The sequence below is a fragment of the Anomaloglossus baeobatrachus genome, chromosome 3 (genome assembly GCF_048569485.1).
Source record: "Anomaloglossus baeobatrachus isolate aAnoBae1 chromosome 3, aAnoBae1.hap1, whole genome shotgun sequence".
In the NCBI taxonomy this organism is placed as follows: domain Eukaryota; kingdom Metazoa; phylum Chordata; class Amphibia; order Anura; family Aromobatidae; genus Anomaloglossus; species Anomaloglossus baeobatrachus.
Window position 1 is genome coordinate 150,277,546 of NC_134355.1, and position 72,089 is coordinate 150,349,634.

The 72,089-nt window shown below is 44.8% G+C and overlaps 1 protein-coding gene across 1 annotated transcript; it reads right to left on the reverse strand.

The window, feature by feature from the left end:
- Positions 1-1,674: 1,674 nt before the first annotated feature.
- C3H1orf198 (chromosome 3 C1orf198 homolog) lies at positions 1,675-57,262 on the reverse strand. Its single transcript, XM_075339521.1, has 4 exons — positions 56,777-57,262; positions 31,074-31,124; positions 10,424-11,035; positions 1,675-6,129 (listed from the first exon to the last, which is right to left on the reverse strand). The coding sequence occupies exons 1-4, from the start codon at positions 57,116-57,118 to the stop codon at positions 6,073-6,075; spliced, it is 1,062 nt and encodes a 353-aa protein (XP_075195636.1). The 5' UTR covers positions 57,119-57,262; the 3' UTR covers positions 1,675-6,072.
- Between the last annotated feature and the right edge of the window lie 14,827 nt (positions 57,263-72,089).

Consider the following 72,089-nt stretch of genomic DNA (forward strand, 5'->3'; position numbering starts at 1 on the left):
TAGTAACAAACTCGCCTTAATAAATACACAACCATAAAATGTATATCTTCCTCTTAGAGCCACTAAATAACACTCCAAAACACTACAGGTAGCTAACGATTAATATACCACATATGCAGTGGATGGATATGTTTTCGTATAAGGTGGGTTACAAGCAAGAATTGTAACAGATACAAAACTGAATGCTGACAGACATCTTCTTCCAAAGATTTAAGGCAACTATGTACAAATAATAAAATGTTTATTTTGAAGAAATGCCTATAAATCCTCTAAAAATAATGATTCTGCTGAGAAACGGTTTTGTGTATGTTATATGCTATTAAATATAAGTCTTTGAATAACAAAGAATATAAAACAGCTTATAGATAGAAAAGTGTGCATCTCACACATCTAAATGAGACCATTGATCCCTATAAAGAACGAAATGCATCGAGTGTGCAAATTGTATCAGGTAAACAGAGACCAATCGTATTAAGATGAATTTATAAAAAGACAAGCATGGATACTACGCACTATATGTAATGTGAACCATCACCTGTGTACTGTATTAAGACATAGACAAATGTAACATGCAATACAAGGCTTAGTCAAATACAAATTTATATAAATGGTCCACTAAATAAAAATATAACAAGCTTTAGCTTTTATTAAATCATATCCTTATTGGAATTTTCAAAAGTTTAAAGTAGATATACGCTATGGAAACAGCTTTTATTAATGTGTTTGAGATGGAATTAATAAAACAAACAGAATATATATTATTAACTGATTTAGCAAAGTAATAAAGTTTGGCTTATTTTAATTACAAAAGAAAATACTAAGGAGTTATAAATCACCTTTAGAAACTAAATACCAATTACGCACTAATAGGTATATGATGCTAATAGGCAATGTAATGCAAAATCTAAAAAAAGAGTAATAGAAATAACTGGATAAATTATAAAAACAAACATAGCAAAAAAAATACTACTTCCTCCCAACAATTCTGTGCAGACACGCTTTCTGTCCTTTCCATCTTTTAAGGCTGCTTTCACACATCCGGCTTGAGCTCTGCGGCTCAATCCGGCTGTGCAAGCTATGCAACGGATGCGGTGAACACACCGCATCCTTTGCATAAGTTCTTCCTTTGCGGCCAGTCCGGTTTTTGCCGCTTGCGGCATGCTACTGAGCATGCGCAGTGGCAAAAAACGCATGTGGCGGCCGGATGCGGTTATTGCCGCATCGCGCCGCATCCGGCCGCCATAGGCATGCATTGAAAAATGCGCCGCATTGGCCGAATGCGGCGCGATGCGTTTTTTTTTGCTGCACGAAAAAACGTGCCAGGCAACGTTCCATCCGGCCACCGCATCGGCTAAATCTGCCGCATGCGGCAAAAACCGGACGGAACGCAAGGCCATGCGGCACAATGCGGCACTAATTAAAGTCTATGCAGGAATATCGCAACCGGCAGCAAAAAAAAACGGTTGCGATTTTCCTGCAAAGTGCCGGATTGTAACGCATTGCAGAAACCGGAGGTGTGAAAGCAGCCTAAGGAAACCTGTCACCACTTTTTGGCGTATAAGCTGCGGCCACCACCACCGGGCTCTTATATACAGTATTCTAACATGCTGTATATAAGAGCCCAGGCTGGGGGTAGAACATAAAAAACACTTTATAATACTTACCTAACGGTCGCGCAGTGAGCCTTATGGGCGTCTCTGTTGTCCGGTGCCGGCGCAGCCTCTTTTGTCCATCTTTGTGCGCCTTCTTTCTAGCCGCGGTGCATGACGGGTCCGACGTCATACACACTCGCCGGCATTCAGGTCCTGAGCAGGGCAGATCAAAGTATTGTAGTGTGTCTGCGCAGGACCGGTGACTGTTTAGGACGTAGCCGCGTCATGCACCTAGGCTTCAGAAAGAGGACGAAGATGGCCGAAAGAGGCGGCACTGGAGAACGGAGACGCCCATATGGCCCACCGCACAACCATTAGGTAAGTATTATAAAGTGTTTTTTATGTTATACCCCTGGCCTGGGCTCTTATATACAGCATGTTAGAATACTGTATATAAGAGCCCGATGGTGGTGGCCGCAGCTTATAGGCCAAAAAAGTGGTGACAGGTTCCCTTTAAGAACAGTCAGCACTTGTCCGTCAAATATAATTTGTTTTATAACATGTGCTGTTTTATTTATTTTAGAAACGGGATAATTTTTTAACAAGTATGGAGCATGTTACCTATGCTTGTCTACTATGAAGATAATTTGTGCAAAAAAATGGTTTAAAAAGTAAATTGTCATTCTGACAATGGAATTGGTTGAGTGGACTCATAGAATACTCCTCTATATGTAAAGAACCTCTCTATATAGAGACTGGCACTAGACACTTTGAACCTCATTTTTGAGAAGGTATATCTATACACAAGAAACACTTTCACAATGTTTGTGTAATTAGATAGAAGGCTCTATGATAGGTTTTCTAGACTAATTACTACAGTACCTTTATTTTCACTGGACATGAAGAATGGTTGAGGCACAGTCATAGTTTCTTTTCACAGTGGTGGAGTATGAGATCAGAAGTGAATCTATGTGCACTTTTACTAAAACCTATTTTACAATTACATTGTAAATAATCCATGGGAACAAGTCGAAGACTTCTGATTAGTGATGAGCAAGCACTACCATGCTCGGAACTTATAACAAGCAATCAGACGCTCAGATGGGCTTGACTGATGTACAGAATATAAAGGAAATCAATAGGGAACTCAAGCATTTTCAAGAAGATCTTCAGAAGAGTTCCCCATTGACTTCCATTATATTCTGTACATGAGTCAAGCCTGTAGGAGCTCCGACTGCTTCTTACAGTACCAAGCACAGTAGTGATCGCTCATCACTACTTCTGATCAAGGGCATGTGGTGCTCCTATTCTTCCAATAAAAAGTTCAATAGAGTGCAAAAGTACATGTCATAAAATTGTATATGTATGTGAGTATATTTACATAGAAGTAACTGATCAAATTTTTATCTTTAACCTATGAGATACTAAATGACTGTGTAACAAAATACGTATCGTTGTGCAACAGATAAATCGGGTTGTTAAAGAATATGAAAAAAATAATATTATATAAAAAAATTCCCAAATAAGTGTTAACATATATGTCCGTTACCTCCACAACTTACTGACCAATTTGACCTACTAGAAGTGCTGTAGACCCAAGAGAACACGTTTCTATAGGGGAATAATATTAAAAAGTAACTAACTACAGATATATATATAGAACTCGGCGCAGTTTCTTTGCTCCTAATACCAGATTGCCCAATTATTCTTTTTGGCATGAGCAGGGAGCGGGAGTGGGAGCGTGCTGTACTTCTGTCTTGACTCTGAACGTATTGATCGCTTCTTCTAAATGGCTTCTGTCTCAGCTAGGAGTAGAGTAGAATTTACTTTTGATTAATCTGGCAGGTGGACGCGACAGGTGGACGTAGCCACGTGTCCTGAATGTGTCGTATTCTGCTGAGATTTTTGTGGTATCAGAGATTAGAAGGTCACAGTGATTAACAGATCAAAGGTTATTTTTAATATGAGTAGAGTGGATTTAATTTAATTTAATTTGGTCTTGAAGGGGTAAAAAGTTCCTTTTTGATTCTGCTGAGATTCCATATAGCTCTAATCTCAGCTGCTGCACCTTGCTGCCACTCCCCTTAATTATTGAAACTCACTCCTGGCTCTCCCATATGCCAGTGATAGTTCTCCTATGATGACTTCCCAGAAGATGTTCTCTTTGTGGAAATCTGTTTGTTTTATTCGCATGTGGTTGTCTATCTTCATTTTTGTTTTGTAGTAGTAAGACTAGTGTCTTGCTGCCCAGTTTACTAGCCAGGGCTAGCTCAGAGTCAACCAGGGCCTAGGCACGTGATAAAGCACTGGGGTGGGGGCTAGGGGGAGAGGGGGGGTTTCAGTCTAGGTTCAATGGGGAGTGCAGAGTTCAGCCTCAGGTGAGTGTTAAGGGGGGCCCTCTCCCTATAGGGAAGGCGCCCTTTTACCCATTTCTCTACCCCTAGTGCCATATGCTAGGCGTCATCCGGCCCTGGTGTGACACCACCCCTGTCTCCTCCCCAGTTCTGACCCTTTTCAGCAGAGCTGGTTCAAATTGGGGTAAAAACACCATTAGTCCCAAAAAATTATCACAACTTTTCACTGTTCAAAAATGTTGTGACTTTGTGAAGCTGTTACAACAACTTTGTGGTGTAAAATCTTTGATAAATTGGCCTTTATTGCCTCAGTGATCATCAGCTTATGGATGCATATGATTAATATCACATGTAAGGACTTTTTTAATGCTTGTGACTTAATCCCAAATTGTGCCTATAGCATATGTAGTGTATAATCTGTTTAGACTACTGTTGTCCTATCTATTTATAACTGAGCTATGTCTGCCTATAACTGGCAAATCCTGATAGACCACCTTGATTCTGGAAGTTTTGAAGGAAAAAAGCACTGCAAAATGCACCTTAGGCCTCTGCCACACTTACGTGACAAAACGTACCATTTTTGTCACGTACGTGTTAAAGGGGTGGTTTGATCCGTGTGTGCCGTGTTTGTGGCACGCACGTGTTCTCTGTGTGTTATACGTAATAACACACGGAGAACGGAAAGCCCCGACTTACCTACTTCTTCCGGTGCTGTCTGCGGTGCTGAATGTCAGTCTCCGCCCCAGGCCATGCCCCGCTGACGCTACTTCCGGCCCCCAGTGAAGGAGAAGCGCTGTTCAAATTCACTGGGGGACGGATGCAGGGGACAGCCGCGGCAGAGACAGCAGGACTCGTGGAGGTGAGTATGTGTTTATTTAATTTTTAACATGTCACGTGACTTTCTCCGGCGCGTGTCACACTGACCCGCATCCACACTACATCCGAGTGGTACGGGTGCGGGCCGTGTGACACCCGTGGTCCCGGAAAAAAACTGACATGCTGCCGTTTTGAAAAAATGGACACACGTAAGTACGGAACGGACACACGTTCCGTTCCTAAATACTTACGTGTGTCCTAATCATTATGATTACCTAGGTCCCCGTGTGCACGTGTCTCCGGTACGTGGGAAAAAAGGCACACACGTTCCAGAGACACGTGAGTGTGGCAGAGGCCTAAATAGGAGTTTTGGATCAAGCTCCAATTAGGTTTGTGGTCAATTTGCCTGAACATGGATAATGTCATCCAACAGATTTTTCAATATTTTAATTGACCATTAAATACACCATTTTTTTTTTATCTATTTAGATATGTGAGATGAATTAAACTTCAAAGACAAGTGCAACAATACTAGTTTCAGGTAGAATACTGTGGTAGAAAGGGAATCAGTCACCAGGTTTTTGCCAACTAATCTGAGAGAAGCATAATGTAGGGGCATAGACCCTAATTCCAGTGATGTGTCGCTTATGGGGCTGCTTGTTGTAGTTTTGCTAAAATGGCTTTTATCAGAAGGAGGTTATGACTAGAGGACTAGTAAGCTTGCTGCTATATAATTCTCCATATTCATGAGCTCTGTATAACCCCGACCCCACCAATAATAGGCAGCTTTCAGCCCAAATACAGGGTAGATAGAAAGCTGCCAATCAGTGGTGGGGGCGGAGTTATACAAAGCTCAGCATTCAGAGAACTGATAGGCCTGTCAAAGTTTAAACAGATTCTTGTAAAACTCAAGCAAGCAGCCCAATAAGTAACACATCGCTGGAATCGGGGTCCCTGTCTCTACATTATGCTGCTCACAGATGGGGTGGTACAAACCTGGTGTCAGATTCCCTTTAGTATATAGGCATTTTTGGTTTTAGTGTTATTTTAAGAGCAATAGTATAATAAAATGACTATAAACCTTGTAGGAAACAGGATACAGGCACAATATAGGCACCATTAAAAAACACCTTGACGTCACCAGAAACGGTACATAAAGGTTTAACTAACAAACGCATCACAAAAGTATAGAAAATAAGGAATACAGTTTTACAAAAAGCCATCTAGGAAGAGATTGCAGGTTACAACTAAATCATATGATAACGAAAATAATTAGCACGTGTCTCCCAGCAGATTCCAACAGCGCCTTGTTACCAGTTGTCAAGAAAATCAAATCCGGACTTCAAAAGTACACTACTTGTGTTAATCTGTGGAGGAAAGAAGAATGGTGTTAAAATTGTGACTATTAAATCATTTATTAACATCTGAATGACTCTGAAGCGCTGTACATGGCTGTGTGTGCCTTCACAGCTATGCCATATCGGATCCTCTTAAAATTGTTTCATATAAATTCTGTTCTTAATTATAAAAAAAAATTAAATGCTACCCTGTACCCCATAACGATGACTAAAAAAAAATCTTTAAGCTACCCTCCAGCGGTTTTTTTTTTTTTTCCAGTGCTGGAGTGGTGCTTTATATCCAAGTCCCCTGCCCCAGGAATATACTCATCTTCCGGAATCTTCAGCTTTTTTCGGCGTCACTATGTTCCCAAAGCACCATCTTCTGACCGTAACTTCGGAATGTCGGCAAGTCAGAAGTTATGTCACAAGCTGCCACTGCAAGTCTATGAGAGCCAAAACAAGGCTCTCATAGAGTGTTCTCCATGAAACACTGGAGCAGCCGGAAGGTCACATACTAGAGAACATCGATAGGAGTAGAACGGATAATAGCTGAAGACGTCGGAGGGTGAGTATAAGACAGGGGGCAGGAGACTTGGATTTAAAACACCACTCCAGGGGTGCAATTAACCCCTTCAGCCCCGGGGCACTTTCCGTTTTTGCGTTTTTTGCTCCCCTTCTTCCGAGAGCCGTAACTTTTTTATTTTTCTGTCAATCTTGCCATATGAGGGCTTGTTTTTTGCGGGACAAGTTGTACTTTTAAATGAAACCATAAGTTTTACCATATAATGTACTGGAAAGCAGCCAAAAAATTCCAAGTGTGGAAAAATTGCAAAAAAAGTGTGATGGCACAATAGTTTTTGGGATGTTTTATTCATGGTGTTCACTATATGGTAAAACTGATGTGTGGGTATGATGCCTGAGGTCGGTGCGAGTTTGTAGACACCAAACATGTATAGGTTTACTTGTATCTAAGGGGTTAAAAAAAATCACAAGCTTGTCCAATAAAAGTGGCGTACGTTTTGCGCCATTTTCCGAAACCCGTAGCGTTCTCATTTTTTGGGATCTATGGCTCAGTGACGGCTTATTTTTTGCGTATCGAGCTGATGTTTCTAATGGCAGCATTTTTGCGCAGATGCTACGTTTTGATCGCCTGTTATTGCCTTTTGCGTAAAACTTGCAGCGACCAAAAAACGTTATTTTGGCGTTTGGAATTTTTTTGCCACTACGCCGTTTACCAATCAGGTTAATTGATTTTATATTTTGATAGATCGGACATTTCTGAACGCGGCAATACCAAATATGTGTATATTTATTTATTTTTTTAACCCTTTAATTTTCAATGGGGGGAAAGGGGGGTGATTTGAACTTTTAGTTTTTTTGTTTTTTTTTTTAAAACTTTTTTTTTTTACTTTTTTTATTTTATTTTACTAATCCCCCTAGGGGGCTATAGCGATCAGCAATCCGATCGCTGATCGCTATCTGCTGATCACAGCTATACAGATGTAAACAGCAGAAATAGTCACTTTCTTTTTCCCTCTGCTCCCGGCCGAGGAAAAACGAAAGTGAAGCTTCGTAGCTGCAGGCGTCATCACATGACCCTGTGCTATGATGGCAACCACCGAACGTCACGTGATCACTCACGTGACTTCCGGTGGGGGCAGCGGTAAGTAAAAAACATTGCCGCGCGCATATAGATCTCGCTGCCAGACTTTGGCAGCGAGATCTAAGGGGTTAATGTTACGGGTGGAATGCGATTCCACTCGTAACATGCAGGCACACATGTCAGCTGTTGAAAACAGCTGATATGTGTGCCTATCCACGCCGCCTGCCCGGGCAGGGCTTAAGGGGACACGCTCCATGACGGGGGGCGGGGCTTAACGGGACACGCTCCATGACGGAAATATCCGTCCATGGTCGTGAAGGGGTTAAAAAAAACCCGCTGGAGTGGTGCTTTAAATAAGTCCTGCAAAAAGCAAGAACTCATGCAGCTACAATATAAAAACAAGAAATAAATAAAAAATTATGGCCGTCTAAAGGTGGAAAAAGAAACTTGAATTGCACCCTACTGGCCGACACTTGGTCTGAAGGATGAGTCAGTGTTTTTGTGTAAAAAAAAAATTATATATATATATATATATAGTATAGAATATATATTTGTGACTTTTTATATATATATATATATATATATACATATATATATAAAGTCACAAATATATATTCTATACTTAGCTAGATATATTCAGTAAAATGACAAAAGAAGCTACGAATATAAATAAATTGGTGGGAGATGAGGAATCGGAAGAGAGACATAACATTTCAGTTACTGCACAGTTAACATGACTGCATGGCTAATTGGCATTGGCAGGAGATTACAGTCATTACGTGCCCAGTGTTTAAAATCATATCTGCCAATTATAAACCGTCATTTCCTTCCAAGAAGCATGCTGGCCAATTATTCCAGACAATTCTATTTAGCTGTGTATTTATTTATTTTGTGGATAACAAACCTTAGGAAAATTAGATTTCAGGGACCATGAATGTTGTCGCATCACAATAAAGACTCACTAGTACACAGCAATAATGAGCAGATGGCAGCTTCACATTAATGCTGTACCGTCATCATCTGACCCTTTTGGAGTACAGTATGTTACAACATTCTGTTTGTACAGCATAGTTGTGTTTCTACTTATATCAGTCACTTTATTTTTCTTATTCATTTTCCTAATTTCTTAAATTCTAAGTAACTTATTGCAGTTTAAATAGAAAGAGAGATGGAAAATAACAGTACTGTAATAAGTCCAGAAATTGTATCTTCAGAGAGTAAAAGTTTTAACTCTAGTGCCACCTATTGGAAGAAGCAATCCTAAAAGTCAATAAAAGAAATGATGTCTTCATTAAAATGATGCCAGAGTCGGCGCATGCGCGTATTGCAATCTTTGGAAGACACTGTAAAAAAGACTATGAGCGGCATCGGCGCATGCGTAGATTAAAAAAAAATTAAAAATTAAACCTGCGCATGTGCCTATGCCGTTCATAGGCTTCTCCACAGTGTCTTCCATAAAATGGAGTTGGAGATCGCGGTATGCGCATGTGCTGACTCCAGCGCCATATTAATGAAGACATCATTACTCCAGCAATGTGCACGTGCCGCCAACAATGGTGGCGCTGCGCGAAATTTGAATACAGAAAAGGGTCAAGCCTGGCTCACGCTAGATGATGAATTTACATAGAGGATGTAACTCACAAAGACCCACAACGCTGTACACGTCAATCTAGGAATGCACCAATTTCTGGACCTTTATCAACTTTTTTCTGCAATCAAAGATCCAATCTGAAAAGTGAAGGAATGATTAATCCCCATGCTAGTGCCAGTATGGCACTGCCTTTACTGTATATGGGAAAATCCTTGTGGTTGGTTCCCTTTAAAGAGGTTGGCTACTACTTTAACATTGATGGCCTAATCTTAGGATAGGTCATCAATGTCTGATCGGCCAGGGTTCACACCCTGCACCTCTGCCGATCAGTTGTTCTCGGTTGCAGCAGCAGGCAGTTGGAAATGCTCAGTTCTGGAGCAACCCCCTCATCTGATAGCAACCACGGCCAAGTACTGCACATTCGCTTCCTATTGCTTTCAATGGGAGACGGAAGTGCAGTACCCGGCAGCAGCCGCTATTAGTTGCCTGAGCATTTCTGGATGCCTGCTGCAGTCGGCACAGAGAACAGTTGATCGATGGGGGAGCTGGCTGTCAATTCCTGGACGATCATACATTGATGACCTATCCTAAGGATAGGCCATCAATGTAAACGTAGTGGCAAACCTGTTTAACCTACATTTACCTATGTTGCTATGCTTATATTGGTACTTTCCTTCACCCTTTCAGTGGTCTCGAAACATTTTTGTATTGCATAGATCAGACGTCTGAGCAGCCACCATATCATAATACATGCCTGGTAGGCAGTGGACTCCTCTGGTAAAATTAGCTGTTTCTGTGGGTGCAACCAACAGCTGATCATAGGGGGCTGTATTTGGCAATGTGATGCCCATACCGAGACAACTATGCAACGTCATCCCAAAAAACCTAGATACATAAACCACTTCCAACAAAGAGAACCAATTTCAGAACCCTTTATATTTCAACTGTACCCATACTCACCATAGTGCAGAATTAATGTCCCCAGTATTTTCAGTAGGTAGAGGGAGAAGTGATTTATTTTAGCATAAGATCTGTCATTCTTTTGTCTAGCATAAATCATATTCTAAGCAGATGAACATAAATTCCAAGGGAATATCTGTTAACAAGTCTATCTATTTTACACCGACCTGTGAAAACAGCTGAGGTCCTGATGAGCAAGCCTCATTTTCAGGTTCCTTACTGATTTCTGTAACTGGCGGCATTACTGGTGGTGGTTCTGGAAGAAAGACATCATCTAAAGTGCTGACAGAAGACTGACTTTGTCTGGGAATCTCCAAAGGTAAAGAAACACTACTTGGATTGGTTGTCTTTGGCTGCTTAGTGACCACTGATGGCTTCTCAGACACAAGAGACTTCTCAGGTTTCTCTGGCTTTGTAACTTCCTTCTCCTTTGGGAAAGAATCTTGTCTACAGAAGACGGGAAGTGGTTTCTCTCCCTTTTCTAAGGACTTTATTTGACTGGGTGTCAAAGACTGAAATTCTGAAGGGGAACCTTCAACTCTACAACGTTCCATGCTTATTTTCCAAAAAGCTGATTCTTCTTCTTTTCTGACTGGTGTAGACCCATCACAATTAGGTGTCCTGATTCCCTGAGATGGCTTGGCAGCTGAACTTGCAAGGGGAGTCTTAATTTGATTGCTTTGACTGGCAGATTTGGGGGTTTGTTTCTGCTCACTTTGAACAGTTGTGCTTGCTGGTTCTTGAGTAGACAATGAGGCAATGCTGAATTCTATCTGACTCTAATGAGAAAAATAAGAAAATGAAAAATGACAGGTTGTTACTATTCAATAATATAATTACACTTAAGACTTCTGATTGCTATTCTACCACCACTATGGCTAGCCAACCAGCTATAAATAACATCCATTTAGCCAAAAGGCAAAAAAAGTCTTAAAGAGGTTGTCCACTACTTTAACACTGATGGCCTAACCTTAGGATAGGACATCAATGTCTCATCGGATGGGGTCCGACAACCAGCACTCCGCCAATCAGCTGTTCTCAGTGCCGGCGGCTGTAAAATGCTCAGTTCTTGAGCTTTTCCGTCTTCTAATAGCAGCTGCGGCTGGGTACTGCACATTCAAATCAAAAGGAGGCGGATGTGCAGTACCTGGCCACGATCACTATCAGAAGATGCAGCAGCTCCGGAACTGAGCATTTCCACATGCCTGCTGCCGCCGCCAGCACTAATAATAGCTGATCGTTGGGGTTATGGGGTGTTGGACCCCAGGAATCAGACATTGATGACCTATCCAAGGATAGTCCATCAATATTAAAAGTAGTGGACAACATCATTTAAAAAAAAATTCTATACTCATTTGTCAAATCCCCTGCTGCTTTGTTGATTACTGCCAATTTTTATTTACTTGATTAAAGCAATAACACATTGCAAACTATGTGTATGCTGCAGCCAATCAATGACCCCCGTGATATATGGAACAGGCTGCAGCCGTCACATGGGTATACAGTATGCCCTTACTGCAGCCATGCAAACAAAGATTGTTGGCAAAGCAATAATATCTTCTCTGTCATTGGCCACATTTTTTGTTATCTCAAAAATTCCTTGTTACAAAATATAATGAAAGAATTCTAAATCTAGAAATAAATGACAAAAGTTAACAATTAGCTTAACAAAGGTGATTGTGTTCTCTGCAGGACTGACAGTCCTTAACTTTCACTTGAAAACGAATAGTCCCCATACACATTAGATATAATTCAGCCAAAGCTACTGACTTTGGCATGAGTGGCCAACTATTTAATGTGAATGTCCCCCTGTCTGTCCCCAGACAGATGATGTCTGGTAACATAAGCATTAGGCAGCTTGAATTCAAGTGCCAGATTCTATTATCCTCCCTAGAGATAAGTCGCTGTCAAAGTCTGACCCGTGGTGCCCACTACTAGGACAACCCCCTCTTACATGACATTCCCCAGTGTAAAATACACTAGGACAACCTCCTCTTACATGACATTCCCCAGTGTAAAATATACAGTGTGTGATTCTAAAAGAAATGGCTGCAGAAAGGACCGCTCCCCACTGCTCAATCTGGAGCAGATTATAATGTTTTTAACACTATTATCAAATACAGATTTAGGGTGTTAAAAACATTTTTGGGAGTGTTCTCTTAGTTAAAGCACTATATACTTTAAGGATGACTTGTCACCAGGTAAGAACGGTCAGTTTTTTCTTTTATTCCCACTGTTCGTTTTCTTCTTTTTCTAACTCTGCAATACAGAGGACCCTGCCTGCAAGGGCTCACAGTCTACAGAAGATGGGTGAGGGGACAGGAGGTGAGGACAGAGCTGGTTGCGTAGTGGTGTACTGGTCGGTCTGAGGGTTACTGCAGGTTATAGGCTTGTCGGAAGAGGTGGGTCTTCAGGTTCCTGTTGAAGGTTTCCACGGTAGGTAAGAGTCTGATATGCTGAGGTAGAGCGTTCCAGAGTATGGGGGAGACGCGGGAGAAATCTTGTACGCGATTGTGGGAAGAGGAGATAAGAGGGGAGTAGAAAACGAGGTCTTGTGAGGAACTGAGGTTGCCTGCAGGTAGGTACCGGGAGACTAGGTCACAGATGTAAGGAGGAGACAAGTGGTGGATGGCTTTGTATGTCATGGTTAATGTTTTGAACTGGAGTTTTTGGGCAATGGGAAGCCAGTGAAGAGATTGGCATAGAGGAGTGGCTGGGAAATAGCAAGGGGAGAAGTGTATTAATCGGACCGCAGAGTTTAGAAGAGATTGGAGGGGTGCAAGAGCAGGGGGTTGCAGTAGTCGGGGGGCGAAGATGATGAGGGCATGCACTAGTGTTTTTGCAGATTCTTGGTTAAGGAATAAAATAAGGAATTAAATAAATGGGAATAAAATAAGAGCAAAAACAGGTCACTTTTGAACTGGTGACAAGTCCTCTTTATAGTGCCAGAACAACACTGCATAGACTTACATTATAATGTGACTTCCAGCTCACACATAAATCCCATTGTGATCCGGCGAGTCGGAATTTTAGTCACATGAGTTATAAGAGGAAACCGAGGAAGATGGCGATCAGTACCGTAAGTATTTTGTTGCACTTACATTACATTACATATACATTTAGACAGATTTAGGCAATAAAAAATTCTTAGGCGTGCTTCTTTAAGAAAACAACCTGTAGGCTTCAAACTTTCCTACATTCCTTTTCTTTGGAAAATCTGTTCATGTATTTTTGGTTTCATTCTTGTTGCTATAAATAAGTATATTAATCTCTGCCAGAGCAGCTGTAAAAATAGCATTTTAAAGAAAAGACCCTCAGAGACCCACTGTAAATGTTTATATGAGCAAATGTATCACAACTTGTGGTAAAAACACACACATTCGGTAAGATGTGGAAAAGAGGACAAGGGTGCTCGTGAATTCCTGTATTCTGACGCCCCAGCTTTGAGATGACTAAATTAATCATTTGGGACAAAAACTGGTAACTAAGGATGCACTGACTAACAACTACGGCTGTTTAAAGGGAATCTTACACGTTTTGGCTATTTAATCTGAGAGCAGCATAGGACACTATGTGTCACTTATTAGGCTGTGTACTGTTTTATCAGCAGGAGATTATCACTAAATGACTACTTCCCATGAGCAGAGCAGTCAAGCTGATCTGTATAACCCCGCCCCCACCACTGATTAGCAGCTTAATGATAATGCACTGTTTACACAGGAAGCTGCCAGTCAGAGGTGTGAGTGGGTTATACACTGAACAGAAGACTTAAGCCCTTGTCACATTTAACTACTTACCAGCGATCCCGAAAACGATGCGACCTGATAAGGATCGCTGGTAAGTCGCTAGGAGGTCGCTGGTGAGATGTCACACAGTCAGATCTTACCAACGACGCAGTAATGATCAGCGACCTGTAAAACAATCTCGGCGGGCGTTGGGACTGTGTTAGGAGGTCGTTGTTAGGCGTCAAACACAGCGATGCGTCCTGCCCAGAAGCACATCGCCTTTGAAGAAAATGGTCCCAACCATTCAGCAAGGACTAGAGATCTCACAGCAGGGGCCTGATCGCTGGTAGGTGTCACACATAACGAGATCGATGCTGCGTCATGAAAACGGTGATGTAGCAACAATCTCGTTAGCGATCTCGTTGTGTGTGACGGAGCCTTTAGTTCTGCTACATGTACATCAGACAAAATAGAAATTGTATGAAAACTACACCAAGCAACCCAGTAAGTGATTCATCTATAGAATTTGTGTATATAGCCGTGTATAAATCAAGCACAATATAGTCTTACCCAACATAAAGAAAATAGATGAAAAAGCTGGCAGCTGGCCTTGTGTGGTTGTGTGACACATACCCAGTATGAAGGCGATATCAGCTGCCAGAAGGTTATGAGCCCTAAGTCTGAAGGCAATGAACAAGAACCTGGCAAAACGTGTCTCAATCTGGGGTGCTGTGAATAAGATGACAGTCCAATCCATAAGTGCCTGTTTATCACTAGAATCAGGCTTTCTTACCCTATATAATGCTACTATCAGATTATATAGCAAAAACCTGCTGAGAGTTCCTTTGAGAAGAGATCCCAGACATCAAAGGTATAGAATAAAAGTTAATTTAGGCCCCCCCCTTTACACATCCTCTGGTATGTATGGAAATTGACACCACACGTACCGGAGACACGGACACACATAAACCCATTAATTTTAATGGATTTCTTCAAATGTCTGTGATTTGACACGGACCATGTGTCCTTGTGGAGCACACGCGTGTCCGTGTGCTCCACATGGCGACAAGTCAGTTTGTGATAAAGCGGAGGAGGAAATACTGGGCACTATTCACATTCAGCGGTTATAGGTCTGTTTTTTGCTGGCAGCACGGATGTCACAAGGAACACACACTGATGTGATCCGTGTGACATCAGTGTGACAAATACCAGAGGACAACTCACTGAAATGAAATGAATTTTTATACTTTCCTGTCTCTGCTATTGCTTCTGGGCCCGCTCATTATGCTCATGAATAGTCACTGCACTGATTGTGGACCTGGAACCAACAGCAGCGCTGGAGACAAGTAAGTTTACAAGTTCATGCTGTCTGTGTGCTATCCAGATGTCAAAGGGATAGCACGCGGACAGCACACTGATGACATAAAATACAAAAAAAGACAGTTTGCGCTCTGATAATGCTAAAGTACGGAAACCATGAATGTGTGAACATGGAGCTGCTAAGGAAAATCTAAAAAAAAAAAAAAAATGAGATATTTAGCATATAGAAATGGCCATTTGTATATCTGCCCAGTTGCCCCTTCACGGCATATCTCGTAACTGGGTACCTAACGCTATACTGAAGCCTCTCTCTGGGTTAAAAACCTCCTGAGTTTTAACCCAGAGAGAGGCTTCAGAATAGCGTTAGGTACCCAGTTACGAGATATGCCGTGAAGGGGCAACTGGGCAGATATACAAATGGCCATTTCTATATGCTAAATATCTCATTTTTCTTAGATTTTCCTTAGCAGTAATGCAGGTCCATGTTCACACATTCATGGTTTCCGTATTTTAGCATTATCAGAGCGCAAACTGTCTTTTTTTGTATTTTATGTCATGTTCAGTCATGCGCCTGTTCACACGTCAGGTCGATGAGGCTGAGTGCAGGCAGTCTTTTTTGTCTAGCACACTGATGACACACTGACACATGGATGGCCAATACCCCATATGTGGTTGAAAATATATTTTGTGGCACAGTCAAACTTCAGAATAGAAGGAGCGCCTTGTAGGAGTACACATTTATATAGAATGGTTTGGGGGTGCCATGTCACATTGCAAGAGCCCCTGACATGCTAGAAAAGCAGACCCTCCCATAAGTGACCCCGTTTTACAAAGTACACCCCACAATGAATTCATCTAGGAGTGCAGTGAGCATATTAACACCACAAGTATGTCACAGAACTTTATACAATTGAGTGGTGAAGAAAATAATTAATTTTCACTAAAATGTTGTTTCAGACCCAAGTTTTTAATTTTTATAAGGGCTAATCAGAAAAAAATGGACCACACAATTTATTGTGTAATTTTTCTTGAGTGCGCAAATACCCTCCATGTAATCGGGAACCACTTTTCAGGTACTATGCAAAGCGGAAGTACCTGAAAAGTACAATGCAAATTCTGAAGTACAATATGGAGCACCATATTGTACTTCAAAATTTGCTGGAATGGTGTGCGGGTGCTATGTCACATTGCCAGAGCCCCTGAGGTGCCAGAGCAGCAGAAATCATGTGTCATGCCAACAGTAAAGCATCCCGAGACCATTTATGTGAGGGGATGCTTTTCATCCAATTGAGTAAGTTCACTCAAAATTTTGCTTACAAACCCTACAATTAATAAATAATGAGATCTAAACATACTCCAAGAGGAACTTCTCCCAAAGATCCTGGAGGACTTTTGTGATGAACAATGCTTCTTCTAGCACAATGGAGCAACATGTCACAAGGCAAGAGGGATAACTAACTAGCTTGGTGAACAGAACGTTGGAATTTTGGATCCATGGCTGCGAAACCCCCCAACTCCCCAGATTTATATCAGTGAATCAGTGGTCAATCCTGAAACAGCGAGTGGCAAAACAAACCGAAGGCAATCGCCACCCCATAACTGAAACAGAAAGCATCTACGGTAATGCACTGAAGAATAAAAAGTGTTATTTTATGATAAATACTGGAAACGTTTGTTTGAAAAAAAACATGTTAGTGACGCACACTGCATCACTAACAAGACATTGGGGTTGTTTAATATAAAAAAGGACATGACAGGTTCCCTTTAATATATCTGTCAATAAAAGTAAAAAGACTAATATAATTGTACTCAAGTAACCATAGAAAAATCAAACTAAAAGATATAAAAACAAATACATTTTGTGAAAACCAATATTTGTGGAAATCATAAAACTTTTTGCCCACACCTGTATATAAGCACAATGGTCAGATCCCAACCCTATCTCTGGTATTGAAGGAGAAGTGCATTGAATACATTAGAAGACCATCAAAAAGTTAATTTATTTTAGTAATTCAATACAAAAAGGGAAACACATGTATTATATAGAGTCATTACACACAGAGTGATCTATTTCAAGTGTTTATTTCTGTTAATGTTGATGATTATGGCTTACAGCCAATGAAAACCCAAAAGTCATTAGCTCAGAAAATTAGAAAAATTACCAAATTGGTGTAGGTCTACTGTGTTTTATCAAGACCAAAGTCAGCGCAGCTGTCTACCAGGAAATTTTAGAGCACTTCATGCTTCCCTCTGCCGACAAGCTTTTTGGAGGTGGAAATTTCATTTTCCTGCAGGACTTGGCACCTGTCCACACTGCCAAAAGTACCAATACCTGGTTTAATAACCACAGTATAACTGTGCTTGTTTGGCCAGCAAACTCGCCTGACCTAAACCCCATAGAGAATCTATGGGGTATTGTCCAGAGGAAGATGAGAGACACGAGACCCAGCAATGCAGACGAGCTGAATACTGCTATCAAAGCAACCTGGGCTTCCATAACACCTCAGCAGTGCCACAGGCTGATCACCTCCATGCCACGCTGCATTGATGAAGTAATTCATGCAAAAGGAGCCCTGACCAAGTATTGAGTGCATTTACTGTATAGACTTTTCAGTAGGGCAACATTTCATTTTTTAGTTGGTCTTATATAATATTCTAATTTTCTGAGATAATGACTTTTGGGTTTTCATTGGCTGTAAGCCATAATCATCAACATTAACAGAAATAAACACTTGAAATAGATCAGTGTGTAATGACTCTATATAATACATGAGTTTCTCTTTTTGTATTGAATTAATGAAATAAATTAACTTTTTGATGATATTTTAATTTATTGAGATGCATTTGTACCCAATTAGCCTGTGCAAAGGTCATTGAGTATGATCAGCTATGACATGGCATATTGTGATTGGTTGATCTTGTGTTATCACCTGTATATAGAGGTGTTATGTCATTTGTTTTGACTGATAAGGAAACACCTGCAAACTTTTTCTGAAAAGACGGGAAGTATGAGCAAGTTGTAAAAAGTCTCACTGGCCAGTGTGTTCATTTTATTTTTTAAAATTGCCAACATATTTTTTAAAAAAAATACTTGTAAGGCTGGGTTCACAAATCCAGTAGTGATCCGTTACCATACCGTTAAGAGATCCGTTTGCAAAAAAGTTGTGCAAACACAACTTTTTTGTCGTTGTTAAATAACGGATGGAGTCTATGAAAAACAGATCCGTTAACGGGATGCTATTGTCCATTTGTAATGGATCCATTAAGAAAACAACAGATCTGTTACAAATGCAAGTACAACGGATCCGTTACAAATGCAAGTACAACGGATCCGTTGTCCATAGACTCTCATGTTAAAAAACGGATCAGGCAGAAATCAGTTTCCCATTGGTTCTTTCTAACAAATGACAACAGGACATTAGCCTAACACAAAAACCTCATGGACAAACCGGGAGGCAGAGTAGGAAAGAGGTCCAGGGCCAGAAATCACGAGAGCCTGTCATTAACAAAGGGGTAAATCCTGAACACCAAAAAAGTACAAACCAATGCAAGGCCAATTGTATATAAAAAAAGTACAAACCAATGCAAGGCCATAAATATACCGTATATAAAAAAAAAATATTATTGAATAATAAATTAAAACATGTTGACACAAATATAGTTGTATTTAAAATCACAGGTAAAGAAGGTAAGGGCACCTGGTGTAGTTACACATATACGGATCACTGTAAAAGGCTAAAAAAATTGTTTAAAAGAACAGAGAGTCCTCAGTGGTTGATACCTTTTAATGGCTAACTGAAAAGATGGTAATAATTGCAAGCTTTCGAGACTACTCAGGTCTCTTCATCAGGCATGGTATAACACAAAATCTGAAGAGTCACGTATTTATACACAATCCTGTTGTGTATAAATACGTGACTCTTCAGATTTTGTGTTATACCATGCCTGATGAAGAGACCTGAGTAGTCTCGAAAGCTTGCAATTATTACCATCTTTTCAGTTAGCCATTAAAAGGTATCAACCACTGAGGACTCTCTGTTCTTTTAAACAATTTTTTTATCTCTACTGGCTAACACGGTACAAAGATATATTTTACTTGTAAAAGGCTAACAAGTTTAGGGCCCGGGTGAAAAAAATAGATATACGGTAATAAAGCAATTGTTAACAGTGCAAACAAGCATACTGAGATAAAACCTATTTAGGAAACTAAACCAAAGCACTGTGTGTTTATACGTATACATGCAAAAGAAATTGAGGTCAAGTAAGAATAAAGCAGTAATAAACCTGCGAGCTATATCCTTATTTTGGAATAACAAGCCTAAGAGATTAATAACACATGTACATACACACACATACACACGTGATGAAATAAAGTATCGTATTTTTAGTTTTATAACATGCTCCTGATTATAAGACGCACCCCAAATTTAGATGAAAAAAGGTAAAAAAAAAAAAAAGGGGTCCGCCTTATACTCCGGTGTTGTCTTACCGGAAGGGGTTGGCAGTGATGGTGGAGTGGCGTCACAGGAGGCAGGGGCGGTGCTGGTGGGGTCGGTCCTGGCAGCAGAAGCTGTGGTGGCTGTGTGGAGCAGGCCGCTGCGGCAGGTGTCCCAGGTGCTCTGTCGGCGGTCCTGGCTTCAAAGAAATGGCGCCCGGAGCGATGTGTGCGCAGTCAGCTGAGAGCTCCATCCGCACTCGCTAACTCCAGGCGTTATCATTTGCATTTGAACCCAGAGCATTTGGGATACTTACTGCACGGGCCTCCTCCATACAGTCACCGCAGCCTGCCACTTGCCCGCACAGAGAGGCAGCCTTCTGCCTGCCCACACCAAGACGCAGCCTGCCCGCACTGACAGCCGCCCGTGCCAATTCTCCACCCGGTAAGCAATATACGGATTTTAAGAGGCACCCTTCATTTTCCTCCCAAATTTTTGGGAGGAAAAGTGCGTCTTATAATCCGAAAAATACGGCATCATGAAGTGTAAGTGCATCCTTAAGAGTTTCGGACAGACCCCTCTGGAATTGACACCTGAGGGCTGTACTGAACCTCAGTGGAACATTGGCGGAATTTGATACAGTAATCCTTAGCAGTGCGGTTCCCCTATGTCAAGTTCTTGATCTTTGCATAAGAGACTTGGATTCTGACAGGTTCATCATAAATTATACCTAAGGCATCAAAGAAGGCGTCAACAGAAACCTGTTCTGGGCCTTGAGGGACTAAAAAAAAAGCCCAGGTCTGAGGGCCCCCCCACAGGATAGACATAATAATTACTACCCGCTGGGACTCATCCCCTGAAGATCGAGGTTGAAGGGTAAAAAATAATTTACAGCTCTCCATGTCTTTTTTCAACTGAAATTTTTTTAGGAAGAGCCACTGCAGATTTCTGAGAGTCCAACTGCACGTAGGAGAGTATATTATCATAGTCACAGTCAACAGCGGAGAGCTATAGGGAGCTTACATTAAACTAGATACCTGCCCCTGCAACTGCGACGATTCAAGATTCTGATAATCCTTAGTCAGATCCTAAATCATTTGCGCTAGATTCGCCACCTGATCACAAAGTATGTAAACTGGATCCATGCTGAAGAAAATGAAAAAAAAAGGGCCAGTTCTAATGTGACGCCAGTCACTACTCATGGACAAGCCGTGAGGCAGGGTAGTCAAGAGTTCCGGTGTCACTAGGAGTTTCTCTCAGAGTTCACCGATTGTCATTGTCACTCTCCTGGTGCTGCTGATCTACACAGGCAAACTCGGGCGTCGACTAGCTGTGGGATCATTCATCAACAGCTAATCTCTGCTAAGCCTGCTTGTTACCTCTGGGATCACATGTTGTTGGAAGCCTATCACACTGGCACACTTCCTATTTAAGATGGCGGAATCAGTTCTTTCATGCTAACTATAGTTTATTGCTGTGTTGGTCTGTGTTCTTTTGTGTACCACTCCTTCTGGTGATTATATTGCATGGTGCTTGGAGTTGTTGTGGAGTTCTCCAGTCGTCTTGTTGTTTCCTCTCTGCTCGTTTTCTTATACCTGTGTGTGAGAGTGTTGTGAGATATTTGGTTTCCCCTGTTTGCTTATCTCTGCTGGTTTAATCACACTCCTGTCCTAGCCCTCCCCTGGGATAGCAGGGAGGGGATATAAGATCAGAGCTCGTCAGGTGCAGAGCTTGGGTGGTGGCTGAGACACACTCACTTCAGAGGTAACTCTGAGATCAGGATAGCTAAGGCCCCCCTAGCCTGAGGGCCAGTCTAGGAGCCCCTAACCCCAGCTTTCTCCATAACCACCATGATATCCGGGGTCAGGAACCAAGACAGCTCATCATAAATAAAGCGGTAAGACAAAGGTGTAGTCTGGTCACAGTCTGAGTTAAGTATACCGGGAAGGTAGTGGATCAAGACAAAGGAGCTAGGTAAGGGTACTTTCACACTTGCGTTTTTTTCCTTCCATCACAATCCGCCCTTTTGGAAAACAGCGGAATCCGTTAACGGATTCCGCTGTTTCCCATAGACTTGTATGGATGACGGATTGTGCCAAAAGTACCTGCGTTGCTTCCGCTGGGCGACACTGCGTTGCTTCCGCCGGGCGGAAGGAACGCAGCATGTAACTTTTTTTGAGCAGCAGAATCCTTAGGATTTCACTGCGCATGCTCTCTCTGGCTCCCTGCACCCGTAACCAGGGTACACATCGGGTAGCCAAGCAAAGTGCTTTGCCTAGTTACCCGATATTTACCATGGCTACGTGTGCAGGGAGACCGACACTTCCCCTCTTGGCTCCGCCCCCTCCGCACTCCACTCCGCATGTACACACGCAGGCGTACACACACACACACATACGCATGCGTACGCGCACACACACACACACACACACACACACACACACACACACGCGCACACACACACCTGTCCTCAGCGCCATGGCCCCGCTCGGCTCCACCCACCCCGCACTCCGCCCCCGCACACATTCTCGGCCGGCTGCTGTGAGCGATCACCTGAGTGCTCTCAATAGTCTGCCGCCGGTAACTGTAAAAAAAAAAAAAAAAAAGCTGATTCCGTTGTTTTGTACGATCCGTTACATCCGTTGTGCCACTATATGCAACGCATCCATTGCATCCGTCACACAACGCAATGCAACGGTTGCCATCCAACGCAAGTGTGAGACTAGCCTCAAATGGATGGTTAATAGCAAGGTCCAAGGTCAGGCAGCAGTTCAAAGACAGAACACTAGAAACTAGGCAAACAAACACCAATGAGCTAAGGCTACAACTGGCAGTGATCTGATAACTTCCAGCAAGCTAAATTGCCAGGTAATTACCCAGAGCGGGAGACACCTGGAGAAAGCCTCACAGGCCCTGTCAGATAGGGTAACTGGGTTGATAATAATAATACTGACACACCCGGTACGCCCCTGACTTATTGGATGACTAAGCGGTCACTCACCATACTGACAGCTCAGCCTGCCCCAGAATGTATAGGGTGGCTGAGCTGTGTTCAGTGTCCGTCAGACGCTGGAACAATGAAAGTTAACTTAAATAAATGACTTTCATGGGTAGACTTTGTGACAAAAACATTTAGCAGGATCCAGCTCTTTATCTGCTATACAAGGATCTGTCCTTTGTTGCATGGCCCATGGGTTGTATCCAAACTGGCAGCTGTCTGGTGGAGTGAGTTGAGCGAAAAATCAAATATATCAGGTCAGAACCATAAATGAAGACAGACAAGGACAAATCCAAAAACAATAAAATAGTCTGGGGAAGCCAGATAGTATTCCAGGAGGTTTGCTAGAAGCAACATGCAAAGAAAGTAGTCAGGCAGTCCAAGGTACCGTATTTTTCGGACCATAAGACGCACTTTTTTTCCCCAAAATGTTGGGGGAAAGTTGGGGGTGCGTCTTATGGTCTGACTGTGGCTGCGGGAAATGAGGGTGCTGCGGTGGAGCGGGTCATCGGGGGCACGAGCAGGCTACTATAGCAGCCTGCTGTGACCATGTGTGCCCGCTCATTACATATGCACGCCCATCCTCCCGCCCATTTCTCAGCGCAGAAGCCGGCGCTGACAGGTGGGCGGGCGGACGAGCGGGGATGCGCGCATAGTAAAGAGCCGGTCCACATGATCACCCCTGGCAATTACAGCCTGGAGTGATCATGTGCGGCTGTATTCACTGCCCCCCGCACATCATTATCAGCGCGGGGTGCAGTGAATCAGTACACTCACCCGTCCCCGTGTGTGGAGCCGTTCCCCCGCAGCACGCGATGTCTTCCTGTCTGTGCCGGTCAGCTGATCTGTGCTGATCAGCTGATCGGCACAGACAGGAAGACATCGCGTGCTGCAGGGGAACGGCTCCACACACGCAGGTCAGCGGCGCAGAGAAGAAGATGATCGGTGTTGGAGGGAGTGAGGAAAAGGTGAGTATAAACGTTTGTTTTTTTTTCTCTGTGCTATAAGATACAGGCCATATACCAGGATGGTATATGAGCACGATGGGGGCATATAGCAGGATGGGAGTATATGAGCAGGAGGGATGGGGGGTATATGAACAGGATGGAAGTATATGAACAGGATGGGGGTATATGAACAGGATGGATGGGGGGTATATGAACAGGATGGAAGTATATGAACAGGATGGATGGGGGTATATGAACAGGATGGGGGTATATGAACAAGATGGGGGTATATGAACAGGATGGGAGTATATGAGCAGTATGGATGGGGGGTATATGAACAGGATGGGGGTATATGAACAGGATGGGGGTATATGAACAGGATGGGGGGTATATAAACAGGATGGGGGGTATATGAACAGGATGGGGGGTATATGAACCGGATGGGGGGTATATGAACAGGATGGGGGGTATATGAACAGGATGGGGGGTATATGAACAGGATGGGGGTATATGAACAGGATGGGGGCTATATGAACAGGATGGATGGGGGGTAAATGAACAGGATGGGGGTATATGAATAAGATGGGGGTATATGAACAGGATGGGGTATATGAATAGGATAGGGGAATATGAGCAGGATGCTGGTATATAAGCAGGATGGGGGTTTATAGCAGGATCATATACAAGGCAGGAGGATCATTACCAGGATGGGGTACCTTAGTAGAGAATTTGGGGACATTACCCCCATAACAGTGTCAGCAGCAGATCCTCGCCCCATAACAGTGTGTCATGACCACATTTTTTTGCTTAAAGTTTTATTTTCCTATTTTCCTCCTCTAAAACCAGGGCGCGTCTTATAGTCTGGTGCGTCTTATAGTCCGAAAAATACGGTATATCTAGAGGAACTCACCATAACATTGCCAGGTCAGAAAATGTAATCCAATACCAGAGCCCCAGAGAAATATAGCAATATATAATTGACAAAAGTGACAGAAAAGTGGAGATTTAAACAGAATATGGGCAGTTAACATTTTTCCTCCACTGATTATCTGTGCGGGGGTCATGCTGCCGCATTACAGTAATGATTACAACTTAGTTTCCACTCCAAGGTCTTTAGGATGCCTCTTACAATCCAAACCATATAATAGCCAAACTACCAAAAGCCAAACATAACTGTACAGAAACTGTATGGTGTATATAATTAAATGCTATCTTGGTGCATTAAGGTTCAAAATAATATTGTCTGCGAAAAAGTAGGAATTTTCCAACCTCTGACAGACAGCAGATTGGAATGTGAATATATAAACTTCCACAAAAGAAGATTTTATGTTAAAAATCTAGTTACTCTCAGCATTTTTAACATTGCCACCTTCATAAAAAGAAAAATAGTCTTGAAATATCACTGCCAATGTAAGACATCAGTGCGATAAATGCTGAAATCCTACAGGTTAGAGGACCTCATCTTCAGATTGCTCAACCACTCCGTTCTAGCGTGGAATAGTTGCTGCTTCTGTTGTCCTCAGACCATACCAGGGAGGCCGGGAACACAAGATCCCTAATAAAATGATTCTTCTGATCTTTTAACACATTGTTAAATGAATGTTTCACATGGAGCAAAAATTGAAGCATCTGGCGGACAGCACTTAGATGAAGAATAAGAGAAAAAGTGAGCTGTGAGGCTCTCCAAACTGTGTTTCACAAGACATATTAAAGGGAACCTGTCAGCAGAATTTTCGCAATTAAACTAAAAGATTCCCCTTCTGCAGCTCCTGGGCCCATAATCTCGCGCCTGCGCAATCACCTCACCAGCGTTCACGCTTTGCACAGTGCTCAGTCCCGCGATAGTGCCACTGGGCATGCACGAGACCTCGGGAGCACAAAGTTAGATGAGGGCGTATGTAAATGAGCAATGGGGGATGGTGAACAGCGGCAGGAGGGCGAATAACGGACGCAATACCGCCCCCGTGACCATGAAACCACATTAGCATACCAAAAGGTAAGAATTTATAAAGTGTTTATTTAGGTCTGAAAGGGGGGCACAGTAGCAACAGGAACCTTTTCTAGAATGCAGCCCAGGAGCTGCAGAAGGGGATTCTTTTAGTTTAATTGCGAAAATTCTGCTGACAGGTTCCCTTTAAGGAGTTGTCGTATTAACCTGGATGGAACATGTAGGAGGCCACGGCTGCAAAAGTGTATTCATCCTAAAATTGCCATTAAAGCAACAATTTACCCAATATGACTCAATTTACACAATTTATTACTCCTCCCGCCCATCATTTTTCAGCGCTGAAGCCGGCGCTAAAAGGTGGGCAGGATGATGGTCGGGGGGTGCGCGCATAGTAAAGAGCCGACCCGCGTGATCACACCTGGCAACTACAGCCATACGTTTATTTTTTTTCTGTGCCATAGGATACAGGCCATATAGCAGGATGGGGTATATAGCAGGATGAATGCATATACCAGGATGGGGGGGGGGTATTTATCAGGATGGGGGTATATTATGAGTAGGATGGGGTATATAGCAGGATGGGGGTATATTATGAGCAGGATGGGGGTATATAGCAGGATGGGGGTATCTAGCAGGATGGGGGTATCTAGCAGGATGGGGGTATATAGCAGGATGGGGGTATATAGCAGGATGGGGGTATATAACAGGATGGGAGTATATAACAGGATGGGGGCTATACCAGGATGAGGGACATATATACAAAGATGGGGATCATATACAAAACAGGAGGATCATTACCAGGATGGGGTACCTTAGTAGAGAATTTGGGCACGTTACCCCATAAGTGTCAGCAGCAGATCCTCGCCCCATAACAGTGTGTCATGACCACATTTTTTTTGCTTAAAATTTTATTTTCCTATTTTCTTCCTCTAAAACCAGGGTGCGTCTTATGGTCCAGTGCGTCTTATAGTTAAAAAAATACGGTATTTACTCTATAAAGAAAGAACCCCCTTTCATTTTGCAGTGTTATCCTGTGAATCCTTTGAGAACACCAATAACTGGCGAAACATGCCAGGGAAGGAGAAGGGCAACAATCTTTAGCGATCTAATGGTGGCGTGTTGTCTTATTATATAATACGGTAGCTCTATAAAGATATGCAGTGTGCCTATAGCCTACAATAATAATTACAGGTTTTAAAGTGTAGTAAGTTTTTCAAAGAGAAAGCATTGGGTTTTACATTTAGCAGTAATTGTGAAATCCAGGTTTGATGTTTATAGCGTAAATAGTTCAGAATTAGGAACTAAGATGAATGAAGGTAATTTAATAACCTAATGGCAATTTACCAAAAGGACATATAATACACTCCCCAACATTGAATTGCAACAGCAAAAAGGAACAGTCGTGGCATTATGAAAATCACATGATTGACAGACATGATAATGATAAGCAAATGATGAAAATGTGTAAACAACATTTTCAATACATCTCGATTTCATCATTTTCAAGTATGAACACCATGTACAAAAATCCCTGCACTTACACGCCTTAGCTGCTATCAATGAGGATATTAATGGTTGTCTAAGGAATGTTCTGCCAGGCTGAATGCACTTGGACAAGCAAATCATCAAGATCTACTGCTGGCAGCTGCCTTTGCAATTGCTGAACAATAACATTAGAGATGTTCGGTGTTTAAAAACAGCTCCTGGGATACTTTGGAGACATGGCAGTACCACTGCTTCAATGGCAAAATCAATGTAAAGCCAAGCTATTAGTGTACCTCTTATGCTCACTAGAGAGGTCCAGTCACTGTACACTATACTACCACACAACATAATAATCCCAGGAAACATTTTTCAACAAGACAACGCCATACTGCATACTGATTGTGGTATAGTGATCAACTTGTGTAGCCTAAACATGCTACTATGGTCTGCAGCATCTCCGGACTTGTCTTCCCTAGAGTACATCTGAGATGGCATTAGGCAAGGGACGCAATTACAAGGGGAGCTGCCAGCAGCAGATCTTGATAATTTGCGTGCTCAAGTTTATACAGCGAGGCAGGATGTTCATCACACCCCCATTAACCCCTGGCAAGCCCTTAAATGCTGTTGTCAATTACCGTCAGCAGCATTTCTGAGGCACACTCTCAGCATGGAATTTGTTCAGCCACCAACTGCAAAACCACAACGTGATTGTGGAAAGCCGATGAGCTGCCATGACAGTCCGAGGACTTGCCGGAGGTTCCCGTCTGTTCAGTTAATTCTTCTATGACGTCTAGCCACAGAGTTGATTTGAACTAAATACAGCAATACTGCAGCATATAATAAAAACATTCAATCAATCAATCAATCACAAGTTCAAATCCCCTAAAAAGAGTAAAAAAAAAAGCATAACATTTTTTTATCATCACTAGCCTTTTCCCACCATTTACATAGTTGGTATTGCAGCATCCATATAGGTCAGATCTATCAAAATACAAAATAAATTAACCCGACCAGTAAAAGCTATGAAAAGGAAAAAAAAAAAAGGATCATCAGCTTGCCCATCAAAAAACAAGCGCTTATATAGGTCATCAAACCTAGAAATTAAAAAGTTATGGGTTTAAGAAAATGACAGAGCAAACCAATTATTTTTTATATAGTTCAAAACATAAAAAAGGAAAGATATAAAAGTTATGGCTGATGCAAAAAGGGGAAGATAAGGAATTAGAACTCAAAAACAAACATGGGCTGCATCCTCAAGGGATTAATAACCTCACTCACAGCAGGCCAAGTTATAGTGCGTGTATTACGAGCCTTGTCAAACTCAAAACTGAATAAATCGAGATGTTTTGAAAATTTGAAAAACTTTTCCATCTTGGTGTTGCAATTTCAATATCAAGAAGTGTATAAATATTTTGTCTCAAAAATATATATGTGTTGTCAGCTCACCTCATACGTAATTCCAAGACAACCTGAAAAAAAATCACAGGTGGTGCTCAGAGAAAAGGAATCTAGGTTGGAATCAGGTAAGCATGAACAGTGTTCCCAAGAAACCAGGGGGTGGGTAATCCTGCACCCAATCTCCAAGGGTAGTAAGATAAAATATAACTTTTTTCAACTCGTGATATGGATTGACTAAAATTATATTTTATCTTACCACTCCTAGAGTTTGAGTGCAGGACTACCCATCCCCTGATTACATTGGAACAATATATACCCTTTTTTGCAAGTCTTTTATGTATTAGGAATATGTTGTTAACAAGACACACAAAGCCACATTAAACTCAATTTTAAGATGCCTTCAATCCAAAAACTACATTGCGTATTGTGGTTACTTACTGAGAATCTTACAACACATTGCAAGCTGCATGATGCTATTAAGAGTCATTGCTGGTGTCATGAATGTGAATCTATGTTCAATTCTGATCATATTAAAGGGGTGGTTCACCCATATTTTTTATTGACTAGATCGATATTATATTGAGAAACAATGTTTCTCTCAAATACCTTGTGTTGTCAATAGTGCCTGTGAGAGGCGCTATTGCAGACCGCTGCTCCCCGTCCAGTGACGTACCCGTCCAATGCTGCCTCGTCACATCCGTGCAGCCGGCTACATTCTGAGCTCATCTGCTCCCTGCTCCTCCTCCCTCACAGCACGTCTCTTGCTTGCAGCGTTCTGCGAGGAGGGAGGAGGGAGGGGGAAGCAGGAGACGCGCCGTGCTGTGCTAGGAGGGAGGAGGGAGGGGGAGGGGGGAGCAGATGGGATGTGACAGCAGTGAAACACCGCTCACAGCTCAGAGTCTGGAAGACTGTAGCCGGCTGCACGGATATGACGTGGCAGCATTGGACGGGTACGTCACTGGACGGGGAGCAGCGGTCTGCAATAGCGCCTCTCACAGGCACTATTGACAACACAAGGTATTTGAGAGAAACATTGTTTCTCAATATAAGATCGATCTAGACAATAAAAAATATGGGTGAACCACCCCTTTAAATTAAAATTGAGCTTAGATTAACATTCATGGGACAACAAGAGGGACAGGTGACTTAAACAGCCTGTCGGGATTGACACTGAATTCAGCTGCTGGTAATGTATTGTAATACATGCAGGCAACAAAATGTTTAAAACTGTTAAATGTTTTTCTTCATATGAGCTATAAAATGAAATTTAAAAAGATGAGACGTTGTCCATAGCCTTTAAGACTAAAAAAAATCAGTTTTTCCCAGTTATAAAGTGGAACGCTCAGAAGTCTATTTTTACATGTTATTCAGTTAGTCGGAATGTATACTATTTCACAAGCATCCAAGGCCTCTTGTGACCAGAGGAAGCTGTTTAGTTTGGCAGGCTGGAGAATTTTAAATTGTAGAGAGAAAGGAATCTGATTCTGTCTCTTTGTACCTGAACATTAACTGAGACAAGAACCAGAGAGACTGGCAAAAACGTAAAAGATTAAGGTCTATGTAAAGACAAATATAGAATACCGGAGTATACAGTGTGTCCACCCATATCCTGTCCACCGCCATTAACTTGAGAACGGCAGCAACTTTAGGAATAGAAGTGGTGTCTAGGTATAGTAAAGTAGCCATGCGCTATGCAATGAAATCACCTGTAGCGCCACCTGGTGGAAAACAATGGAGTTAGCATTTTTATCTCGAAAACGGAACGAGATAGAGAAAAAAGTGAATTACAAAGTTGTAGGGCATCATCAATTCAATACGAATCGACACCTTGCATACAGAAATACTATGATTAGAATGTGTAAAACTCACAAGGCTGCGGACGTGATGGCGCCATTCACCACAGCAACTTTGCTATTCGCAGGCGTGCAGCACTCACTATATCCACCTGATTGATCCCCTGTTCGCTACTCACAGCTGAATATTTGTGTCCAGCACGTGTGACAGTGTATACATGAAAAAGGTCAGATTGCCACAAACGTCTCGATATTATACACTACATAAATTAAAGGGATCTTTTTTTCATTACAACATTGAGTGCCGGATTCTTTTTTCTACAGCAACCCTTTAATGTCCTAGAGCAGTGATAGCAAAACTATGGCACGCGTACCAGACAGTTCAGGCAGAGCCCTTTCTGTTGGCATATGCGCCAGTCTTGCAGCACTGGGGCCCTGGGTTCAAATCCTACCAAGGACATCCGCAAGGAGTTTGTATGTTCTCCTTGTGTTGGCGTGGTTTTCCTCCTACACTCCAAACACATACTGATAGGGAATTTAGATTGTGAATCTTAAAGTGGACAGTGATGACATGAATTAATAGTGCTATATAAAAGAGTAAAGAAAATAAACTGTACAATATTTTAACTAAAGTGCCATCCAAAGTAGTTTATTTTTAAAAAGCCTAGAATTAAAGGGAAAATGTGGTAATGTGAAAACTCAAATACTAAGGCCAATTTTCTTTGTGATCAACATTTATGTCTCATGGAGCATAGACCAACACTTACTCTAGTTTCCCAAGAAAATGGTGCAGAATGTTCATCTTGCCAGGTAATATCCTACAAGAGAAGAAAAACAGCGTGGAATGTAAATATTCTGCCAATGACATGTTCACTGCATATTAAGTTCTGATAACACTGTTTAAACCAATATCGGAAAATTCTGAGTGAAAAAAAATATATGATATGCTCAATGATATAAAATAACACCGATCACCCGACTTAACTCTCTATAGAGTTATTGTAGTAGCTTTGAGCGTCTATTGTAAGCGTTGATCTTACGACACAGGCGCCGGAGGGTAGATCAGCCCCCTTTTCTGTCAGCTGACTCTAAGCTACAGAAGGGGCCTGGTTGAATGGACTTGATTGAACTCTAACTTCAGCCTTAAAGAGAACCAACCACCTGGATTTTGCGATATGAACTAAAGGCATACAGGCACTAAGATGCTGAATCCAGGCATAGCTGTTGTAGAAAGGTTTTATGCTTGGTTGATGAAATATCTTTAATCAAACTTGCAGAAATGCACTACACTTTGATTGACGTGTGCAACATGGGTGGGCTTTTGTGGGTCGGGGTCCTCGACGTTTATTCCTTGTCCGGCTGTTATGTCACCACCGGAGTTCACTCCAGCGACTTCTACTCCAATCGTCAGGCGACGCCGTGTTCCTGCCGTGGATGGTGCTGGTGATGGGAGAGGAGTCGATGCCAGCGGCACCGGTGGGCGCAGGCTCCGCTCATCCACTGGGCTGGGTTATCTTGGGATCTGCAGTACCACTGGCTGACTATAGGTGGCGTGTGTCTTCCAGCTGCAGTTACCATCATTCAGCTACAGCCAATGGGAAGACACCACACCCTTCTTAATTCCCCTTCTGTCTGCTGACCACTGCCAGAGATAGTTCTGATATTCTGGCTCCTGTTCTGTTTTGCGATTCTGGTGTTGACTGCTGTTTATGTACCTCGCTGCCCGATCCGGATTTGACCTCTGTTACGTTTTCTGATTACGTCCTTGACTACCGATTCTGTTCCTGTTCTGGAATTCCTGGTTTGACCCTGCCTGTCGACTACTCTCTTGGACTGCTGCCTTCCACAGGTAGTGATCTCCAGGGCCCTGTGTAATTCCAAATCCCTGTATAGGGGTTAAAGGGTTTCAGGGTTCTGGGGGTCCTGCTTGGTGAGTTGTTTCCCTCTATCCTGTCCATTACAGCCCATCTGAGTCTGTGGATCCAGGCAGGCGTTACACCGGTGTCCTCCTGGCTTACCATCTTTCCTTTATTTGAATATTGCGCTGCGCCGCCACTGCTGCTGTTGGCGGCGCATGTGCATTGCCACAGTAATTCTGTCTTCATTAACATGGCGCCGGGGTCCACGCATGCATGTACCACAATCTCTAGTCTGTGGAAAAAAAAAGACTATGAGAGGTATCGCAGATTAGGCAGATTTTTTTAAAACATTTTTTACTTCCCATACGCCTGTCGCTCAGTCTTCACCACAGGGTCTTCAATAAAATGGCACCCGAGGTCGTGGTATGCGCATGCACAGACTCCTGAGCCATTTTAATGAAGAATTACGACGGTAATGCGTATATGCCGCCAACAACAGCAATGGCAGCACAGCGCGATATTTATATAGAGAAAAAGGGGCAAGCCAGGAGGACACCGGAGGAAGAATAAAGGCCGAAGACCTAATCCACAAAGGCCCGCCTCAGTTGCACACATCAGAGTGCAGGGCATTTCTACAACTTTGATTAAAGATAATTCATCAACCATGCATCGGATCTTTCTACAACAGGTATGCCTGGATTCAGCATCTTAGTGCCAGTATGGCACTGCCTTTAGTTCATATCACAAAATCCTGGTGGTTGGTTCTCTTTAAACACTATGAAACTATTAAGAAAGCAAAACATTTTATACAAGACATTGACACATTTGCATTTTGATATCATTTTTTGGGGGACTTCTATAAATCTTAGGACTATGCCAATGTACTGCACTGAGAGCTTCACAATGATTAGTTACTTTAAACTGACTTTAGAAAAGTTATAAAAACATTTTTTTGTGCTTGAGTCTTTCATTTATATTTTAAGCTGTTCCAACTAGATTACAGAGCAGCGGATGGCAGATCTAAATACAAACACACGGAAACACATAAATATAGGTTTACCCTACAATAGTTTGGAACAGAGCATGAGGACAGCCAGAAAAATGCGCCCTCGATTCCTGTTTGTATTATTGTGGTGCCAAGCGTGTAGACGGGAAGCCGCAGAGGACGTGGACTGTATGTGCTTAGTCTATCTCTCATGATGGTAACACTGGTGTCAAGATTTCTGTTTAGCTGCGTCTGCTTTACATAACAATTTGCATAAGACATAGTTAAATGATCCATTACATATCAGTCTGGCTTTATATGTGAGGATTTATCTTAAAAAAATTGTTTAAAAGAACAGAGAGTCCTCAGTGGTTGATACGCTCTGGGAGCGGGAGCTTGGGAAATACCCCAGGCGTGATATCAGCCAATGTGGAACTAGTAGACAAGTCATGAAACCCCTCGTTCTGTAGCTAAATTCCTAACTGTCACAATGAGAGCATTGGCGTCCGCCTACGACGCTCCCAGGCAAAGTTATGGCCATATTCCATGTTGTGGATTTTGTCCATAACTCCAGCCAGGGGTGGAGCAGTGCTCCCTCTGAGGTCACGAAGGTAGGAGGGGACCTGGATTTGTCCAGGTTGATAACCCTACTTCGGCCATTTTCCAGTGTTCTTTCGCTGGGGGTCACGTGCAGGAAACATCTGTGGGAGTTCCTAGAAACCTGGTCTACAGCGCCCCCCTGTGGCCAGACGCACAAGGTAACTGATTGAATTGCATACCTGTTGTAAACCATGCTTTATCTGTAACTGTACTCTGACCTATGTATATTCTGTAGATTCCCTATTGTATATATTGTAGTTTCTAGTGTGCTTTAGGCTGATTAAATTATATAATTAATCTTGGGCTGTTCTGTTATCTCGATCTTGAATCCCACGTCTGTGTGTTCGGCTAATAGTTACCGTGAAGCGGTTGGTGGCAGCGAGTTGTGCCAAGGATTATTGTGGGGAGGCCAGTGAGATTCGGGAAGATATTATATATTCCGCCCGCGGAGGTCGGGGGAATATATACCCTACTCTCACCGGGGACCCTTCAATAATCGGCATAAGTAGTATAGCGGCCTCCTTGCTTATGGTCGGGCAATTCCATAATTGGCCTGACTATAAGAGGGGCGCTAGAGAGCGCGTCACGTGCTCTGTCTGTCGGTCGGGAGGTATAAAGGAGGGGTGACCCCCACTTGTTACCCCCCGATTGTGACGTACTGGTAGCCAGCGCGGGGGATTTCTGAGTGACCCCCCCGGTGGTTTGTGACATATTGGTCTCTCTGACTCTCTGTTCTTTTAAACAATTTTTTTATCTCTACTGGCTAACACGGTACAAAGATATATTTTACTTGTATCAGGATTTATCTTGAAATTCAAAAATCCTGACCTCCTGTAGGTTGCGGACAGTTCTCCTAAAGCACTGACCACAGTCTGACAGTAGAAGACCAGTCATTCCTATCAATTGCAATGCCAACGTTATAAAATCTAAATCATGTAAAACAAAATCGTACTATACTTTTATTTGAAGTACACAGATCACTATTTCAGGGGCGGACATACCATTGGCACAAACTATGCAGCAGCTCAGGGGCCCCAGAGGTAAGGGGGTCCACTGCTACCTCTAATGCATGTAAAAGTGGACATTATGATGAGCTACTGGACAGCAAAGGGCCGCTATATTGTTCCTGCACAGGGGCCCTCTTCTGTCTGTGTCCATCACTTACTATGTTTATCAAGTCTATAGTATCAAAGAGAGTGGCTATTGTTACTTATCTGTCCACGCTCCATCACTGTAAGATATGTATGATATTAAAAACTGACCTTGATAGTACAATATTACAAAACGATCTGGATAAGATGTCAGAATGGGCAGACTCTTGGCAAATGAGATTTAATGTTGATAAATGTAAAGTAATGCACCTAGGACGGAGTAATCCTATAACTGCGTATACATTAAATGGAAGTAAACTCGGGACTACAGAACAGGAGAAGGACTTGGATATTCTCATTACAAATAAGCTGAGCAGCAGCACTCAATGTCAGGCAGCACCTGCTAAAGCAAACAAGATTCTAGGGTGTATAAAAAGAGAGATTAGATCCCGTGATCCCAACGTATTGTTACCCCTCTATAAATCGCTTGTAAGGCCACATCTGCAATATGGGATCCAGTTTTGGGCTCCACATTTTAAAAAGGACATTCAGAAGTTAGAGTCAGTTCAGAGGCGGGCAACTAGACTACTACAAGGAATGGAAGGCCTCCCATATGATGACAGGTTGAAAAAGTCAGATATGTTTAGCTTAGAAAAAAGACGTCTCAGAGGAGATCTCATTTATATGTATAAATACATGTGTGGTCAATATAAAGGACTGGCACATGACTTATTTCTTCCGAAGACAATACTAAAGACCAGGGGGTACTCACTGCGAGTGGAAGAAAAGCGATTCCGGCTGCTAAATAGGAAAGGGTTCTTTACAGTTAGAGCAGTCAGACTGTGGAATGCCCTACCACAAGAGGTAGTAATGGCAGATACTATAACAGCTTTTAAAAAAGGGCTGGACGATTTCCTCAGTGCACACAACATTGTTGGTTATAAGTGACTTTGTGACAAAATGTAGAACTGGTGGAGGAAGGTTGAACTAGATGGACCTAGGTCTTTTTTCAACCTATATAACTGAGCACCTTACGCACCAGCCAGCTTTCTATGCTCTTGTGTGCAGTAACCTGGTGAGCACCCCAGATGTCACTCCACTAGGCCTTTCTGGCTGGCTCAAGTGGGAGCACATCACCTGAGTATTCAGGTAGTTGTCACTAACTACAATGCTTCTGAACTCTGTCTCACAAAACAAACTCAGCTATACGTTCTCCCAGAAGTCTGCTGCATACCTCTCAAATTGTGTCTTTTGACAGACTCATCCCTGCTATGCATCAAACTCGGCTCTGCTATTCCAGGGTACCTGTTCACCCACTTGACTCTGATGCTTCAAGGCTCCTTTCTGCATTTGGCTGTGTTGTTGTACCAAACCTGTCCTTACTATTGGCTCTAATGTTTCAGTTGCTGTCCAGCATATCCAGTGCAACTGTCCCAGATGCTGACCTGCGTATCCAGCCCTGCTGTTCCATGTGCCACCCTGCTTATCCAACTCCGTTGTAACTCTCTGCATCAATGCGTCAAGTCTGTGCTGCTCACTTAGATATAAGGTTTAGCGAGTCCTCCTCAGCCAGTGAGGGATAACAGCTTTACAATGCTGCTCACTAATAAGGTTGGGTCTTTTTACAATAGAGAGCCTGACATGTAGAGATGTACAATATCAAAAAAATTGGCCTGCACTCGGTAACAGGAGGTTAGAGGTGCACGTGAAAATAGGGGATTGCCCTGAATCACAACAAGTAAAAAGATTCACCGCACTCTCAAATTGTTTGATGCAAAAGATTATTTTCCATACAAGTGATACAGAAGAACACTGAGCGACACGTCTTGCATTGACGTTTCGACCCTCCTGGATCTTTATCAAACAGTTGCTTAACCCTTTAGTGACGGAGCTAATTTTCACCTTAATGACCAGACCAAATTTTGCAATTCTGACCAGTGTCACTTCATGAGGTTATAACTCTGGAACGCTTCAACGGATCCCGGTGATTCTGAGATTGTTTTTTCGTCACATATTGGACTTCATGTTAGTACCAAATTTAGGACAATATTTTTTGTGTTTATTTATGAATTTTCAACTTTTGAATTTTTATACCGTTAAACACAGAGATTTCTGTGACACAAAATAGTTAATAAATACATTTCCCACATGTCTACTATACATCAGCACAATTTGTGAACACAAAATTTTTTTTTGTTAGGAAGTTAGAGGGTTCAAAGTTTATCAGCAATTTCTCATTTTCTACATCAAAATTACAAAACCAGTTTTTTAGGGAACCACATCACATTTGAAGTGACTTTGAGAGGATAAGCTCAGACAGAAAATTACCCAAAAGTGACACCATTCAAAAAACTGCACCCCCCAAAGTACCTCAAAACCCACATTCAAGAAGTTATTAACCCTTGAGGTGCATCACATGAACAAAAGCAATGTGGAATGAAAAAAAGCAAAAAATTAAATTTTACCTAAAAATGTTGCTCTAACCCAAATTTATTCACTTTTAGAAGAAATACACACAACAAAATGGACCCCAAAACTTGTCCCACTTTCTTATGAGTGCGCCGATACCCCACATGTGGTCAGAAACCTCTGTTGGATAAATGGAGGGCTCGGAACAGAAGGAGCAATATTTGAATTTTGGAAAGCAAAATTTGGCTGAAATAGATTGCGGTCACCATGTTGCATTTACAGGTCCGCTAAGGTACCTAAACAGAAGAAACCCTCACAAGAGACACCATTTTGGAAACTAGACCCCTCAAGGCTTCTATCTAGGGGTATAGTGCGCATTTTAGATCCACAGGTACTTCACAGATTTTGTTAACGTTACGTTGTCATATGAAAATTTTAATAATTTTCTCAAAAATGTTGCTTTCAGCATCAATTTTCTCACTTTTCAAGAGGTAATTCCAAAATGTTGACCTCAAGGTTTGTTAACCACTTTTTTATGAGCGCGGTGATACCTCACATGTGGTCTGAAACCTTTGTTTGGACAAATGGGAGGGCTTGGAACGAAAGGAGCAATATTTGAATTTTAGAAAGGAAATTTGCCTGAAAAAGATTGCGGGCACCATGTCGCATTTGGAGGTCCCCTAAGGTACCTAAACAGCAGAAAACCCCGCACAAGTGACCCAATTTTGGAAAACTAGGCCCCTCAAGGAATTTATCTAGATGTTTGGTGAGTACCCCTGAACCCTCAGGTGCTTCACAAGAATTTTATAACGTTGAGCCATGAAAAAAAAAATAAATAAAATTTTACCACAACAATTGTTATTTCAACCAGGTAGCTTTTTTTTTTACAAGAGTAAAAGGAAAAAATTCAGCATAACATTTATTGTGCAATTTCTCCTGAGTTTGGCGATACCTTATATGTGGTGGAAATCAACTGTTTGGGCGCATGGCAGGCGTCGGAAGGGAAGGAGCGCCATTTGACTGCAAAATTGGCTGGCAATCAATAGCGGACGCCAGGTTGCATTTGGAGAGCCCCCTGAGGTGCCTAAACAGTGGCGGTCCCCCACAAGAGACTCCATTCTGGACAACAAGACACCTCAAGGCTTTTATCTAGGTGTCTAGTGAGCAGTTTGAATCCCACGAGTACTTCACAGAATTTGATAAGCTTAGGTTGCCATATTGAAAATTTTCATTTTTTTCACAAAAATGTTGCTTTAGCATCAAATTTCTCACTTTTTCAAGAGACAACAACTAAACCGTGGACCCCACAGGTTGTTTATCCAATGTCTTATGAGCACAGGGATACCCCACATGTGGCCAAAGAAAACCTCTGTTTGGATAAATGGGAGGCTTGGAATGGAGGGAGCACCATTTGAATTCTGGAAAAGTTGCAAATAAATTGCGCGCACCATGTCACATTAGCAGGGCCCCTTGGGTACCTATACAGCAGAAACCCCCCACAAGTGACTCCATTTTGGAAACTGGATTTTATTCAGGAGTATAGTAAGCATTTTGAATCCACAGGTACTTCACAAAAATGTTGCTGTAGCAACACATGTCTCACTTTTAGGCTATGTGGCCATGATCGCACGACGACGGCGTCCAGTACACAGTGTCAGCCTTCCTGCAGAGATATGAGTGTTGTCCACGGGAGAACGCAGCTGCCCATGCCCACGATTTGGGTTCAGGCCGCTGTGGAGCTCTATGCTACCTGCAGAGAACACTCATCTCCCGCAGCATAAATTGACATGCTGAGGCTCGGGAAGCTGCACCACAGGTCGGTTTATGCTGCGGAGAAAAGAAGCACATTGGGCATAGGATTTCTAAAAATCCTTCCACTGTGCTTCTACTGCACAATGCAGCGCTATGGATGCAGGGAAAACACTCTGCGCCCCAAAACGCTGCAAACCCTGATTGTGGGCACACAGCGTAAAATGCTACAATGGATGAATGGATAGATGTCAAACATATATAACGTCCCACCCCCTGCATATTCTAAGCTGGCGCCCTTTAGTGCCTTTCATGTGGCACTAAAGGGTGCCTAGCCTTGTATTTAGCCCCCCAAAAAATTAATAATTAAACATAAACGACGTGGGGTCCCCCCCTATTTTTGATAGCCAGCTAGGGTAAAGCAGACAGCTGTAGCCTGCAAACCACAGCTGACAGCTTCACCTTGTCTGGTGATCAATTTGGAGGGCTCCCCAGGCGTTTTTTAAAAAAAAAAAAAAAACGTGGGGTCCCCCCCCAAATTAGATCACCCAGCCAAGGTGAAGCGGACAGCTGGTGTCTGGTATTCTCAGGGTGGGAAGAGCCATGGTTATTGGACTCTTCCCAGCCTAAAAATAGCAGGCCGCAGCCGCCCAGAAGTGGCGCATCCATTAGATGCCGCCAATCCTGGCGCTTCGCCCCAGCCTCATCCCGCGCCCTGGTGCGGTGGCAGACGGGGTAATATATGGGGTTGATACCAGCTGTAATGTCACCTGGCATCAAGCCCTGGGGTTAGTGATGTCACGGCATCTGAACAGATACCCGAACATCACTAACCCAGTCAGTAATAGAAAAAAGACAAAAAAAAAAATTTATTTGAAAAAACACACTCCCCCGAAACATTCCTCTTTCCCCAATTTATTGAAAATAAAGAAAATTCCGGTCGCTGGTAATCCATTTTGGAGGTCCCACGCCGAGCCTCTCTAGGATTCTTCTAGAATATGGGGGGCACGTTCAGGGAACGTATCCCCCATTTTCTGGAAGAGCAAGCTCTCCATGAGCAGTGTGGGTGCAGTAATCTGAGAATACTGCACTCACACTGCCCCGGTCCCAACCTAGGGCAGAGTGACCTGCAGTAACCTCATTCCAGAATATGAGGGGCACGCTCACAGAACGTACCCCCCATTTTCTGGAACAGCAGTCTCTCCATGTGAGGAGTGTGACTGCAGATTACCGCACTCACCCTCCCCCGGTCCACAGTGGAGCCTGTGCATCAGCGACGTCAGGGTCCCTGCTTGCAGGGATCCAGCTGACAGCCGCTGTCCTGCGCATGCGCCGCCAGCATTGATAGAAGGAGGCGGCGTGATCGCGGGACGGAGCGGCAGACAGGTAACGTAAGACCGGGGGCTTTGGGGGGGGTGACGGGTGACGGGGGGTGACCTAGTGGGACCTGGGGACACCTTTCTGTCGCATGTGACGTGTCACATGCGGCAGACAAGCGCAGAAATGAATGCGGCCGCGCGCTGTGCGCCGCCATCTTCCACGCTCCGGAGGGGGGAGGGGGGTGGTGGCTCTGGAGAACCGGAAGGGGCTCCGGTGACCAGAGGGCTCCGGTGGACCGGAGGAGGGGTCAGGGGGAGGACATTTCCCTCCGATCTGAAATGTTTGATCATTTCAGATCGGAGGGAAATGACTGCAGAGCCGGCGCCGGCGGCAGTTTTTTGTGCGCTTCGGCGCCATTTTGGATGTCCGGTGGGGGGTAGGGGTGGGGGTGGGGGGGACTCTCCGGTACCGGGGGCTTTGGGGGCACTAGGGGGTTAGATTTCTTTCTCATCTGACATGTTTGATCATGTCAGATGAAAAAGAAATCAGTTTTACCGGCCATTTCTTTTTTTTTCATGTGTTCGTCGGTATACAGTGTATACCGCCGATCACATGATCGGGGTCCAAAAAAAACACCCCGATTCATAATCTGGGGGGTCTCAGCTACCCCCGGTAGCTGAAACCCCCGAGATTTTCGGTCGCTGGGGGGGCGCTACAGGGTTTTTTCGGGCCGCCGCTTTAAAGCGGCGGAACAGAATAAGTACCCTGTTTTGCCGCCGCTTTAAGTCGTACGGCCGTCGTTATGAGGTTAAGGTTCAGGATAGAGGCATGAGGGTAAGTGCGTGTGTCATGAGGGCAAGTGAAACGCTAACATGCGCACTTACCCTCATGCCTCTATCCTGAACCTTAAGCGACCGTATGATAAAGATCCAGGAGGGTCGAAACGTCAGTGCAAGACGTGTCGCTCAGTATCCTTCTATGTCACTTGGATGGAAAATAAATGTTTTTGTTTTGCATCAAACAATTTGAGAGTGCGGTGAATCCTTTTAAATATCTAGAGATGTACAAACAGAGAAAGATAGACATCCTGCAAATGAATGATAAAATTACCTATTATTATTGGGGATAGAACAAAAAAAAAAATGGAAAGTCAAGAAAATTTTAAAGTAGATCCCACCAAAATTATCTGGGCCTGTCAAAAGATATGGCCTCCCATGTAATACATGGACAGCTGAACCAGCATCTGATCTGCACTTGTCACCCTAGCTTAAAAAATGGGGTGCTATCTCTTAGTTGAGTTGTCATCTGTTCCTTTAAATCTATCATGGGGTGAAATCAAAATGTAACACATCAACGTTAACAAATATTGTAAAAAGGAAAGTTACTAAAAGGTAAGGCCAAGGTAGGTAAATAATTTATCATCTCTGCCGTGTAATTGCTATGTTCTGTAAAAGCTTTATAATTACAAGGCCAGATGGCTCTCATGCAATAGAGAAGACTGCAAATTCTCCGCAACTTCCTGAGTGCTACAAGTTTTCCCCAAAAATAAATATGATCATATCAGCTATACGCTGTTCTTATGATCATTTCAACATGTTTGGGGGCCTTAATGCACCTGCTTGGACAATTAAAGGACACCCTTAGAAAGTACAGCAGCGGCATTGTCAATTAATGGTGGTGCTTTGGTGAGGGCAAAATCAGCTGATGGGTCCTTAAGTTTAAAGAAGGCTCAGCAAAATTTTAATTCTGTAATCCCTCCTATAAGCAACAGTCCGAACAGAACACAGTGACATGGCATGGCTCAAATAGAACAAGGAGTCACACAAGGCTGCATCCTGTCACCATTTTCCTTTAATTTACATGCAAAAACTATATTCAGGAGGGCTGGACTTGCTGAGAAAGAAGGAATCAAAATAGTTGGACAAATCACCAATAATCTTTATTACGCAGACAATACAACATTGATAGCAAGAAGCGTATATGGAATGAAGGACTTATTATGGACTGTCAAGATGAAAAGCTTAAAAATGGGACTCCTACTCAATACAATGAAGACAAAGATATTGAGTACTGCCAGTTATGGTTGGGACACATCTGAGATGGACAGCAATGACCTGGACGTTGTAAAGAACTTCAACCAACTCAAGATGCAGCAACAACAACGGAAGTGAATAGGAGTATCACTATGGGCAAATCAAAAGTGAAGTCAATGAACAAGGTCCTCAAATCGAGCACCATTTCACGGGTGATGAAGATCGATCTTCCAAAGGAGTGTTGATCCATCAAGATGCCATGACTCAAGATCACGCCGAAGACCATTAAAAAAAATCCCTCCTATGTATGTAATGGTGTGTATGTGAATACTTAACGATCACTATATTACCCAGTTTCCAGTTCTGCTCCATTCCCTTTCTGGCCCACATTACCTGAAATCAGACTCACCAGATCATACAGGGGTTTATGTGTGGACTGAAAGTCTCACTGTAAGTCTATGGAGCAATGTTCTGAGTCTCATAGACTCGCACTGCGAAAGCTACCACGCCGCACACTACACGCTGTGTGCGTAACAAAACCTACAGAGAGTTTATGCGGTCCAGAAGAGGATTGCAGTGTAGAAAGTAGGGTCCTTTAGACTGTGATTAGGCATTGTTAGGTAGGTTATTTAATTCATTTATTTTTAGTAAAATAATCTGTGTACATCTGCCCATTGCATTTTTAAATTAACAAAGAATCCACACACGCCTGATCCACACACGGATGATCCACACAGATATGATCCACACACGGATGATCCACACAGAGATGATCCACACATGGATGATCCACACAGATATGATCCACACAGAGATGATCCACACACGCCTGATCCACACACGCCTGATCCACACACGGATGATCCACACACGGATGATCCACACACGGATGATCCACACACGGATGATCCACACAGATATGATCCACACAGATATGATCCACACAGAGATGATCCACACATGGATGATCCACACAGAGATGATCCACACAGAGATGATCCACACAGAGATGATCCACACAGAGATGATCCACACAGAGATGATCCACACACGGATGATCCACACACGGATGATCCACACACGGATGATCCACACACGGATGATCCACACACGGATGATCCACACACGGATGATCCACACACGGATGATCCACACACGGATGATCCACACACGGATGATCCACTCACAGAAAACTACTCTGTAAACCACAACTGATTTGACATGACTTGCAGGGTAGGCATCTACAGGTGGTGTTAGAGAGACAGTAATCTTTAAAGGAGATGTGATGTTAGAAAATTACCTATTGCTTAAATCAGGGTGATATTGTATATTTTAAACATTTTAGTAAAATGTTTTTTTGTTCTCATATCACAATCTTAATATAAGAAAAAAAATTGTATTCTTGCAGTTTTCACACTGACCACTGGGGCTTCTTTTAGACTCAATAGTTTGTCCTTTCAGGAAGACTCTTCCACAAGGTCCTTATCATAAGAGGCAGGGTTACAATGACTAGTGCCCCATCTATACACAGCTGATAACATAGGATCTATCGATCAAAACTGGTGAAGACAAGGCTGACCCTGGCCTTACCTCTCTCCGAAATGATCTTTGCACACGCTCATTATATGCTTCAATACAAAGCATATGATGTTCATTTTGACTCCTATACATGTGAATTTCTTGAATTAAGTCAGAGCTTAAATAAACTCCCAAATGCCAGTGAGAAAATTGAAAGATTTCTCATTTTTATTTTTAATAAATATTATATGTAAAAATGAAATTAAGAAAATAAAAAAAAAACATTTAACACAAAAACCTGACAAACACTGTGCAACTTTCTGATGAAACATTCCCTTCAAGGAGAATCAGCAGCTTTCAACTAAATCCAAATAAAAAAAAAATGCATACACATTCTGGCTTTGGTACTGACCCAAGTTATACAAGAGAAAGAAGCTCAATTGTTCCAATGTTTCTTATTATCCTGGATATATCTACCCAGGGACAAGACCTTGTCATTGCAACCTCCTCCTGTATATTGCATTGTCCATCACAGTCATTACACATCACCAGAAAGTCGATTCAAGGAGACAAGAGTATTTTAAGCTCAAGCACACAGAGGGCATTGTATGAGCGAACCACGTTTCACTGTGATAATCCAAACTTAACCCTTTGTAGATATAAAACACATACATACACATTTTATATATATGAGAAAAAATTCCAGCCGCACACTGTGAAAAACCAAAATAAATTCTACCTTATAACATAAATGGAGGTATTTAGAATATTATAATGGCCATTGCAATACCAGCCCAGCGCCCCTTCACGGCAACCTCCTTTCAGCTGATCTTGTAGGCTTATAAGGTAGAATTTATTTTGTTTTTTCAGTGTGCGGCTGGAATTTTTTCTCATATTTATACACCATCCAGATACGCACCTGTTTACATAACACAGCAGATTTTTTGCTTTCTTGGTCTTTTTTCAGAAAATATAATTATTAACACAAAATCTTTTTTTCCTCTCATGGTTAGTGGTTGGGTGAAGCCATTTATTCTCAAACTACTGTTTCCTCTTTTTAAATCATAAGGACAACCAAAAACATCCAAATGACCCTGATCAAAAGTTCACATACCCTGGTGATTTTGGCCTGATAAGGGCATTTCACACATCCGCTTTTCGCCGGATTGGCGGATCCGGCACACTCCAGTAGTGTGATACAGTACAATGGCAGCACGACAAGCTCCGGTCACATGCTGTCATGTGACCGGAGCATGTGACCTGCAAGTTGCCGCACTGCCATTGTACTGTATCACACTGTACTGGAGTGCGCCGGCCGGAGTGTGTGAAACGGCCCTAACATGCACAGAACTTGACACAAATGGGTTTCAATGGCTAATAAAAGTTAACATCCTCACTGTGACCTGTTTGCTTGTAATCAGTGTGTCTGCATAAAAGCTGAGTGAGCTTCTGGGATCCAGACACACTCTTGCATCTTTCATCCAGCCACTGACGTTTCTGGATTGTGAGTCATGGGGAAAGCAGAAGAATGGTCAATGAATCTAGGGGAAAAGATAATTGAACTGTATAAAACAAGAAAGGGATATATTTTGTGAGGTGCAGGAACTGCTGCAGCAAAACAACCCCACAACATGATGCTGCCAACGCTGTGCTTCACAGTAGGGATGGTGTTCTTAGGCTTCAAAGCTTCTCTCTTTTTCCTCTAAACGTAACAATGGTCATTATGACCAAACAGTTCAATTTTAGTTTTACCAGACCACAGGACATCTCCAAATTTTAAGGTTTTTGTTCCTGTGGGTTTTTTTTGAGTAATGGCTTCTTCCTGGCAGAGTGGCTTTTCAGCCCATGTTGATACTGTACTCGTTTCACTGTGGATAATGACACAATCTTACCAGCTTCCGCCAGCATCTTCACAAGGTCTTTTTCTTTTGTTCTAGGGTTGATATGCACATGTCTGATCAAAGCACGTTCATCTCTGGTACACAGAACCCGTCTCCTTCCTGAGCGGTGATTGCTGGACATTCCCATACTTGTGTATAATTGTTTGTACAGATAAATGAGGCACCTTCAGGTATCTGGAAAATGCATCCAACGATGAACCAGACTTGTGCAAGTGCACAATTATCTTCCTGAGCTCTTGGCTGATTTCTTTTGACTTTCCCTTGATGCTATACAAAGAAGCAGAGTGTTTCAGGTGTGCATTAAAAAACATCCACAGGGGTGTCTAATTAACTCAGATGTTGCCAATAAACCAATCAGAAGCTTACAATGACATGACATCATCGTCTGTCTCATATTGTTTAAAGGCATAGAAGACATGTTGCAATCTCGCTAGTGAATGTACTCGCCCCCATCGTTTGTGTGTCACGTGCACATCGCTGCCCATGGCGCACAAAATTGCTCGGACCCGTCACACATACCTGCCTAGCGACGTCGCTGTGACCGGCGAACCACCTCCTTTCTAAGGGGGGCGGTTCGTTCAGCGTCACAGCGACGTCACTATGCAGCCACCCAATCGAAGCGGAGGGAAGGAGATGAGCGGGACGAACATCCCGCCCACCTCCTTCCTTATTGCCGACGGCCGCAGGTAAGGTGAGGTTCCTCGTTCCTGCGGTGTTACACATAGCGAACAACATCGTACCTGCAGCTGCAACGATATTTGGGAATAGTGGAGCATATCAACGATCAACGATTTTGCGACCTTTTTTGATGGCACGTAGGTGTCACACGCAACGACATCGCTAACGCGGCCGGATGTGCGTCACGACTTCCGTGACCCCAACGACATCACTTTAGCGATGTCGCTGCGTGTAAAGCGGCCTTTAGGGTAAGTTCATAAGCTGCGTTTTGCTGCATTTTTGCTCACTGCGTTTTTATGCATTTTTTATCAGTGAACAATGTCATTAAAGATTGTTAAAAAAAAAAAAGGTCTGATGTAATTTCCTTCTTCAATATGTTCTTCATTCTCAACTAGTGTATGCAGGAGAGCAGACAGCTGCAGAACTAGAAGGCTCAGCATGCTCCATCCAGGACTGTATGCTGGAGGGAGAGGCAGGGGGAGCAGAACTACAAGGCTCATCATACTTCATCCACTAGTGTATGCAGGAGAGCAGACAGCAGCTGCAGAACTACAAGGCTCAGCATGCTCCATCCAGGATTGTATGCTGGAGGGAGAGGCAGCAGAACTACAAGGCTCAGCAGACTTCCACTAGTGTATGCAGGAGAGCAGACAGCAGCTGCAGAACTACAAGGCTCAGCATGCTCCATCCAGGACTGTATGCAGGAGTTTTTTGCCCCCCAAAAAATTGACATGGGCTTTGCCATATTTTTGTATGCTTGCCAGGTAAAGCAGGCAGGTACGGGCTGCCCCCACCCCCAGCTGCCTATTTGTACCCGGCTGGGAACCAAAAATATAGGGAAGCCCTTTTTTTTTTTTTTTTAATTATTTCATGAATTTCATGAAATAATTAAAAAAAAATTACGTGGGCTTCGCCCAATTTTTGAATCCAGCCAGGTACAACTAGGCAGCTGGGGATTGGAATCCGCAGTGCAGGGTGCCCAAACTTTCTGGGCATCCCCGCTGCGAATTGCAGTCCGCAGCCACCCCAGAAAATGGTGCTTTCACAGAAGCGCCATCTTCTGGCGCTGTATCCAACTCTTCCAGCTGCCCTGATGCCGGGTGGCTCATTGGGTAATAATGGAGTTAGGGCTAGCTGTGTTTTATCAGCTGGCCCTAAGCCCGAAATTCATGGTGTCACGCCAATATTCGACATGGCCACCATGAATTTCTAGTAAATATAAAAAAAAACAACACACAGAAAAATATTTTTATTAGAAATAAAACACAACACAATTAGTGACTACATCTTTATTGAAATAAAGACCACCCCCCTCCGTAGTAATCCTGGGTCAAGGGTCCCGCGCCGTCCAATCCGGATCCAATATCATCTGATCGGTTTGCTGGAAGGCAAAGCGATCAGATGATGTGTCAGGTTCAAAAATGTGAATCAAATCACACATCAGCTGATTGTAAAAAAGCTGTTTATACAATCAGCTGATGCATCACTGCAAAAAAAACCCAAACTACTCACTTCTGTGCTGACTCCCATCCGATCGATGCAGGAGCCGGCGGTAATCAGCTGATGCGGTCTCCTAACGGCATCAGCTGATGCGGTCTCCTAACGGCATCAGCTGATAGTTTAAACCAGCCGGGCGGTAAAAAGCCGGCCTCACCGCTGCACTTATACGGTCAGCTGATGCGTCAGGTGACCGTATCAGCTGATCAGCGGCAAGTCCTGCAGCCATCGGACGTGCCCGGGAGTCTGCACACAGCCGGAGCAGGGGTGGTGGTACCGGGAAGAGGAGCTGGGAGCGGACATGTACCGGGAGGGGAGTCTGCAGACAGGTGAGTATGACATTTTTTTTCTAATGTTCACATTTGATTTCGCAGCTGCCTCCACCTCCCGTCCGGAAATGGCGCCACACGGGAGTGGACATGGCGCCGGACGGGAGGTGGAAGCAGCGGTGGCGGTACCGGGAGGATTCACGCTTCTGTGTTTACCAACAGAAGGAATCCTCTTCCTGTACATGTCACTGTACTACCCACCCCTTGCATTAAAGGGAACCTGTCATCAGAAATTTAGCTATAAAGCTAAAAGTTCCCCCCTCTGCAGCTCCTGGGCTGCATTCTAGGAAGCTTCCTATAGTTTTTTTGGCACCTTTTATACCAAAATAAACACTTTGTAAACTGGTACCTTTTCGTATGCAAATTTCTAAAATCTTCCATGGGGGCGGTCTGCCTGGGGTCCGTTGCTGTCCTCCTGCAGATTTACGCCGCCCCCGAACGCTGAATTTCAAAGCTCAGGACGCCGCCCCTGGGTGCCCGTGGTCCCTCGCATGCGCCGTTCCACTGTAGCGGTGCCGTGCACTGCGTGCACGTGTGACCGCTAGTGACGCTTTGCGCGGGCACGAGGTTATGGGCGGCGCTGTGAGTGTCATCAGTAAGTGCCGCCCATAAACTCGTGACCGCACTTTCCCCTATGACTCCAGCGTTATGCGCAAGCGCTCGCTGGCCTGATGCCCGGACGTCCCCTCCTTCCCATCTATTTCCTGCTGCTGAGCAGGATGGGATGGAGGGGACGTACGGGACCACGGGCACCCAGGGGCGGCGTCCTGAGCTTTTGAAATTCAGCGTTCGGGGGCGGCGTAAATCTGCAGGAGGACAGCAACGGACCCCAGGCAGACCGCCCCCATGGAAGATTTTAGAAATTTGCAGAAAAGGTACCAGTTTACAAAGTGTTTATTTTGGTATAAAAGGTGCCAAAAAAAACTATAGGAAGCTTCCTAGAATGCAGCCCAGGAGCTGCAGAGGGGGGAACTTTTAGCTTTATAGCTAAATTTCTGATGACAGGTTCCCTTTAATAGCTGCGTTTTTAGTCATAGAAACGCACTAAAACGCAGCTATATTTGCAATTTGCGTTTTTTATTGCATTTTTGAACATCTCTATGAACTCAATGGGTGGAAAACTGAAAAACGGAAAAATAATTGACATGCTGCGTTTTTGTGGGCACCACAAACACGCAGCTAAAAAAAAACACTGTGTGCAGACAGCAAAAATGAAAACTCAGACTTTGCTGGGGAAGAAAAGTCATGCAGTTTTCTAAACAAAAACACACCTGAAAAACGCGAAAAATGCACTGTGTGCACATAGCATTAGTGTATGTAAATTTTTGACTTTGCAGAAAGTAATAAAAATGCCTTAAAGCATTCCCTCTCTTTCATTTTTCTGGCATTTGGAAAATATAAATAATTTTGGTTCCTAATTGACCTAAAATAGAAAAGGTTTATTCTGATTTCATGTCAGATAGTGCGAAAAACATGCAGATGTGTCTTTTTAGATAATGTATATAAACTTCTGGTTTCAACTGTACATGGCTTATGCTTGTGATAAATTTACTGTAGTAAAATAACGTCACTACTTATATCATGTAGCTGAAGTGCAGCACAGATTCATCTCAACTGAAAGCCGAGATTCTTAGATCAGGAATAGAACAGACATTTATAGGACATTTCATAACTTTCCCAAATTCTTATGAAAAAAATGCCATTACATTGAACCGCTGTAGCCAATTTAATATATATATTTAAGGAGTCGGTCCATTTTATAGCGACTCCAATTCCGACTCCACCAAAATGGACACCGACTCAGACTTCACAGCCCTGCTGTAAATGACTATAAAAATAATAAAACTTTAAAAAAAATATTAACAATAAATAAATTGAATCACCATTTGAATTAAGTAGATATACATTATAAATAAAATATTAGCATTTTTGTGGAACTCAAAAAGCAAGAAAAATAGTTGTAGTACCGTATTCTCCCGATAATAAGACACTGTCTTTTATTATCTTTTGCCCTGAAAAATGTGCTAGGGCTTATTTTCTGAGTAGGGTTTATTTTTGGGGAAACAAGGGATGGGTGGGTACGTTTACCCCCAAAAAAAGGTAGACACCCTACAAGAGAATCCTACTTACCATATCAGTTTAGTTCAAAATGGTGCCCCAAAATGAGATCTGACGATTGCTTATGTAATGGTTTGGTGAGCTCAGTACAGCAAAGCATTATTACCTGTGAGTAATAAACTGACAGGCACGCTATAAGGTAGACCTGGCCTTTGTGCAGGAAAATATGGATCAAATTCAGATGTTCAATATACAGTAGATAGCGAGTATTTCTCTATACGAGCAAAGCTTGCTGTAAATTTGTAACTCAGTTTTCGAGCAAGCTTTGCTGTACGAGCAAAATACTCACCGCACACACTTCCGGTTCCGTACTTTAACCGCGCTCTGACCCGCTCTTGCAGTCCGCACAAACACACGCACACACACATTATGCTCACCTTACATTCTATCGCCGGCCTCCCGGTTCTTGTAATTCGCCGGTACAGTATGCGTGTCCGCTAACCATCGCGACGATGGAGGAACTTCCGCTGTCAGCCGCTACTCAAAAGCAGCGCACTAGCCAATTAGAGGCAAGCGGCTTCTGCCTTTGACGTCAGCGCGCTGGCAGTGGAAGCTCCGGCATCGGTCGCGATGGTAACCCGATACACATCCTGTACCGGCGAACTACAAGAACCAGGAGTCCGGCGAAGGAATGGAAGGTAAGGTGAGCATAATATGTGTGTGTGTGTGTGTGTGCGTGTTTGTGCGTGTGTGGAATGGCACAATAGGGGACCAGGATGGGACATTGAACAAGTTGTGGAATGAATTGTCTGAGCTTGCATTATTTTCTATGGGAAATTTTGCTTTGCTAGACGAGTAACTTGGTTTAAAAGCACACTCCCAGAATGGATTGTTCTCGGAAACCAAGCTTTCACTGTATATCTATTGTTCTATTTATACTGTTCTACAGCCAAATTGGTTCAGAGACGAAAACGGTTGAACATAACTAAGTTTGTAGTGATGAAAACAAATATAATGCTTAAATTTGCTGATTGCTCTAATTTTCAAGATCCAGAAAAGGTTGTAATTGTTTATGACACCTTTCATGCAGGCTTATAGAAAAATTGCATCTATTACTTCATCATCATTATTGCATTGATACTTAGTAGCTAGTCTATTACATCATCTGTTTAGTCTATTGAGCCTTCAGTATTCTATCATCTTAGGGGGACCAATCGAAAGCCGCAACTCGGCTCCAATGACGTAATACTCATTTTATAAAACACTACTTTGATAAATGCTCTGTGTGTAAGGTATACAGTTTTAGGATTTCTTAGCATATTGACATGTTTCTATAGGTTTTTTCAGATATGCCTTGTTTTTGCATTAACAAAGTTTCTGCTACATTTGCCGAGAAGTCACTTTTGTGTCACAAAAGCGAATATTTTGACTACCATGATAAGGAAAGCCTACAACCTGTATTTTGATTGCAGAATGGGAGATCAGGACAAGAGTTGTTCCCCACACATAGGCTGCAATAGATGTGCATCAGATCTTACCCATGAGTTGCATAGGAAGGGGAAATCTATGCCTCTGGCAGTCCCAGTGATATGGAGAGAGCAAACCAATCACACTAACAATTACTATTCCTGCATGGTGCCCCCACAAGATATTGTAACTATGGAGAAAAATATCAAGGAAAACGGAATCCATCAATGATTGCAGATTACTGTTGGATGATTGTAAGAGATTAACAATGCAGGAGGACAAGAGACAAGGAAACTGAATGAGGATCAAATGTTGTAGTGCAATTTCTGTAACTTTATAATTTGCAATAGTGTTAGCAACAATTCAAATTACTAAAAGATGTCTGGGGAACACTATTCTCCTTATGGAGACTTTGCAAGCCAGTCTGACTGGATGCCAGTAAGGGGACTTATAGCTGCCATGCCCCTCTGCAAAATATTCAAATTGTCTCTCCAGGACAGGAGACAAACTCTAGCGCAGCGCCACCTATTGGAAGTAGCGATCCTAAAAGTTAAATGTGGATTTTTAACAATCCTTTACAAATAACTTAGGATATATATGCCAGATCAGAATCCCAATTTGCAGACACAGTGTCACACATGGTCCCACAAGCCAGATCAGACACCCCATACTTTGCACTGACGAGGGGCAAGCACCCCGAAACATCGTGTCTGCAAATTGGGATTCTGATCTGGCTTATATATCCTAAAGGCCCTGTCACACACACAGATAAATCTGTGGTTGCAGTGAAGTTGTGGACAATCAGTGCCAGGTTTGTGGCTGTGTACAAATGGAACAATATGTCCATGATTTCACTGCAACCACAGATCTGCCAAAGATTTATCTCTGTGTGGGACAGGGCCTTAAGTTATTTGTAAAGGATTGTTAAAAATCCACATTTAACTTTTAGGATCGCTACTTTCAATAGGTGGCGCTGCGCTAGAGTTTGTCTCCTGTCCTGGAGAAAAAATTTAAAAGATGTCTAAGTTTCCTCTTAATAAATATCAGAAAATTGTCATAAAATATTCTGCATCTTTATAATTTGCGAAAATAATAATGTACTGAAAGTACTGATATTTGTATTCATCAAAACACCACTCTAGTATTTTATTTTATTTCACTACTGGAGTGGTGCTTTAAATATGTCTCCTGACCCCTGTATTCTGGCGGCTTCACCTTTCTCCAGCGTCGCTCCTTTCGGTTTCCTGTGATTTGTGACTTGTCTTCAGCTCCATTGTTTCATGGAGCGAGCCGGAGGTCACAACTCAATACAAGTCTATGAGAGCCTTGTTCTGGCTCTCATAGAAATGCATTGAGCTCTTGTGAGGTCTGACTTCTGACCAGTCACAAGTTACTGTAAAAAGTTGGTGCCGCAGGGCCGGAGCGGCATTGATAAGAAGTGAAGACACCGGAAGCTGAGTAAATGGCAGGGGGTGAAACATTTAGGCCTAAGACACCTGGCATGAAAATCAGAGCGAGTGGAATGCGATAAAACATCGCAACAGCCATGAGAGATTATTTCCTCAGCCCTAATCGGACCGAGAAAACAATCGCAGCATGCCGCAAGTGCAAAGAGCTCCTTGTTTCTCTGGCACCCTTTCAATGTTTATGGGGCGAGAGAAAAATCACACTGCACTCGCGTTACACCGGTGTCCGCGAGTGCAGTGCGAGAATGGCAATAGCCGACTACGGAGGAGAGAGGTAGATAAATCCTCCTCAGCACCGGCCCGCCCGCCCCTCCTCAGAGCCGGCCCGCCCCCCGCAGCTGAGCTCCGATCACATGATCGGACCTCAGTTGCAATGACACTCGCATGACACTCGCCTCCTGCTGTGCTGCCAGTGCGCGCCACGTGTCATGCGAGGATCGCACTAGTGCCCCGTATGGCCCCGGCCTTAAAGCACCACTCCAGCGCTCAGAAAAAAACAAACCAAAATGCTGGAGTGATGCTTTAATTGTATGGAATAATCGCTCTTAAACAACTCCCTTTCCAATCCCAGCCAAAATGAAATTAGACCCTTTAGTGGAATCATTTTCACCCTCCGAATGTGGCAGGTTGATGGCCACGCTGAGTAGTGATAATGAATGCTGTGACCGGGTGATATTTTTGAATGATTATTTCTGGATAAGTCCACAGGGCTATCCGCAGCCTACTTGACTTTTTGTTTCCATCTAACAGATTATTCCTGTACTGCCAGAGTAAAAATGAACTGGAAATAACTTACAAATAAAGAAAATATGCTGGCTATTCACTTGTGTACTCAGGGCTGATCAATGGCACACGGGGCGACCACTCTGATCTGCACAGGATCGTGCCGTTCCCCATATTGCCAGGAGCGCCCAGAGCTGACCGCTCACAGCAGGGAACCACTTGTAGAACATGTTCATTATGGATGATGAGAATTAATTAAAAAATACCTAAAAATAAGGCTCTGCTCACACTGTCATCAAGACTTCTCCCTGAAACCATGAAGCACATGACAGAGCCATCACCTTATGGGATGTAATGGTGACTAAGCGCCAATTTAAGTAAAAAAATGTAGATTTTCGCCAGTTCTTATCCAATGCCAATGTTGAAGCTTCATATTTCCATGTAAACATGATGTAGTTTGTCCCATAATATTTGTATTATAAGCAAAGCCTGTGGACACCTCCCCACATGGCACCCCAACCATGTGACATCAGGAGGGTGTGACAGGCCAGAATTTACATCAGAAGGGTGTGACAGGCCAGAATTTACATCAGGAGGGTGTGACAGGCCAGAATTTACATCAGGAGGGTGTGACAGGCCAGAATTTACGTCAGGTGGGTGTGACAGGCCAAGATTTACATCAGGTGGGTGTGACAGGTCAGTATATACATCAGGTGGGTGTGACAAGGCAGTATTTACATCAGGCGGGTGTGACAAGGCAGTATTTACATCAGGCGGGTGTGACAAGGCAGTATTTACATCAGGTGGGTGTGACAAGAGATTTTACATCAGGTGGGTGTGACAAGGCAGTATTTACATCAGGTGGGTGTGACAGGCCAGTATTTACATCAGGCGGGTGTGACAAGGCAGTATTTACATTAGGTGGGTGTGACAAGCCAGAATTTACATCAGGTGGGTGTGACAAGCCAGAATTTACATCAGGCGGGTGTGACAAGGCAGTATTTACATCAGGTGGGTGTGACAAGCCAGAATTTACATCAGGCGGGTGTGACAAGCCAGAATTTACATCAGGCGGGTGTGACAAGGCAGTATTTACATCAGGTGGGTGTGACAAGGCAGTATTTACATCAGGTGGGTGTGACAAGCCAGAATTTACATCAGGTGGGTGTGACAAGGCAGTATTTACATCAGGTGGGTGTGACAAGCCAGAATTTACATCAGGTGGGTGTGACAAGCCAGAATTTACATCAGGTGGGTGTGACAAGCCAGAATTTACATCAGGTGGGTGTGACAGGCCAGTATTTACATCAGGTGGGTGTGACAGGCTAGTATTTACATCAGGCGGGTGTGACAAGGCAGTATTTACATCAGGCGGGTGTGACAAGGCAGTATTTACATCAGGCGGGTGTGACAAGCCAGAATTTACATCAGGTGGGTGTGACAAGGCAGTATTTACATCAGGTGGGTGTGACAAGCCAGAATTTACATCAGGTGGGTGTGACAAGCCAGAATTTACATCAGGTGGGTGTGACAAGCCAGTATTTACATCAGGTGGGTGTGACAGGCCAGTATTTACATCAGGTGGGTGTGACAGGCCAGAATTTACATCAGGCGGGTGTGACAAGGCAGTATTTACATCAGGCGGGTGTGACAAGGCAGTATTTACATCAGGTGGGTGTGACAGGCCAGTATTTACATCAGGCGGGTGTGACAAGGCAGTATTTACATCAGGCGGGTGTGACAAGGCAGTATTTACATAAGGTGGGTGTGACAAGCCAGAATTTACATCAGGCAGGTGTGACAAGCCAGAATTTATATCAGGTGGGTGTGACAAGCCAGAATTTACATCAGGCGGGTGTGACAAGCCAGAATTTACATCAGGCGGGTGTGACAAGCCAGAATTTACATCAGGCGGGTGTGACAAGCCAGAATTTACATCAGGTGGGTGTGACAGGCCACATTTTACATCAGGTGGATATGACAGGCCAGAATTTACATGAGGCGGGTGTGACAGGCCAAAATTGACATCATTACACATTGATTTTAGTACATAGTATTATACAGGGCTGGCTAGTGAGGGAATTTTGGTATACCTATGTTAATACTGCTGGGTTGGTGGACTATAGGGGACCAACAGGACAGGCAGTCACAACTGCCAATCCAGAATTTACAGGTTTGCTGTCACCAACCCTTAAACCTGTCATTGCCAGGGACTTGTGATTGTCCTATTACACCAATGACAGACAAGGCATGACAATAGAATCCGCTGATCCCTCCAAAATATTAAATCCATTTCCCTTCTATGTTGCTTCTCCATCCCCCGCCATACTCTTGTATACACGTGTAATAATATGATACTGTAGCACTTAAAGGGATCCTTCCAAACAGACCCAGCCTCTGACATCTGCCATATACAATGTGTATATATGTGTAATAGCCTGGAAATACATGATTGATTGGGAGTTGGTAACGGAGACCGATACATATCGGACAGATGTGAGGGTTCTGCTCCTAGGGCTCGGTTCGCACATTGTGTATTTGGTGCAGAATTTTTCCACAGCAGAATCTGTGTTATGTGTGGATTTTGCTGCTGATTTGGTGCAGATCTCTCATTTCTTTTGCAAAGAATGAAAAACTAATTCTGCACAAAAATATGACAATTTCTGCACCAAAAGAAACGTGTGGAAGAGAGGGGGTTAAATGCTGCGGATTTTACGTGCAGAAAATCCGCAATGTGTGAACCGGGCCGTAGCAGGGCATTTGTCACTTTACTGGCACTGTACATACCTCCTCCCCGAAGTGCACCACCTTCTGCCCGGTGTGGGTCTTGTGCACCGGGTAGCAGGGCACGGGCTCGCTTTGGCCGGAGCCCCGGTGCAGGGCATATCTCTTCTGCAGCTCGGGGTCCACCATGCTCTTGTCTATGGCTTCGTCCTGCTCCTTGGGCTGCATCTTCTCCCACTGGGCACCATAGCGCTCCCGCACCCGCTCCTTGTCCTGCATGATCTTCTTCGCCATAGAGTTCAGGGAAGAAAAATAGGCGAATCTGTTCCTCTCCTTCTCGTCCAGGGGTCTGTTCCCCGACACCGAGATCCGGGCTGCGGCTATCGCCGCCGCCATAGAAGCCATCTCCTGTCCTTTGTGTGGGCTGAGTCCCTGGCAGCCTGCAGCTACACTGGCACGGGGCAGCCTCACAGTCCTCCTCCCTCAGCTCCTGGACATTCTGCAGGAACAGTCACTTCCTTTATTCTCCTTGCCTCCTCCTCCCTCCACATACACACATGCCAGCCTCCATGTCTCCTTATATGTAGCTTCCTCTCAGCTCAGCACTGCCCTCCTCCAGCCTCCGGGTGCCAGTCTGCCCCTACTGGACCATGCCACACATCCTGAGAAACTCCCAGCTGTTATATGATGGGACCCATCAATCTTATCATCAGCTTCACATTCTGCAGGAGACATAGTATTATCACTCCTGTGCCAACCAGCAATAGGGGCGATATTATGGGGCAGTTGTGGTGTGGAAACTGTCCTGTCGGGTCCCCTGTAGTCCACCAACCCAGCAGTATTAACATATGTATACCAAAATGCCCTCACTAGCCAGCCCTGTATCATAATAATAATAATAATCTTTATTTCTATAGCGCCAACATATTACGCAGCGCTTTACATGCTATGTACTAAAATCAATGTTTAAAAAAATAATTTATAAAGTGCACTGTTCCTAAAATTAGGGCCTTGACTAGTCAATGGAGCATTGTTTTCCCAGACTAGTCGGCCCTCTTTCCTTGTTATCACACCCCAGGGAGCATCATGACAGGATATCCACGATCCAGCATCACCGCAGCCCTTGGAAATCTTGGCTCATAGGCAGCGCCAGTGTGCATCAGAAGCTGGCTGTATGCGTACAGGGTTCAGAAAGGTGCACTGCGCACGATCGGATGTACAGAAGCTGTTCTGATCAGGGCCGGCGTCAGCAGCCAGCACACCTGGGCAAGTGTCAGGGCCTTGGAGAGCCGGGGCAGGGGGGGAGCTACTTGCGGTCAGCATGAGCATGTGAGTCACTATCTTTCCTGCGGTCCCATGGCATATGTCCAGGGACTGCAGACAGTGCTCCAGCTCGCAGCCACACTTTGTCTGTCACTGCTATACGCTGCATGCAAATGAATTCCAGGCTGGGATTCATCTGTGGGCGGATCTAGCATGCAATGTGCTCCTGTCCCACAGATGAAGAGGAGCGGCTGGCGGCCCTCAGCTTCCCGCAGTGCTACCAGCTGCCTGTAAGTGCTCTCAGCGTCCCCCAGTGCTGCTGCCGCTTGCCTGCATCTGTCCCCAGCACCCCCGACTATGTGTATGTGACGCCCTGGCAAAACCAAGGTGTCACAGAGCCTGCAGAAATCCAGCAACGTGCAGGCCATTCTCCTCCTTGGTAACCTGATCCCACACCAGTGCAGCAGAACCGGGGTTGGTGCAGAGTGTGTGAACAGAGCAGGCCGGGGGAGAGATAGCTCCCGGCTGTTGAAGAGAAGGGAAGCGTGAGGAAGGGGCCTGAGGTGACCGGGGCAGGGTAGCGGCCCGCCGGCATCAAGGGAAGATGTGGCGCCCCAGGACCTGGTCGCCACAACAGCATTGCCCTTCCAAAGGGTTAATGCTGAGCCTGGAGGTAATTGGGAGGTCCATTGGCCAGCAAGTTTAACATCCAACGCAGTTCTCCCTCCGGCCAGCAGGGGGAGCTCTGAACCTGGAATTCCAGGGAGCCTTCCTCAAGTCTGACCTGAGGGAGGAAGTAGTAGTCAGTCTGTAGAGAGAAGTGATAGTGAGCAGACGCAGAGTGAGCTGTCCTGTGGAACTGGGGCCTAGAGCTAGAGTAGCTTGGCCCAGGGAAGCAGGAGTAGCAGAGAGGCAGCGAAGAGACTCGGACATCGGAGTCTGTGGCCACCAGGGCTTAAAATACTCCCTGGTAGCCGAATCCGAAGGGCAGGAGAGCTGCAAGCACCTGGCCCAGATACATCCCGAACACACAGCTGCAGCATCAGGGCCCGGTGTGGACTCCAGCAGAGAAGCACCAGAGAGGGCCTGCGCAGCCTGCTACAAAGGGAAAGGGACGTACCACCGGTCCCAGCAGCAAAGAGGGCCATTGCTGGATTCAGAGAAGCAGGGTCCTATCATAACAAAGAAAAGCACAGGAGTAGGCCTCATACTCAGCTGGCCAGAAAGATCACCCCAAGTACTTCCAGGCCGTCCGGATCCTCATCACCACCTGTAACGGTCTCCCAGGACTGGACTGTTCCTAAAGTAAAAGAGGAAAAGGTAAAGAGACTGTTGTTTGTGCCTGGTTCTTTCATTGCCTGTCGGCCCTGCACCGTGTTAGCCACACAACACCATAGACTTTCACGAGCACTAACAGTGTCCCCGGGGCTCCGCTCCACCTGTGGGGAGCAGTACCACCATCGCTGCTATATCATCACCCCGGAGGCCTCACACAGCAGCGGCGGCTTAATAACCGCAGACCACAGGTGGCGTCACGAACACAAACTTTATGCATCAAGCCACATATTCTACTGACACCCACCAGGGCCACTGAGCCGGGCCCAGCCACCACTGATTACCTCCGGACTAGTCCGGCCCGGCACCGGGTGTCCCATAGCCCTGCGGTGGGCGAGTCAAAGACCCGGGTCACTGCAGGGGGAGTGGGCTCCCCGTTCCCGACTGAGGAGAGAGAGTGGAGAATAAGGAAGGAGAAAGAGGCATCTGGCTGCAGGGCGAGAACAGGGGTCTGCTGTACCGTGTGTGGGATCCCAAAAATACCCTCTTACCGAAGGCTGCGGACACCGGCAGTTTCTAGTTTACCAGTGACTGTGTGGTTTAATCGTGAGTACAACAGTGCCATCAGGCACCGCACCACAACCCTGCACCCCGCCAAAACCCATCCTGTGGAATCACCCAACGTCCTACCAGGCCCCGGGACCAACCGCCCCTACCCAACACCTAGCTGCTCCCCGCCATCGCTCCCAGGAACCCAGTCCCCAGCAGCTGTGGTGCCCACCATCACCACAATCCGTGGGTGGCGTCACGAACTCTGTCTACATCCCAAATCCAAATTCCACCTCCTTTTCCCTCGTGGGCGAGGAGTGCTGCTCGAGCCCCGGGTCTGGCCCGCTCGAGCCACCGAGGAGGCGGCACCGGATCCGAGCGCGATCTCCCCGATCAGCCCCCGCAACGGGGAGGCTGGCCCCCGCCCTCGACAACTTGGCGTCTGCGAACAGGATTGAACCAGTCTACTTACCAGTAGAAGTGCGCCTTGTGATCCCCGTCAGCGGCGTCCCGCTGAAAAATCTGAAGATCCACCATCTTGGGCGCGAAAGTTTCCTCCTCGAGTCGTCTTCCCCGAGCAGTGAAGGCGCGAAGGTGAAGCCCCGCCCCCAAAGAGAGAAGTGCTGTAGAAAATACCAAGGGCGGGAGGGTGGACCATCTGCTGATGTCCGCGGGAAGAGAAAAGGAGAATGTCAGCGTCCAGGGAGGCGAGCGGAGCGGCACCTGTCTCCGGAGTGGCGGGGCCTGAAGGTAAATCAGCTAGCCAGCAGGCGGCTCCCGCTTCGGTCGCAGGAGTGGAGGTCCCGGGGATGCCAGCAAGCCCAGCGGCACCCACCGAAGGACCCGCCGGTGGTGACGACCCTGCGACGGTAACAGAGCAGGCACCGGTAGGCCGCCTGGCTGCACCTGAGAGGCCGGAATCGGAGAGCAGCGACCCCGATAGCAGCATCCCAGTGGCTACGTATATCCCGCGGGATGGTGGGAGCGGCTACCCGATGGCTTCGTTGCCCAGAGTGTTCCCCAACTTTGCCGAACCTTAAAGCTGCAAGTTAACCCATGAAGTTCCAGTTTTAAAGTTTTGATTGTTTATTCCCCGAGGCCGGTTCACCGTACCCGCACCGCAGGTGGTGGAGAGAGGGGTCTTTCGGACAGTGTCACCAGGAGTGAGGTGGCATTGGGGACCCAGGCGGACTTGTGGTGGACTGGGGAAAGTGGTTGGAGAAAGGCTGCGACAGCAGCAAAGCCCCATAGTTAATGGGTCCCCCGTTCCCGCTTAGGTGGCCTGGGCCAGTTCCCGTTTCCGGACTGGGGAAAAGGGGTGCTGCCTGTTTCTTAGGGGCAGCATCAAGGCTCAGGTTGTTTGGGTGGGAAAGCGGGAGGACCCGGTCCCGTTCCGATTAATACCATTGTATTATTATTAGTATGCTTGTAACCCTGTTTTATCTTTTTTCAGTTCCCGTTCAATAAATGTCGGTGCCCAGACAGCCCGAGGACGGACTGTGTTTTACCAAGGGGGTGTGTGACGCCCTGGCAAAACCAGGGTGTCACAGAGCCTGCAGAAATCCAGCAAAGTGCAGGCCATTCTCCTCCTTGGTAACCTGATCCCACACCAGTGCAGCAGAACAGGGGTTGGTGCAGAGTGTGTGAGGAGTGTGAACAGAGCAGGCCGGGGGAGAGATAGCTCCCGGCTGCTGAAGAGAAGGGAAGCGTGAGGAAGGGGCCTGAGGTGACCGGGGCAGGGTAGCGGTCCGCCGGCATCAAGGGAAGACCCGGATCACTGCAGGGGGAGTGGGCTCCCCGTTCCCGACTGAGGAGAGAGAGAGAGAGTGGAGAACAAGGAAGGAGAAAGAGGCATCTGGCTGCAGGGTGAGAATGGGGGTCTGCTGTATCGTGTGTGGGATCCCAAAAACACCCTCCACACCGAAGGCTGCGGACACCGGCTATTTCTAGTTTACCAGTGACTCTGTGTGGTTTAATCGTGAGTACAACAGTGCCATCAGGCACCGCACCGCAACCCTGCATCCCGCCAAAACCCATCCTGCGGAATCACCCAACCTCCTACCGGGCCCTGGGACCAAACGCCCCTACCCACGGAGGGGTCAACACCTAGCTGCTCCCCGCCATCGCTCCCAGGAACCCCGTCACAAGCAGCGGTGGTGCCCACCATCACCACAACCTGTGGGTGGCGTCACAAACTCTGTCTACATCCCAAATCCAAATTCCACCCCCTTTTCACTCGTGGGCGAGGATTGCTGCTCGAGCCCCGGGTCCGGCCCGCTCGAGCCACCGAGGAAGAGGCACCGGATTCGAGCGCGATCTCCCCGAGCAGCCCCCGCGACGGGGAGGCTGGCCCCCGCCCTCGACATATATGCAACCCAGGCTTCAGCATCACCCAGTAATGAGTATGCCCCTCAGTGGCCCCAGTATGTACAGTGGAACCTTTGATTAAGAGTAACTTGGTTTGAGAGAGTTTTGCAAGACAAGCAAAGCTTTATCCAAATTTGTAACTTGGTTTAAGAGCAATGCTTTGCAAGAAGAGCAAATACTCACCGATCACACGTCTGGTTCTGTCCTTTCACCACGCTCTGACCCACTCTGGAAGTAACTTTCTGTACATATGTACTGTATACTGTACACTGTATACCATTGTACAGTACAGTATATACTATATAGCATGTCTATCAATTTGCATTTGTGGATACAGTACTGTACTTTCTTTCTGCTAACCAGTACAGCACATTACTTATACTGTACCTCTCACACACCAACAATTTTATTGTAACCTAACGTGCAGTTTAATTTGCTATATATGTTTTTTTTACTGTTCTGTACAGTATTTTGTATTAGTGTACTGTAATATCTTATGAATACAGTACATTATTTTGTATTACTTTAATAAGTTTGTATAAATACAGTAAACATGTTTGGGTTATGGAACAAATTGACTGTGTTTGTTATTTCTTATGGGAAAATTCGCTTTGATCAGTGGTGTAGCTACTGCTTTTCCCGCCCGGGGCGGTCGTCAAATTTGCCGCCCCCCTCTGTTGGCCGTTGATAATCCAGAAATTTTCAAAAATTTGGAAAACCATCAAAATATTTATTTTTCATGGAACTACAATCAATGATCTAATTGTAGACTGCTGCTATTAGTCCTAGACTTTCACCTTTTTACACACATGTAGGCCTATTATAAACACACACACAGCTCTGCTGCATACATACAGACACACACAGCTCTGCTGCATACATACAGACACACAAAACTCTGCTGCATACATACAGACACACACACAGCTCTGCTGCATACAGACAGACACACAACTCCGCAGCATACATACAGACACACGCAACTCTGCTGCATACAGACACACACAACTGCATACATACAGACACACACACAACTCTGCAGCTGCTGCATACATACGGACACACACAACTCTGTAGCTGCTGCATACATGAATACATACAGACACACACAGCTCTTCTGCATACATACAGACACACACACAGCTCTACTGCATTTATACAGACACACACAGCTCTATTGCATATATACAGACAACTCTGCAGCATACATACAGACACACAACTCTGCTGCATACAGACACACAACTCTGCTGCATACAGACACACAACTCTGCTGCATACAGACACACAACTGCATACAGTCAAACACACAACTCTGCAGCATACATACAGACACACACAGCTCTACTACATTTATACAGACACACAGCTCTACTGCATACAGACAGACACAAAACTCTGCAGCATACATACAGACACACACAGCTCTGCAGCTGATGCATACATACACACAACTCTGTAGCTGCTGCATACATGCATACATACAAATAGGAATAACGTTTGGAACACCATTCCAAGTCCGAACTGGGTGCAAAAACCTAAAAAAACATCACTATAGGGAGATAAGGTATGCACACCAGTGACTATGTAAGGGGAATACATGAAATAGCAGAAACTGCTGTGTGAATACTGACTTGAAAAATCCAATAGCTATATGCAAGAGTGAATATGTGAAAAATGGAATCTGCATTACTGCCATGAACATATGAATCAAGAGAAATTTAGCTACTGAATTGATCAATGCAATAGAGCCCCAACACTACGCCAAAGTATTTCTCTACATTGGGGTCCCTAGCTTGTGTGTGTCCTCTCATGCAGTTAAAAAACTTACCGTGTATGGGAAGCTGAGACCCAGGCTATTTATGCGTATGATATGGATTGGCAAAAGGTGTGGTTGGGGAGGGTTCACAAACGAAAAAATACTAACAAATAGGAATAACGTTTGGAACACCATTCTAAGTCCGAACTGGGTGCAAAAACCTAAAAAAACATAACTATGGGGAGATAAGGTATGCACACCAGTGACTATGTAAGGGGAATACATGAAATAGCAGAAACTGCTGTGTGAATACTGACTTGATTTTTCTCTTGATTCATATGTTCATGGCTGTAATGCAGATTCCATTTTTCACATATTCACTCTTGCATATAGATATTGGATTTTTCAAGTCAGTATTCACACAGCAGTTTCTGCTATTTCATGTATTCCCCGGAGGCCAGCGCTGTGCTGGGGGTTGCTGGCTGGCACTCCTTCATCTCTGTGGGACAGAGCAGGATGTCGGGCATTAGCTCCACCCACAGATGGAGCTCAATCCAGCAGGACACTGTGGTCTGCATGCCTTAAAGACAGAGAGAGGGGAGCCAGCACGATCTGAAAATGGCATGCATCATATAAAAAGTGCAAATTCACAGATTTATTCCAACTGTACTGTAATGTAAATGAGATTTTTAGCAAATAATTGATCAATTCTTTGAGCCACCCCTGCCAACGTCACGGCAAATCTCAATAGGGGGGTCCTACTCTGTATTCTGTATTTCATGTGCCATGCTGCCTCCTAGATAAAGTTAAAAGCAGAACCATAATGGAGCACACATACCTGTAACCTGTATATATAACCGCTTCTATGTTGCAAAAGAGGCAATTGTGGATAGAGGCCAGCCCAGGTCCCAGCATGTGGAGCAAGCTCTACACATACCAGGACTATATCAGAACTGACCCTCCCAGTGCCAGACAGCAACCATTGATAAAGGCGGACCAGATCCAAGTATGGTGCTTAACTAGCAATGCCTGTGGAAAGGGTGAGGCAACTGAATGTGTACAGCTACCAACAGGAGGAATATATTGCAAACTAAGATCAGGCGTGCATAGCATGGAATAAATCTGTGAATTTTCACTTTTTATATGATGCATGCCAATTTCAGATCGTGCTGGCTCCTTTTTCTCTGTTATGACTGTAGTTATGCTACAATTTCTGGTGACTGACCATCACCATACCATGCACGCCTGATCTTGGTTTGCAATATATTCCTTCTGTTGGTAGCTGTACACATTCAGTTACCTCACCCCTTTCCACAGGCAATGCTAATTAAGCACCATACTTGGATCTGGTCCGCCTTTATCAATGGTTGCTGTCTGGCACTGGGAGGGTCAGTTCTGATATAGTCCTGGTATGTGTAGAGCTTGCTCCACATGGTGGGACCTGGGCTGGTCTCTATCCACAATTGCCTTTTTTGCAACATGGAAGCGGCTATATATAGGTTACAGGTATGTGTGCTCCAATATGGTTCTGCTTTTAACTTTATCTAGGAGGCCGCATGGCACATGAAATACATAATATAGGCTAGGACCCCCCTATTGAGATTTGCCGTGACGTTGGCAGGGGTGGCTCAAAGAATTGATCAATTATTTGCTAAAAATCTCTTTTTTTTATTATAGTACAGTTGGAATAAATCTGTGAATTTTCACTTTTTATATGATGCATGCCAATTTCAGATCGTGCTGGCTCCTTTTTCTATGCCTTAAAGAGACAGCAGCCACAGTTTCCTGCTGAGGACTCCGGTCCCTGGAACTCGGCCCGGGGGCAGCAGAACTGAAGGCGAGTGGCCAAAATGCCGCCCCCCTGACACGTGCCGCCCGGAGCGGACCGGCCCCTCCGCCCCCCCTTTGCTACGCCACTGGCTTTGATATAAGAGTAACTTGGTTTAAGAGCTCACTCCCGAAACCACCGGTAATCCAAGGTTCCACTGTATACAGCATTAGTCCACACACAGCCTCCTATATAAAGTATGAGCCCACAAACATCCCGAATATGTGCAGCATGAGCCAACAGACAGCCTCCTATTTACAGCATGAGATCACACACAGCGCCCTGTATACAGCATGAGTCCACACACAGCCCCTATATACAGCATAATCCCATGCAGCCCCTATATACAGCATAATCCACACCCAGCCCCTCTATATGCAGCATGGGCCCAACACAGCCCTCTATATGCAGCATGAGCCCACAAAGATCCCCTCTATATACAGCATGAGCACATACAAAGCAATCTATATACAACAGGAGACCACACACTGCCTTCTGTATACAGTATGAGCTCACACACAGCCCCATATATACAGCATAAGCCTACACACAGCCCCTCTATATGTAGCATGACCCTCCTGTATACAGCACATGCCTCCACACATCTCCCTTATATACAGTATGAGCCTAAACATGGCTCTCCTACATACAGTAGTATGAGCTTACACACAGCCCCCTATGTACAGTATGAGCCCACACTCAGTCCCCTATATACAGTAGGAGCCAACTCCTTACAGGGGATATAGTCTTTGTCAGTGACACCACCCTTGGGTTGCGGTGAGTTGGTACCACCGCCGCTGCCTGGTGATGGGACGCCCGGGGCTGATGGAACAGAGAAGCAGGATAGAATCACCTCCACGGGTAGGGGAGGTGTAGTCCTGGGGCCCAGGGTGTATGGGAGTAATGGCTACGGAGAATGACATGCAGGGTCAGACCGGGGATGAATGGTGTACTCACAGTTACAAAGAATTGCATACAAAGTCCAGTGGTAAACCAAATTGCTAGTGACCGGTCACCTCCGGCGGGTGTATTCGGGTCCCACACCTGGGTGTAGCAAACAGTGGTCCCTTCCTCCTGCACTCAGTGTTTGTGTTTTCAATGGGACAACTTCGCTTGGAACGGGGAAGTCCACCCCTGGTACTGTGTTTGTTGGGAGCTGTGATCCACGAAATCTGACCCTTGGGATCTCTGTGGGTTCTGACGGACACCCTATCCCCCGCGTTGGGCTTCCGTTTCGCTCTCTGGGCTTATGGTGGAACAAGTTCTGAAACCTTGTCCCCGGCTGGTTAATTAACAAGGGGCTTACAACCTTCCTCGTCCTAGGCTCCAGGCACCCCGACTGTGCATGGCCTCCGGACCGGATTCCCGCTGTCGGCACTGGCGGGCTACAACCCTGCCCCAGTCCACTTTAGGTCTCCCGCGACCGGATCTCCGTCGCCTGTGGTCCTGCTTGCCGTCTGCCACTTAGCCCGGTAGTCCAGGGGCCCCAACCCCTGACACCGCTGCTCTCCACACTCCTCCACTGTCGACTGTCAGAACTCGACTGTTCTCTTGTCTGTTCTGTTCCCTCCCCTGACACCTCAGGACCCCTAGATGGGCGTTCCCATCCACCTGGTCCTTCCCAGTGGTGTGTCCCTATTATCATGGGGGGGTGGCTAGGCTTTACTGGCTGTGTGGTGCACCTGGGTGTGGGTTTTGTGTTGGACTGCCAAGGAGGATGGAGTTTTGTACCTCAGTGATTTGGACAACCTCTGTGACTACCTGGTTCTGCCAGGGCATCACACAAGCATGAGATGGGAACATTTTGTGCTGAGGGAAAAAGGGTCTTTCACTCAGAACCCAGTTTTCCCATGCTTTTCTATACATCTTCTCTTAGCACCCAGCTTTCCCATGTACTGATATGGGAAAGCTGGGTGCTGAGGTAAAGATGTTTAGCAGAACATGGGGAAGTTGGGTGCCGAGGACAAGATGGATATCAAAACATAGGAAAACTGGGTGCTAATAGAGGGATTTCAGATCATGGGAAACCTGGTTGCTGAGGATAAGAGCCAAGTGTCAGTGTCATTATCCCGTACGCCAAGTGTCGGTGCATGTGGAGGAGGGGCCCAGATTCAAACTTTGCACCAGGGCCCATCAAACTCTAGTTACGTCACTAGCCCTCCGTATATACAGTTTGAACCCAGCCCCCCTTCTAGACAGTTTGAGCCCAAACAAAGCCCCCTATATAAGGTATGAGCCCTCAAAATGGTCCCATGTAAACAGTATTAGCCCCTATATACAGTATAATCCCCTCTAGACAGTATTAGCCCCACATCACCATATATATACCAGCCACATAGGAAAAAAAGATGGAAAATAAAAACAACATATACTCACCTTCTGTGAGCTCCCGAGTTCCGATCTCTTGCTGGTTCTTCTTGCCAGGGAAGTAATTAAAATTGCCATCAATTTAACGTCAGCAGTTACGTCACTGCCATGCACTGCGCGCTGACGTCAGCTGATAGCCTATAGGTCAGCGTCTATTTTGTACTGCTGAGGACCAGTTATTGATGAGCTCCCTGTATGTTTTGGTCGATAACTCACTGAAGACATGGGGTCCAACGAAGCATCGTCCAGTGTCCCACCAGGCTATACCAATGCTGTTTGTAATGCATGAACCTGCAACTCCGAGTATATCCTAAACAATTGTAAAGGTACCGTCACACATAACGAGATCGCTAGCGAGATCGTTGCTGAGTCACGGTTTCTGTGACGCAGTAGCGATCCCGTTAGCGATCTCATTATGTGTGACATCTACCAGCGATCAGGCCCCTGGTGTGAGATCGCTAGTCGTTGCAGAATGGTCCAGGCCATTTTCTTCAAAGGTGATGTCCTGCTGGGCAGGACACATCGCTGTGTTTGACACTGTGTGACAGGGTCACAGTGACTGCTGAGATCGTTATACAGGTCGCTACTGCGACCTGTATCGTTCCTGTATCGTTGGTAAGATTTGACTGTGTGACATCTCACCAGTGACCTACCAGCGACTTACCAGCAATCCCTATCAGGTCGCATCGTTTTCAGGATCTCTGGTAAGTCGTTATGTGTGACTGAGCCTTAAGGCAGTACTGGGAGTTATCAGTCATCATAAGACTGCTGAACTTTAGGCCCCGTCACACTAAGCAACATCGCTAGCAACATCACTAGCAACATCGCTGCTAACGAACAACTTTTGTGACGTTGCTAGCGATGTTGCTGTGTGTGACATCCAGCAACAACCTGGCCCCTGCTGTGAGGTCGTTGGTTGTTGCTGAATGTCCTGGGCCATTTTTTAGTTGTTGCTGTCCCGCTGTGAAGCACAGATCGCTGTGTGTGACAGCGAGAGAGCAACAACTAAATGTGCAGGCAGCAGGAGCCGGCTTCTGTGGAGGCTGGTAACCACAGTAAACATCGGGTAACCAAGAAGCCCTGTCCTTGGTTACCCGATATTTACCTTTGTTACCAGCCTCCGCCGCTCTCACTGTCAGTGCCGGCTCCTGCTCTGTGCACATGTAGCTGCAGGACACATCGGGTTAATTAACCCGATGTGTGCTGTAGCTAGGAGAGCAGGGAGCCAGCGCTAAGCATTGTGCGCTGCTCCCTGCTCTGTGCACATTTAGCTGCAGCACACATCGGGTAATTAACCCGATGTGTGCTGTAGCTAGGAGAGCAGGGAGCCAGCGCTAAGCGGTGTGCGCTGCTCCCTGCTCTGTGCACATGTAGCTGCAGCACACATCGGGTAATTAACCCGATGTGTGCTGTAACTAGGAGAGCAGGGAGCCAGCGCTCAGTGTGCGCTGCTCCCTGCTCTCTGCATGTGTAGCTCCGTGCACTGGTAACCAAGGTAAATATCGGGTTGGTTACCCGATATTTACCTTAGTTACCAAGCGCAGCATCTTCCACGCGGCGCTGGGGGCTGGTCACTTGTTGCTGGTGAGCTCACCAGCAACTCGTGTATCGACGCTCCAGCGATCCCTGCCAGGTCAGGTTGCTGGTGGGATCGCTGGAGCGTCGCAGTGTGACATCTCACCAGCAACCTCCTAGCAACTTACCAGCGATCCCTATTGTTGTTGGGATCGCTGGTAAGTTGCTTAGTGTGACTGGACCTTTACTGAAACCACAGTATTGATGAGATTTAGTCATTATCACAAATAAATATTTACATCCAGTTTCTTATAGATGATATCTTCTCTAATTGGATTTGTTCACTTTGTTTTATTCCTTAACTTGTTCAGATACAATGACTTTTCACATAAATAGCTCATCTATGCAGACTTCCATGTTCTCTTGTCTTCTGAAGCACATCCCAACACGATGCTCTTAAAAATAACAGCAAGATTATAAAAATATATGCCCTACGCTATGCTACTGAAGAACTAATTGCCTCTTACTGTGTTCCCTGCAAAAACTTTGATCAAAGTTCATCCCACAACCTGCCTCTCTTATTGTACATGCCCTCCACACTGCCCTATGCTTTTCATACTGGGCCCCCTCTTCACACTGTCCTCTCACACTGTGTTCCTCTTATACTGCCAACCCTCATCACATTCCCCCTCCTTGACATACTGTCCCCTCCTTGTTATGTCCTCACACTGTATCCCCATGCTACTCCTTCACTATACCTGCACCCACACAACCCAGTCTCTGTTCTGAGCCCCCTCACACTTTTCTTACCCCATACTATCTCCTCACATCATTTTCCTCAATAGTCTCCTGATACATTTATCCCTCCCCCATGCTCTCCCCTCAAAATTCCCCTGAATAGTCTGTTCACACATCATTAAGCCCCCCACTAACCATACTATTTCCTCACATATTTACCCACTTGCTCTCCATACTGTTTCCTCACGCATCCACCCTGCTCCCCATACTTTCTGCCCCATTCCCTCTCCCGCTACTCATACAATTTCATCACACATTCCCCCCTCTCTCTCTATACTGTGTCCACATCCATTCCTCTCTTGCGCCTCTTAAAATTTCTTCACACATCCCCCCTTTCTCCCCAGACTTTGTTCGTACCCATACCTCTCACTCCTCATACTGTTTCCTCACATGTTCCCCCCTCTGTCTCTATACTGTAACATCAGCATTGTGAATAGATTATCTTATCACACTGCTACCATCACCCTGACCCAGAAGTGGCCTCACATCTGCAAGACATGTGTACAATAGATTGATAGGAACAGGCGTTTTACACTTTCTCTGTGCCAGCTGTCAGGCTGCCCTCTGCCAGCTGTGCCCGGGCCATATACCCTGCCTGTCCCCCCTAGATATGCCACTGTTGTTTTCTATATGCTCTTCAGTATTACATAGTATTACATACGTTAAAGCCCCGAGGGTGTAGGAGAGGGGGAGTTAGATCAGGGCTCAGACAGGGGTTAGGGTCACGCTGGGGGCTTGGACCTGATTACCAAAAAATGTACCTCCAAGATAAGCAACAGCATAGGGACTCTAGTTTGAGTGTCAGCCTAGAGCCATCTGTCCCATCATTACATACCCGTAACACCCTGTGATAATGCTGTAGGTGTTAAAAAACAAAATCAACTATGCCTCTCTTATCAGTCTGTGGTGTTCTTTCCTTGAACTAAAGGCTTTATTACTTAGTGATTACCATTACAGGACTAGAAACTCACCTGTTAGGCAGTCTGACATACCCCCTGCTGTGATTGACACTTCACAGTTAATGCACTTTCCATAGAGTCTGGTGGGGGCAGGGCAGCTTCCTGGAATATGCTACATGGCTAAAACTAAATGCATTGATTGTGTCGAAATGTAATGAGTAATTTAAGTTAAACATCATTGGATTATATGCTGCTGTCAGATGAGATAGTGAAAACCTGCTGACTTAGGCGGGCTTTACACGCTGCAACATCGCTAGCAATTGCTAGCGATGTCGAGCGCGATAGCACCCGCCCCCATCGTACATGCGATATCTGGTGCTTGCTGCCGTAGCGAACATTATTGCTACGGCAGCTTCACACGCACATACCTGGTCAGCGACGTCGCTGTGACCGCAGAACAATCCCTCCTTCAAGGGGGAGGTGTGTTCGGCGTCACAGCGACGTCACTAAGCGGCCGGCCAGTAGAAGCGGAGGGGCGAAGATGAGCGGGACATAACATCCCGCCCACCTCCTTCCTTCCGCAATGGCGGTGGACGCAGGTAAGGAGATGCTTGTCGTTCCTGCGGTTTCACACACAGTGATGTGTGGTGCTGCAGGAACGACAAACATCGTATCTGCAGCAGTAACGACATTATGGAAATGAACAACGTGACACAGATCAGCGATTTTTTGCGCTCGTTCATCGTAGCACCTAGG

Bases quoted from the DNA above. Each gene is read 5' to 3' on its own strand.
- C3H1orf198 (XM_075339521.1), bottom strand. From the start codon at position 57,118: ATGGCTTCTATGGCGGCGGCGATAGCCGCAGCCCGGATCTCGGTGTCG. The intron at 31,125-56,776 runs GTATGTACAGTG...CTTCTCTTGTAG, and splicing joins TGGTGCACTTCGGGGAGGAG to GATATTACCTGGCAAGATGA. The intron at 6,130-10,423 runs GTCGGTGTAAAA...TTTCCTCCACAG, and splicing joins GACCTCAGCTGTTTTCACAG to ATTAACACAAGTAGTGTACT.